Source organism: Dendropsophus ebraccatus, chromosome 2 (genome assembly GCF_027789765.1).
Source record: "Dendropsophus ebraccatus isolate aDenEbr1 chromosome 2, aDenEbr1.pat, whole genome shotgun sequence".
Lineage (NCBI taxonomy): Eukaryota > Metazoa > Chordata > Amphibia > Anura > Hylidae > Dendropsophus > Dendropsophus ebraccatus.
Genome location: NC_091455.1, coordinates 174,094,664 through 174,166,752, shown reverse-complemented (window position 1 = coordinate 174,166,752; position 72,089 = coordinate 174,094,664). Strand labels below are relative to the sequence as shown.

The window sequence follows — 72,089 nt, the reverse complement described above, 5'->3', positions numbered from 1 at the left end:
AGATCGCCGATCGGACCGCACGGAGGCAGGTGAGAGACCTCCGGCGGCCCGTTTTACCGATCGGGACCCCCGCAGTCACACTGCGGGGGTCCCGATCGGTAAGTGACAGGGGACTCCCCCTGTCACTTACACGCCGCGGTCGCGCCGCGATCGCGGCGTTTAAGGAGTTAATGACACGCGGCAGCGCGATCGCTGCAGCGTGTCATTACCGGTTGGGTCCCGGCTGCTGATTGCAGCCGGCCCCCACCTGCTATGAAGCGCGCTCCGCTCCGGAGCACGCTTCATAGCGGGAGAAACACCCAGGGCGTACAGTTACGCCCTAGGTCGTCTGGGGACAGACTTCCATGGCGTAACTATACGCCCTGGGTCGTCTAGGGGTAAAAGTAGGAGCCTTGAAAAAAGGAGCTAGTTAGTAAATTCTCCCCATGGTCTGCCTGGACATGTCTGTACCAGAGGAGATGGTACTGCTTAAGGTTTTTGTATGCATTTGCCACAGTATGGTCTTCATATATGTTTAGTGATATAGCGTATTCTAATTCTATGTTCTGACTTTAATTTCCCTTTTTGTAGATTATGGGGGGCTGCCATATTGCCTGGGCTTCTGTTAACGGCGCTTAGTGACATGCTTTACAGCAAGACCCATGAGTATGAAACCATTAAAAAGGTCATTCCATGTGGAGCCGCTATTGTCTTGTATTGATGCTGTCACATATTGCTGTAATGCTGTACAGATCACTTTACAGCAGCCTCCTCTTATCACAACAGGACAGGAAGTCTATTTAGTTTTAGCCCCAGTGGTGAGAACAAAAACTGCAAGATCTCAGGAATATTTTATAACAGCGGTTCTCAAACTTTTTTTTATGGAAGCCTCACCCAACAGAGCAAAGTGATGCTTGAGCATCACCAGACTGACCAAGAAGAAACTGAGGCCTCACCATCTGCGGTGGAAGTCTATGTAAAGATAAAAACTTTTGCTCAGTCTACCCTTAGTTTGTGCCCTTAAAGGGTTACTCCAGTGTGGGGGGACTTTTTTGCTGGGACCTGGGAGGAGGTGGCCGAGGGAAAAGACGTCCACTCACCTCCCTGGTTCCAGCGGCGGGTCCCACATTGCGGCGCTCCGGTGCCCAGCCGCTTCCGGGTGTCTGACGCGGGCCTGAGACGTGACGTCTCAGGTCCGCTCAGCCACTCAGTGAAGGAGGCGGGATCCGTTTCAAGTCCGCTCAGATCCCGCCTCCTTCACTGAGTGGCTGAGCGGATCTGAGACGTCACGGGCCCGCGTCAGACACCCGGAAGTGGCTGGGAACTGGGCACCGGAGCGCCGCGATGTGGGACCCGTTCCAGCAAAAAAGTGCCCCCACGCTGGAGTACCCCTGTATAACATTAATGTAGGAACAAAACATGTCAATAATGTTCCTTATCCTGAGTGTTGCATCCAGGGAAAGGACTGTGTAGCTTATAGTGACTTAAGTGAGTGCTGCCTCACTAGCAACTAGGGGGCGCTTCAGTTTGAGAAGCACTGTTTTATAATATAGATTTGAAAATTAGGGAAAAAAAGCCATCAAAAATTCTTTAAAAATATATTTAACAAACATTTTTTAAACAAGTCACTTTCTGATGACATTCCCTTTATAGGGGTTTTGTGTTATCAGATATTGTATTTAATTGAAAATCCCGCAAAGAAATCAAATATATTTTACTAATACAGTGTTAGCAATAACCGTACTGGCTTCAGCGTGGTTTTGCATGATTCACCCCTGACAGGAAATGAAAAACAGAAGAACTACAAAGTATACCTGGCCTACATCAGGGCGTCTCAAACTATGAGGCGCCCCCTAGTTTTTGAGGCACAGCTGCTATATGCTGCACAGTCCTTTCCCTGGCTGCAACAATCTCTGGTTTAGGAACATTGACTCATTTTGTACGTAAAGAGTAGACTGAGCAGTAGTTTTTATTTTTTCATGGACAGATGGTGAGGCTCCAGCATCTGTCTGGTAAGACCCAGGCATCACTTTGGTCTGTCGGGAGGCTCCAGTACAGAAAGTTTGAGAAGGGCTGCTCTAAGCTCCCAGGCTTCTCTTTTCTGATGTCACAGGAGGCTTGGCTGAATCTTGTGTCTGAGCTCTAGCCCAACCCCCTGAGGTGATGTCCCCATCCCTGACCAGCCGCTACAGCCCACGTTGCCTTCACCCTGTCATATACACATACGTATATATCTTCATTACATCATGTAAGCTGGCTTTTTTGGGGGGGGTTTCTAATGTTTTTATGTAGTTTTTTTCCTGCAATTTTGCCATAAATAGTGCCAAAATGGGCACTATTTTGCTGAAAATGCACAACCTGCAGAAAAATACAACATAAATGTCATGTGTAAACACAACTGTGATGATCAGAGCGGGACAGGTAAGTATACAGCTCTGTTATGCCTACCACAGCCTCGGCAGCATCATACAGACAACCCCTTTAAGTTGAATCTGTCAGCTCCTGTACCAGGTATAAAGCTGCACATCTAAGCAGATAGGTGCTAGGGGGATAAAATAAAACATACCTGTTGCCAATTGTATTGTTATAAAGGGGCCTTTTTTGTTTCTTAAAGGGAAACTCCACATAAGGAAATTTTTTTTCAATTAAAAGTACCTTAAAAGTTAAATAGATGTGTCTATATAATGTATTACTGTATCTGTACGCTTCTGCCCCACTGGTGGCTTATTGACATCCAGGAAGTGAAGAAAAATGGCCTCTCACATTGTCTCCTGCTCCTTCTGCTATCCCCTGTTAGGAGACAAATATTCCATGCCTCTGTCTCACATTGTGTGTGTTTGCTGAGCACAGGCTGATGATGCAGACAGGGGGCGTGATATCACAGGAGGCTTGGCTGGATCATTAGTTATGGTCCTTTACATGATTGTTTGGGTCCTAGATTTATAGGTGTTTTTCATTTTTTGAAGTTGGATAAAGCCCTAAGGCTATGTGGAAAACATGGATATGGTTATTGGCTGTATCCATGTTTTCCAGACAACCTTAGAGCTGTATCCAAGTTCAGCAGCTGCCACTAATCAAATACTGAACGTTCAAATTCGGATGGACTCAAACCCGAACCCGGTTCGGTCATCTCTATTGATAACCCATTTAAACACCCTTATCTTTACTATTACTGTCAGCTGCAATTCCTGTTCCAAACTGCTGACAATGTTAGGCTGCAAACACACACAGCTTATTCTGGAAAAACTGCCACTACAGTTTTTGTGCCAAAACCAGAGGAGGATCCAACATAAAAAACAAGTACAAGTTCTTCCTATGTATTGTCCATCCCATTTGGACCCACTTCTGGTTATGGCACAAAAACTGCACTGGCTGTTTTCCCAAACTGTGTGTGTTTGCAGCCTCAGGCAGAAAACATACATGGCGTTTTTGTTTGTTTTTAAATCGGCCACTGCGTTTTTTTATGCCAAAACAAGAATTTGATGGGAGTACTTCTCTTTCCTGTTGGACCCTTTTCTGGTTTTGGCACAAAAACTGCAGTGGAAGTTTTCCAAAAAACCTGCTGACTGTGTTTCCAGCCTTAGATTGCTGTAAGATCAGAGACAGACATGATACCTTTTAAATAGCTGTCTGTGATTCCAGAACATAAAAAATGCTTTTATTATATAGTAAGAAGAGTCAAAGAGGCTTTCCCAAGCTCCTGAAGTGCAGCAAGCTATAAGACCTCCTTCCCTTACGTCCCTCAGCGGCACAATAATGGGGTATTATTGCCCCTGTGAGTTTAGGCAGGACAAAAAAGGAATTTTAATAGTAAACTTAAAACTTTAATGAAATCATCATTAGGCCCCTCCTCCCTCAGTATAAGAGGAGGCCGGCCCCCATACACCATGAGTTTATTTTTTGTCCTGAGAGTAAAAGGCAGGACTCCCTCCTCCCTCCCATGTGTTTGTCTCTTTCTCAGTATATTACCTCTAGGGTTCCCCCCCTGCCCTGTTTCGGGGGGTCTCTGTTATGTCTCTTTCTTTCTTTTCCAGCTCCTATTTCCACAGGATCCTGCTTCCCGGCGTGTGGAGCGCAGTTTGCGTTCCACGGGCCGGACCGGAAATGACGTATCGGCATTTGGAGCGCATCTGCGTTCCACTGCGGCCGATTACCGGAAGTGACGTTTTTTCCATAATTTCCGGCTTCTACGGCGTCCGAAGCTCCGGAAAAATGAAGTACATTACTCAGGTATGCTATACAGGAGGAGGGGCCCTGTAGGTTCCTCCTTCTGGGTGTAACAGGATTCAGGTTTGGCGCCAAAACAGGTTTAAAACCTGCACTGAACTGGGTAGTCTTGCTGTCTTTCTTGGAAGCCAGCTGCTGATACACTGTGCTGTGATCAGAACTTGTGTATTGCATATTGAAGATGTCTAGAGAATCCTCTGTTCGGAAATCTACTGCACCACCTAACTTGCAGAGAGTGTGGTGGGTACAGCTTAAGGTAATCAGAAGGATTCTGTTTCTTTTTAAGGTACTATGTACTTAGTCTGACAATCTTTTCAGATGTCCCTTTACCGGATGACAGCGAATTTACTACCTGTCTGGCATGCCGTCCCCGGATTCAGGTGAGATCTAATCCTGTAGGATTTAAAGGGATATTGCATCTGCGTGTATTCTATGATCATGTTTCTATAGGATAAAGAGGAACCTACCATCCAGGATGTGGTCATATGGGTTAGTGACCTTGTAAAGTCCTCTGTGGAGGGCCTTAAGGAGTCCCTCACTACTTCAAGGTAGGATACTCCATCTTTTGTCATCCATTTCCGGCCGAAGGGTTCCTTACACTCCCCTTCCCTTTTAGGAAAAGACCTAGAAGAGATCACGATGACTCCCCTTTAATCTCTGAAGGATTTACTGTCCTGGATGAAGTGTGTTCCTCTGACTCCGACAGGGATATAAAAAAGAAAGAAAAGTTTTTGTTTAACCCTGACAGAATTTCTAAATTAATAAAATATGTAGAAGTAGCTACTGAGCTACCCTCTGAGGAGTCCTCCTCTGCTCCTCGAGCATTCAGGATGGATGATTTCATTTCAGAGCTAGTTAAAGAGGAATGAAAGAGACCCGATAAGGCCCCTGCCGTAGGTAAAAGATTTTGGGCCTTGTTCCTGCTGAACGAGGAGCATTCCAGTTCTTGGGTGGAACCCCCTAAAGTGGATGTAGCGATCTCTAAATTATCCAAAAATATCTTAGTTCCCGGAGACGATGGGTCTAGCCTCAGAGATCCTATGGATCGCCGTATTGAGGCATCTTTAAAAAGGGCCTATACTACGGCTGCGGGACAGGGTGCCATTGCCATCGCCAATCACGAAGTTTCCAAGGCACTGAGGAAGTGGCTCAAGAAAATGAAGGAGGATATTGACTCCGGGGTAAATAGAGATGACATATTAGAATCATTCAAGGAAATTAACCTAGCCATGGATTACATCTCAGATGCGGCCACTCATCAGGCTAGATTGGCTTCAAGATCCTTAGCCCTGTCCACAGCAGCCAGGAGAGCACTGTGGCTCCGCCCATGGGCTGGAGACAATCCATCAAAATTTAACCTATGCAATATCCCTTACACTCCTGGGAAATTGTTCGGTAAGGAACTAGATTCCCTTATGGAGGAACTCTCCGACCGCAAGGGTAAATCCTTGCCGGCAGCGAAGAAGTCCTTTCGTAGATATCGGGACAGGTCTCCTCAAAGAGAGAGACAATACCGATATAGAGGTAGAGGAAGAGGATCTGGAAATTCCAGGAGAGGGGGTGCTTCCAGAAGGAAGTCCCCCCCTAGGAAGAAGGAATTCTGACGCCGGGCTCCCTGTGGGAGGACGTCTGTCCCACTTTCTGCCAGCCTGGGAGAAGTGGGTCAAGGACTCGTGGGTCCTAAATATCGTCAGGAGGGGTTATGCGCTATCCTTAGAACAACTGCCACCAGAAAAGTTCAGAATTTCATCGCGTCTATCACCCGAAAAGCAAGCGGTTCTAGAAAGTTCAATTTTGGATCTAATCAAAATCTCCGCCCTGGAACCAGTACCTACGGAGGAAATAGGTCAGGGTGTTTACTCACCCGCATTTCTGGTTCCAAAACCTTCAGGGAAAGACAGACTCATCATAGACCTACGCTTCCTAAATCGTTTTATGGTGAAAAACAAATTCCGAATGGAGACTATAAAGTCAGTGAAGACGGTACTAAACAAAGGAGACCTTTTAGCATCAATGGACCTAAAGGATGCATATTTCCACATCCCAATATTCCAGGGTCACAGGAGGTTTCTGCGGATAGCTGTCTATGTGAGGGGACGAGTACGTCATCTTCAATTCAAAGTCCTTCCGTTCGGGATTACCTCGGCTCCATTTATCTTCACCAAGGTGATAGCTTCGGTGGTGGCAGTTCTGAGGTTAAAAGGCATAACTATTATTCCCTACCTGGACGATTGGCTATTTATAGCCAGATCCCAGAACCTCCTCAACCAGAATGTCTCGACAACTCTGGATCTGCTATCCGAACTCGGATGGTTAGTCAATTGGGAGAAATCAGACCTAACTCCCTCTACAAGAAAGATCTACCTTGGGTTTATCATAGACTCCCAGGAAATGAGATTATTCCTCACTCCAGAGAGTAAGAAAAGAATTCTGGATGGGTACCGCTTTCTGAGAGTTCCTCGCCTGGTCTCTCTAAGGACCCTGATGAAGTATCTGGGACTCTTAACTTCAGCTAAGGAGGCCGTTCCATGGGCCTTGTTCCGTATGAGACCTCTTCAGTCGGAGGTTCTCCAACATTGGAACCGGAAAACCTCTGGCCTGGACAAAAGGATCAGACTTTCGCTATCCGTAAGACAAACTCTTCGGTGGTGGTCAAGTATAAAAGACGGAGCAGCAATAGAAGAGCCGAATTGGATCACCCTCACTACAGACGCATCAGGCAAAGGATGGGGAGCTCATCTAGCTCAGAGGACTATAAAGGGAGTTTGGACCTCGTCAGAAGTAAGCCTCTCGTCAAACGAGCTAGAGTTAAGAGCCATCTTCAATGCCCTAGTCCACTTCTCGGATCTTCTTCAGGGTCAAGCGGTAAAGGTAAGAACAGACAACATTGCTTCTGTATATTACCTAAGGAAACAAGGTGGCACCAGATCCAAACCCCTCCTCAAAGAGGTGGGAAAGATCTTGAAGTGAGCAGAATCAAATCTTGCCAGCCTTACAGCAGTCCATATCAAGGGGACTCTGAATATTCTAGCAGACAGTCTGAGTCGGAACCGGGCAATTCCAGGGGAATGGTCTCTGAACCCTGTGATTTTCAATCAGATAACCGCCAGATGGGGTCACCCGGAGATAGATCTGATGGCGACTCGTCGGAATACCAAACTTCCGAGATTCTGCTCACTGTACCCGGAAGACTATCCGGAGGTGGTGGATGCGATGACCATAGAATGGAGATTCAATCTGGCCTACATATTCCCACCAACGGTCATGATTCCCAGGATCCTGGTGAAAATCAGACAAGACAAGGCCTCAGTGATCGCAATAATTCCATTTTGGCCAAAGAGGTCCTGGTTCTCCCTGCTCATGTCCATGAGTCGGAAGAGATATTGGAAGCTCCCACCTTGGCCGGACCTGATTTCTCAGGGCACTCAGCTCTGTCACAATCTAGGGTCCCTGCACCTAACGGCCTGGCTTCTAACTTACCCCTATTTGAGGCCAAAGGCTTTTCTTCTAGGGTTAGGGAGACTCTCTCCCATTCAAGAAGTGACGCCACTAATAAATCCTACGCAAGAATCCTGAGGATCTTCAGTTCCTGGTGTTCTCAACGTCACTTAGACTCCAGCTCTCCTTCCGTACCTCAAATATTGGAGTTTCTGCAGGATGGATACGATAAGGGGTTATCCTCTAGTACATTGAAGGTCCAACTGGCCGCGTTGTCAGCATCACTTCATGTGAAATTTCTGCAGGTTCCGGAAGTAAAGGAATTCATCAGAGCAGTCTCCAGACTCCGACCCAGAATTTGTAGACCAGTCAGTCCCTGGGATCTTTCCTTAGTCTTGAGGACATTAAGTGGGGACCCTTTCGAACCTCTCCCTCAGATTCCTATAAAGAATTTAACCTTAAAGATGATCTTCCTAATGGCCATAACCTCTGCCAAACGCATAGGAGAACTTCAGGCTTTCTCCTCGGTAGAGCCATACACCACCTTTCTGGAAGATAAGGTTTTGCTCAAATTTCTCCCCACCTTTACACCTAAATGTCCCTCATTTTCTAACTTAAACCAGCTTGTAACAATTCCGAGGCTCCCAGTAGACTTGACATCCAAAGATACTGAACTAGCCAGTTTGGACGTGGTAAGGTGTTTAAAAATTTACTTACAGAGGATTTAGGAATTCAGGCGGTCTGAGAATCTCTTCATATCCTTCTCGGGGAAAAACAAAGGATTGAAAGCATCCAAACCATCAATATCAAGATGGATCTCGATATAAATCGAATGTATAAATCTTTCATATCATATTAATGAGAAGGATCCGCCAGAGTTCACTAGGGCTCACTCGACCAGATCAGTCGCCTCCTCTTGGGCCTGAGAGGGCTCTTATCCCTCTAGAACAAATTTGCCAATCAGCCTCTTGGTCCACTCCGAGGACCTTCTTCAAGCACTATCGGATTGCGGCGTCCGAACCTTCAGGGTTTGCAGCTTTGGTGGTTTGCCAGGCTCTGCTTGGTTCCCATCCTAGGGATTCATTGTCGTGCTAAATCCCCATTATTGTGCCGCTGAGGGACGTAAGGGAAGAGTACATTTGATGGATAATGTGTTTTCCCTTAGTCCATCAGCGGCACAACTTTCCCTCCCTATTTTGGGACAAGGTGATGTTTTCTTTATAATTAACTCATGGTGTATGGGGGCCGGCCTCCTCTTATACTGAGGGAGGAGGGGCCTAATGATGATTTCATTAAAGTTTTAAGTTTACTATTAAAATTCCTTTTTTGTCCCGCCTAAGCTCACAGGGGCAATAATACCCCATTATTGTGCCGCTGATGGACTAAGGGAAAACACATTATCCATCAAATGTACTCTTACCCCCCCCCCCCCCCACAACCGACCCTGCTTGCAACTCAGCTTTTTAGAGAGGGGGAGAGAGGAGACATTCCAGCTTGCAGCAGATCAGGAGCTTGGAAAAGCATCTTACTCCTTGAGTACCAATTTCTCTACATTCTGGGAGCACAGCTGGATATATGAATAGTACTGTGTGTGTCTCATTGTCCTAACAGCTATCTAACAGTGTCAGCTGTTTGAAACATGATTTACAGCTGACAGATTGCCTTTGAAAAAAAATTTTAAACCATGAAAAAAAGTATGTATCCGACAGTCATGAAAATTGCTTACACTGTAATTTATATTGTTACAGTTGCTAAAACTAGAATAGCCTCCGACTGGAAGAGCACAAAAATACCATTGATCATGGAGATAATGGCGGGGATCTCCTCCAATTGTATCATGGAACGCTGTGTGGTTAGCAAACTTCATAAATTACTCTGTATTTTTGTGCTCTTCCAGTTGGAGGCTATTCTAGTTTTAGCAACTGTAAGAATATGAATTACAACGTGTGCAATTTTCATGACTGTCGGATACATACTTTTTTCATGGTTTAAAATTTTTTGAACGAGGATCTCCTCCAATTGTATCATGGAACGCTGGAACGTGTGATTAGCAAACTTCATAAATTACCGCAGTTCCAAACTAACTGGGCAAAATGGCTAGATTCAGATACTCACCCTCCCCTGACTCTAGCATTTGCTATTGCAATATGTAATAATTTATCACTTTCCTAAGTGATAGATTGTGTTTTAAGTGTCATGCTAAAATACTCTCTTTAGTGTTGTTTTATTAACAGACTGTTACTCAAATACCGTTTCTTTTCCTGTTATACATGGCCCTCTCCTTGTTGAATCCCCAGTTTTGTAGAACGGAGACTGATTCTATGTCTTGACGGATATCGAGAAGACTGCATGGATGTACAAATATTGTGATTAATGTATATCTTGTAGAACTGTATGCAAGCCGATTCCAGACAATGTTATTTACTGTATTGGAAATTTTTGAAAAACTTGAATTTAAAAATTTGTTAAAAAAAAAGAAAATTTAAATTGCACACACATGGATGGGTCAGCAGCCCAGACAGCAACATTTATCTACATTTATTGCATACTAAGAGGGACACTATTCAGGGAGTTGGTATTTAGTAGTGATGTATTTGGTCCTTCATTAAAGTGTACCTGTTACGATGCAGACAAAAAGACAAATATGGTCAGCTCTCCTACAACACCATTCACACTAGGCAGGAGCACATTACTGTGGCTGAGATTGCAAATGCACAAAAACACAGCAGAATGCAACAGCTCACTGCTATGTCAAGACAAAGGGCCCTATTCCACCGGACGATTATGGTTCAGATTATCGTTAAATCGTTCGAATCTAAACGATAATCGTTCAGTTGAAATGCAGTTAATGATTAACGACCGAACGAGAAATCGTTGATCGCTTTATAAGACCTGGACCTATTTTTATCGTTGCTCGTTCGCAAAACGTTCGCAAATCGTTCGCATTGAATAAGACATCGTTCGGTCATTCGCAATAGATACGAACGCAATAGCGAATAAATAACGATCGCAATTACGATCATAAGTAACGATTATCGTTCCATGGAAATAAATGAGTGAACGTTTTCAGGTCTTTCGCAATAGCGGTCGTTTGAGATCGTTAATCATTAACGATTATGCAAACGATAATTGTCCGGTGGAATAGCGCCCAAAGACCCACTACAGACATGAAAATAACTAAAAGCAGCCTCCCAACTGCTAAAGAAATCTCCCTAAAAATAATGAGTCTATTGGTTACCATTTGTAAATAGTGAGAACCATCCCACTGCGATAAGGTGGCCTCATGCCAGGATGGGCCTACACTGTACTATGGCCTCTCCTATGCTCAGTCATGCAGGATCCATCTAATACTGGCAAAAATAATAATACCCACCTGGGTGGGATAGGTGTACGACCAAGTAGAGGCAGCCACTACCCCATCTGGAGTATAGGCAAAAAGACAAATTTGATCAGCTCTCCTAGAACACCATTCACACAAATCTGCAGCGTATCTGCCTTTTTCAGTTGCAACTTATGGTGCGTTTACACGGAGAGATTTATGTTACAGCTTTTTGAAGCCAAAGGCAGGAATGGATTGGAAAAAAAGATAAATCTCAGTCTTTCCTTTATGGCCTGTTCTCTGTTTATAGTCCATTCCTGGCTTTGGCTTCAATAATCTGTCAGATAAATCTCACACCATTAGGGTTTTATTCCCGTGTCCTGTATTTAACAGGTCCTATGGACGGGGAAGCCCTGTACTGGAATGTTTCCCCGCCCAGCATAATGTATCAATATGATGTCGGGAAAACTCTTTGAATCTCCATGGCACTGTAATGACACAGCCATGTAGCTCTGTTATTACAGTGCCACGTAGATTTAGGGTAAATTCACAGGGGTGGATCCGCCGGAAGACTCACGCACGAAATCCGCAGCTAATCTGCGTACTAATACACGTATTCTTCTTCTTATTATTCTTCTTCTTATTAATACGTGTATTGCGGATTAGCTGCGGATTTCGTGCGTGAGACTCCCGGCGGATCCGCCCGCGTGAATTTACCCTAAAGGGTTTCCCTGCTGTTGGCATGATACTGATACATCATGCCGGGCGGGAAACATTCCAGTACAGGGCTTCCCTGTCTGTAGGGCCTGTTAAATACAGGACATGGGAATAATCTCTTAGGCTATGCTTCTACAGGGATTACACACCGCAGAATTCGCAGCTCGCACCCGCTTACGGCTGCGCATCTTTTATTTTTTGGACGGACGGTGGAATCGGCCCATGCATTAAATGGAGTCTATGGCACAGGTGGATACGCGCGCAGCCATGAGCGGTGGCGAGCTGTGGAATCCGTGGGGGGTGATCGGGGTGATTTAATTGTTAGTCGTTAATCGTTAAAAATCACTCAGTGTAATGCTGCGTTTACACAGAGCGATAATTCGCCCGATCATACGATTAACGATTTCGAAGTAACAATTTTTTTTTTAAATAACGATCAGCGTTTAGACGGAACGATATATCATACGGAAAATGGTTTTGCGATCGCTTAAGCCTATCTCGCACATAGGTTAAATCGGTGAACGACTGTTTACACGGAACGATCTGTGAATTTTTTGCGAACAACCAACGACGATTTGAGAACATGTTCAAAGATCATAATGAACGATTTGTCGCTGGTCGCTTGATCGTTCACTGCGTTTACACGTACACGTACGGCGCTGGAACTGGGGAGGTAAGTGGATGGCGGCGTCTATATCCACCCCCTTCCCGGCCATACACAAAAAATACCCCTAAGACTGAAGCCCTTCCCCTTCATCTCCCACATACCCTGGTGTCACAGCTGTAGGCCAGTTTCAAATACAAATGGTCCACTTCGTCCCTCAAATACCTGGGCATCAAGCTGACTCCTACCTATTCCACTTTATATACTGTAAATTTCCCTCCGCTGTTCCGAGACCTTAGGGCCCTCCTCAGGAAATGGGTTTCTCAGCATATTTCTCTCCTGGGTCGGATAGCATCTGTGAAAATGACCATCTTGCCGAAGCTCCTCTACCACTTTGAGACCCTTCCGGTCCGGGTGCCCCTGAGTGAATTGAAGGCCCTGCAAGGGGTGATTTTTAGATTTATTTGGGCACATAAGCGTCATAGGATCCCCAAGTCTGTAATGATGTCAGGCAAGTCCCAAGGGGGTCTTGCTACCTCTAATATTCTTCACTATTACTGGGCCACACATCTGCGTCAGGTCATGGGATGGGCCTCTCTCTCTACATATAAAGTATGGGCAGTGATAGAGAAATTGTGGTTAGCCCCTATCCACCCGAACTCCTTCCTGTGGTCTCCCTCCTACCCTGCCTCGCCTATGCTGGGCCCGATCCTCTTCACTAGACATGTATGGTCTACTTGTTCAGCTAGATTTCGCTTATTTAGCCAACACTCTCCTCTCATTTCTTTTCTACTCACACCTTCCCTACAGATTGGCATGTCTCCTCCGATGGTGAGGCATTGGCTCAGTAAAAAACTTCCAGTTCGCAGATCTGGTTGACCCGCTTACACGAACTCTCTTACCCTTTGAGAAACTTAGGGATAAGCATGACTTGCCTGGGTCAGGGTATTTTTCCTACCTTGGCGTTAGACACTTTATGCAGTCGGTCTTTGGGTCCCTTACAGTCTCGAAGCCTACATTGTTTGAACAGCTGATTAGACTAGGGGTCTAATCTCGGCTATTTATCAGATTCTAAACTCGCCTGTGGGGGGACTCCTTGAACCGCCATAAATACATGGATAGATGGGAGACTTCACTTGCTAGGACAATTGCCCCAGAGCTGTGGCAGGTGATATGGAGCAGAGCCGCCTCCTCCTCGATTTGCACCAATTACAAAGAATGTCACTATAAATTCATGATGGGATGGTATCATACTCCTGAATTGCTTCATAAGCTGAATCCTAGCATCCCCTCAGTGTGCTGGAGATGCAATGGCTCGGTGGGCTCTCTGCTCCATCTCTTCTGGGAATGCTCTCTCATTAACGGGTATTGGACGCAGGTTGCAACATTGCTCTCTTCGGTCCTGGATACTCAACTAAGGGCCCTTTTACACGGAAAGATTATCTGACAGATTATCTGCCAAAGATTTGAAGCCAAAGCCAGGAATGGACTATAAACAGAGATCAGGTAATAAAGGAAAGCCTGAGATTTCTCCTCTTTTCAAATCCAGGTTCCTGGTTTTGGCTTCAAATCTTTGGCAGATAATATGTCAGATAATCTTTCCGTGTAAAAGGGCCCTAAGAAGTCCACCAAACTAATGCTACACTTGTTGACAGCCGCTAATGGTGCGTTTACACAGGCAGATTTATCTGACAGATTTTTAAAGCCAAAGCCAGGAACAGACCATTAACAGGGAACGGGTCATAAAGGAAAGACAGAGATTTATTCATTCCTGGTTTTGGCTTCCAAAATCTGTCAGATAAATCTGCCTGTGTAAACGCACCATAAGTCGCTTATACCCCGCAAATGGAAGCAGACTCCCCCCCCCCCCCCATCCGTAGATGATTTATTTGCAAGAATCAGAGATATTAGGGGCCTAGAGCGACTGATGGCGTCTCTGAATAATCAGATGTCGATCTTTGACTCCGTTTGGGCTCCCTGGGAGGCTTATTGTGCTCGCACTGGTTTACCTAACTGATTAGGAGTGTTCCCCCCCTGGCTCGCAGATCTGTTCCTTTATGTTACCAGTTTTTTTTTTTCTTTTTCCCCTCCATCTTACCTTCTTGTTCTTCCCTTTTGTGTGTCTCGTCATTATTCCTGAGTAAGGGCGTCTTGCCTTATTGCATCACCAGCCTTTACTGGTGAACTAAGTTGGCGGTTTCCTACGGTTCTTTTTTCTTAATTTGGAATATTCTGCATTTCTATTGGGAAAGTGCACCATGTGTGGGCTGGTGTAGTTTGCCTTAATGTGATGCCATTCTCTGGAACTACTGTTTGTATTGTTCATTATAAAAAAATGTTAATAAAGATTACATTTAAATAAAAAAAAATACCCCTACCCTGGAGTACCCCTTTAATGTATCCCTTTTTATTTTCAGGCATGAACAGTAAGAGGAAAACCAACTTTACAAAAAACGTATCAAAACACACAAATATAAAGCCATATGTTTAAGGGCCCTATTCCACCGGATGATTATCGTTTGCATAATCGTTAACGATTATAACGATCTCAAACGACCGCTATTGCGAAAGACCTGAAAACGTTCTCTCATTTCCATGGAACGATAATCGTTACTTATGATCATAATTGTGATAGTTTTTTCTTCGCTATTTATTCGCTATTGCGTTCGTATCTATTGCGAACGACCGAACGATGTCTTATTCAATGCGAACGTTTTGCGAACGTTTTGCGAACGAGCAACCATAAAAATAGGTCCAGGTCTTATAAAGCGATCTCTCGTTCGGTCGTTAATCGTTAACTGCATTTCAACCGAACGATTATCGTTTAGATTCGAACGATTTAACGATAATCTGAACGATAATCGTCTGGTGGAATAGGGCCCTAACGATCATAGTAACGATCATAACTAAACATTATCGTTCTGTGGAATATGGTGAACGATTTCAGGTGAACAATAAACAATCTCGTTTGCGTTAATCGTTAGTCGTTAATTGTTAAAAACACTCAGTGTAATGCTGCGTTTACACGGATCGATAATTCGCCCGATCATTAACGATTAACGATTTCGAAAGTAACGATTTTTTTGCGAACAACCAACAACAATTTGAGAACATGTTTAAAGATCATAATGAACGATTTGTCGCTCGTCGCTTGATCGTTTGCTGCGTTTACACGTACGATTATCGATAGAATTCGATCGGTATCGTGCAAATTCGAACGATAAATGGTTCCGTGTAAACACAGCATTATAGGACCCTAAAATTGTGATGTGATTAAGTCCTTCCTCTGAAGATTATATAGTAATAGAAAGCTAAATAGTAAAAAAAACAAACAATGAAGTAATAATCTCTATATATACAGCATGTATTCTTGTGTAATCTGGTTAAAACATCCCATATAGGGTTAAATAGGGATACAAATGAAAAAACTGCAGGAAAAAAAAAACCTAAAAATATTATACGGTGACAAAGGTTACTGTCTCATCTATGAGTCATCAGGAATAATGCAACTACACATTCCTTCGTCTCTCCACCCCCACATTCTGTTGTTAGTGGTTTCACCCAAAGAGCTGGAATTCTGTCCCGGAAGTGTGTAGATACCGGTAGGTGGGCGTGGCCGTGCGTGTGGGTGCTGAGTGTCATCACGTGTCAGTGTCAGTGGCCGGCTCCAGCTGTCCGGAGAGCAGAGGGGTGCACGGGATCACTGTGAGTAGATGAATGGGAATACTGTGTGTATAGACTGTTGTACAGAGTGCAGCGTCCTGTGCGGTCAGTGGTGACTGAGCTCCTCACACACACACACAGCTCAGGAGATCGGGTTACTGCAGGGACATAGCAACGACTATTACAATGTGGCTGCTTGTGTTAGTGCTGCAAAACTACAACTCCCACCATGCACTGACAGCTGTCCACATTGTCTGCAGGAGTGCTTTCCAACTCTTGCAAAACTACAACCCCCAGCATACAGCTGCCATGGCTAGCTTGGGGGTAGCTGTGGTGGCTTGGGGAGGGTAGCTGTGGTGGCTAGCTTGGGGGTAGCTGTGGTGGCTAGCTTGGGGGTAGCTGTCATGGCTTGATGAAGGTAGCTGCGGTGGCTAGCTTGGGGGTAGCTGAGGTGGCTAGCTTGGGGGTAGCTGCGGTGGCTAGCTTGGGGGTAGCTGCGGTGGCTAGCTTGGGGGTAGCTGCGGTGGCTAGCTTGGGGGTAGCTGCGGTGGCTAGCTTGGGGGTAGCTGCGGTGGCTAGCTTGGGGGTAGCTGCGGTGGCTAGCTTGGGGGTAGCTGCGGTGGCTAGCTTGGGGGTAGCTGCGGTGGCTAGCTTGGGGGTAGCTGCGGTGGCTAGCTTGGGGGTAGCTGCGGTGGCTAGCTTGGGGGTAGCTGCGGTGGCTAGCTTGGGGGTAGCTGCGGTGGCTAGCTTGGGGGTAGCTGCGGTGGCTAGCTTGGGGGTAGCTGCGGTGGCTAGCTTGGGGGTAGCTGCGGTGGCTAGCTTGGGGGTAGCTGCGGTGGCTAGCTTGGGGGTAGCTGCGGTGGCTAGCTTGGGGGTGGCTGCGGTGGCTAGCTTGGGGGTGGCTAGCTTGGGGGTAGCTGCGGTGGCTAGCTTGGGGGTAGCTGCGGTGGCTAGCTTGGGGGTAGCTGCGGTGGCTAGCTTGGGGGTAGCTGCGGTGGCTAGCTTGGGGGTGGCTAGCTTGGGGGTAACTGCGGTGGCTAGCTTGGGGGTAGCTGCGGTGGCTAGCTTGGGGGTAGCTGCGGTGGCTAGCTTGGGGGTAGCTGTCGCCACTAGTCTACAGGCAGCACAGATACATTACACAGCAATTGCACAGGAAATGTTTTTACAGCTATTTCACAGGAAACCTCTTCTTGTTTCTATCTAGTTACTACTATAGGAAACTGTTCGTACTACATTGGAGAGAGGAGCCCCAGGTGAGTGCTGCACATACAAAGTAACTGGCCAAAAAGAGTGCGATTTAAAGGGTTAAAGGGCTGCATGAAAATCGTTCTGCTCCAGGCTCTGTGCTTTTGGGCAGGATGAATGCCGGCTATCACACAGACAGCTGTGAGGGGCCACATAGCTTTGGGCTGCAGATTCCTATGATATTAGGCAATAGGTATAGTATTGTAAGTGCTATTCAACGTCTTGTCAAAATAGCCCATACCACAGTGGAGCATCGTGGTAGGCATCATACCAGAGATCTGGCAGAATGTGTTGTCTGCCTCGATTCACATCTGAAGCCACTAGTGTGAACAGAGCTTTAAAGGTGTTAGGAACACACATGGCTATTTTCTTCCAGAAACAGCACCACTCATGTCCTCAGTTTGGATGGGGTTTTGCAGCTCTGTTTTATTGAAGTGAATGGAGCTGAGCTGAAATACCACACACAACCTGAGGACGGGGGTGGTGCTGTTTTTGCAAAAAAGGATCTGTGTTTTTTTTCTAATCCTAGATAACCCTTTAAAGGCTTAATCTGAAGGATAGTAAGTAACATGCTGACTATGAAGGTCTGACCACTGTGACCCCTACTGATCTGCAGAACAGAGGAGAAGAAGCATATATAAGAATGACTAGCACTCCATCCATTGTGTGGAGTATAGTGCTGGCCATACGCTGCTTTCTGTTCATTCTAGGGAGACTTTTCACCTCTGTTCTACAGATCAGTAGGGGTCCCAGTGGTCAGACCCCCACACATTGGGGGTCTGCAGATAGGAGATAACATGCTGAGATGGGAATACTATACCTTTAATAGACTTTAGGGCACCACACTCAAAAGAAATATAAAATTGGATCTATCCTTATGTTAAAGGGGTTGTCCCACCATCAACTTTTATCCCTTTTGACACCAGTATATAGATAAGACAATGGCAGCTCAGCCTCCCCCTCCTCCCTGCAGAATGACCATTGGACAGGTCACAGAGGTCAATGGGTATGCATACAAACCTCCCCCATTACAAAGAATAGGGTCTAGAGATGGTCCTTGTGTCCATGGGGGTTGTAAATGAAAAACATCTCAAGTAGGATGGCAGCCTCTATAATCATGTACTAAAATGGAATAAAAAAATGACAATCACTAAATAGATACAGATTAGAAAAAATTATGTTTCATTATCTGTTTCTATTTGGTGGAGAAACCAAGGGGATACATTTGCTTCAAAAAAATGTGGTAGGACTCAAAAAGTAATTGACAGATGTCCCCAGTGATCTGTGTGATGACATCAGTGACTTGTGTGTGTTATATATAGTCTCTATTATAATCTGTGTGATGTCATCAGATATATATATATGTGTGTATATATATATATATATATATATATATATCAGGGCTGTGGAGTCGGAGTAGGAACTAGTGTTGGCTGGAGTTGGAAAAAATTTACCGACTCCAGCTTTAAAAAGAAAATCTTAGAACAATTAAGAATTTAGTTTTGATGTTTTTGAAGTTTTGCTCATCAATACATATTATGAGAGACATTCTAATAGGACACTGGCCCTATTACATAAGGGTGGTTGAGGAAAAGTTGTCGGTCACTATTTGGCAGCTTGTTTCTGAGCTGGAAGAGTCCATTGTGTGGGGGGAGATCTGTGCTGTTCTCTTCCTGGATGCTGGATGATTGTATGAGCAGCAGTGTAATATGAAGATATCCTGTGTAATATAGAGGAGGAGGAAAAGACATAAGTAGTGCAGCTGTAACCTCTGTCCTCAATGTGGTGTTTTTCTTCAGTGTTCTATGGCTGCAGCAGACTGTGTGTCTGTGTGTGCTATGGCTGCAGCAGGCTGTGTGTGTGTGTGTGCGCGCGCTATGGCTGCAGCAGGCTGTGTGTGTGTGCGCGCGCTATGGCTGCAGCAGGCTGTGTGTGTGTGCGCGCGCGCTATGGCTGCAGCAGGCTGTGTGTGTGTGCTATGGCTGCAGCAGGCTGTGTGTGTGTGTGTGTGCGCGCGCGCTATGGCTGCAGCAGGCTGTGTGTGTGTGCGCTATGGCTGCAGCAGGCTGTGTGTGTGTGCGCTATGGCTGCAGAAGGCTGTATGTGTGTGTGCTATGGCTGCAGAAGGCTGTATGTGTGTGTGTGCTATTGCTGCAGAAGGCTGTATGTGTGTGTGTGCTATGGCTGCAGCACGCTGTATGTGTGTGTGCTATGGCTGCAGCAGGCTGTGTTTGTGTGTGCGCTATGGCTGCAGCAGGCTGTGTGTGTGTGCGCTATGGCTGCAGCAGGCTGTGTGTGTGTGTGTGCGCTATGGCTGCAGCAGGCTGTGTGTGCGCGCTATGGCTGCAGCAGGCTGTGTGTGTGTGTGTGTGCGCTATGGCTGCAGCAAGCTGTGTGTGTGCACTATGGCTGCAGCAGGCTGTGTGTGTGTGTGTGTGTGTGTGTGCGCGCGCGCTATGGCTGCAACAGGCTGTGTGTGTGTGTGCTATGGCGTGCACCCACAGTGACCTCTCTATATTACAGGTATCAGGTTTCTGTGTGTATGGTGAATATTTTAGTTAGAAAAATAGAAGATTGTCAGCAGGAAAAGACCACCTGCTCCATCTAGTCTAGTTGTGAGTAGTTCAGGACATGGAGGCTGGAGACTGGCTGCATCCACTGCACACACACAGGAGAATCTGCTTCATATCTTTCCTCATTCACTCAGGAGTCGCCCCAGGATCATGTAGGACATTAGGGAGAAGCTGCTGAACCAGTGTGATAAGTAACTCCCCTGGTATCTGACCGGCCATTTATGAAGGAGCAAGAGTCAGAGTCGGTCCTCATAAAATTCAGGAGTCTGAGTCGGAGCTGCGGATTACCGACTCCACAGCCCTGATATATATGTGTGTGTGTGTACAATGATAGACGTGACCTCAGTACATATCTCCCTATTCATTTGTGATATATGCAAATACCAATCCATTTAGGGGACATGATCTGTGCCGCAAAAAAACAAATATTGAGCCATTGTGCGTCTGTCAACTATTTGAATCAGTGGGTACCTGCAAATGTGGACAGTTACTGAAACACATTGGTAATCCTGTCCGCAGCTGCAGGTCCGCAATTACAGACTGGGGTTACTGATGTGTGAATGAGACCTAAGGATAAAGAATCAGCTGCAGATTTGCAGATATCAATGTAACTAAATACATCCTTCTGCAGCAGATCCTGTATGTGTGACTGCATCAATCTGCAGCAGATCCTGTATGTGAGGATGCATCCTAGAATTAAAAGTTATAGAAATGTCTGTTCCTCTTTGGCTGCCCAAAAAATTGTAAGGTATAATCTTGAAAATAAACATGTAAATTAAATATTTATATTAAAAAAAATATATATATAATAAACAATGACATCAATGAGATGTCCCTGTTGATCTGTGATGTCATCTGTATATAGTATTTATGTAATGCCCCTATTACACAGGGCGACTTTGAGGAGCAAACGAGCGCTCGTTCCCCGCCCACTGCCTGCACTGCGAGCGAGAGAGTCGGGGGGGGGGGGGCTGCCCAGTCTGCTGCTGCTCCTGTTCAATGCGACGGCAGCAGATCGCTGCTATCCTGGTCTTTTGTCTTTCAACATGTTGAAAGACAAATGATAGCAAAGAACAGCCGACATTGTTTATCAGGCTGATCGTTGTCTTCTATTACAGCAGACGATTATTGTCCATAACGGCCGATAATCGTTTAGTGTAATAGGGCCTTTAGTTACACCAGCGCAGATGTCCTTAGCAATCTGTGTGATGTCATCCTTTGTTGTATCATCACTAGCGTTATGTAATGACTTTCCTCAGGTACAGCAAACATTTATTAGGAATGAATCCTCATCTGCGTTGAGTCATCAAATACATAATGTCCCTTTGGCAGCCATTACCTGCCGCTTAGCTGTAGCAACCAATCACATTAAATGAAAGCTGATTGGTTTCTGGGGGTGACAGGGCCTGCATTTCTTTTAGATGTTTTGGTGAGTCCTTGGTTCACCTCTAGGTTTTAGTGCAGATAATATTTCTGGACTATGTATTTTTATGTTGTGTGTTTTTTTTTTTTGTTTTTTTTTTTGTCTTTCGCTGTAACTTGACATCATAAAACTTCCACTCCTGACTGTCATAAAACAAAAAATAGCCCACAGGGCTCATTCACAAGACTGTATGGCTATTGTAAGCCAATGTTTCCAGCTGAGCGTACACAATAGGGCTGCTGTACAAGTTCTGTAACTTTGTATTCTTTGGGTTTCATAAGACAGAACACAAAGTATTTTCCTTATATTCTTAAAGGGATATTTTGGGACTGTAATACAGATATTAATTGGCTGGTGTCCACATTCTAGCCTCCCAATTGATCATCTATATGCATCACTTTAACTCCTTAGTGATATCCGCCCTACATGTTTGGTGGGAAGATTTGTCATGTGCTTGTGCTGTGTATTTCCGCTGCAAGGATTAGAGATAACGCTAATACAGCAATTACATACTAAGGTTATGTTCATATTACGTATAAATAACGGTCGTTATGAAACAAAGGCTGTTGTGTTACATGAAAAATTGCATTGAGGCATGCATACCCTTAAATAATATAAATAAAACACAGCATGCCTTACAAAAAAAAAGCCTTTGCGTTGTCCTATACAGTACAATGAGTCCTATACTGTCTACAGACAAAAATTTTGGCTACGGTAGTTGCCTAAGGAATGAAAACTATAAATTGGTGTCCCTTCGGACACCGTATGTACGGTGATTCACATGACTTCGTACAGCACCGGATGGTTCCCATATGACACGCCGTGCACCATTGAGCTGTGGAGCCGTACAGTCTCTGTGCAGCGCTGTGCAGGCTGCATCACCCGGCTTTGGCATGTGCATAGCGCCTAAAGCTTTCCTGGCACCATCTGACTCACATTTACGATCTCTGCTCACCTCATCATTTCACTCCACATGGCTACAGGCGGCCAGGTATGAGAAACGTGTAATTTTACAAATTATTAGACATATTACTTAGTATAACAAGGTCTAGGTATTACATGGCACACAGATACAGTATGTTCTGTGTGTGTGCGTCTATAGTATGACACCTCCGTGAATCTCTATGTGATGGCGCATGCCAAGATATTTTATTTTATATAACCTGTATAAAATTTGAGACAACTAAAAGTACAGTTTGGCGCTGTATTACAGCTGTTCATCACCATAGTTTAACCTCAGCATGAGGCTCCGACCACACTTCACATTGTCTCCTATGGTTAGCTAAAACACGGGCACACCCTAATGTGCCCATGTTTTTAATTCCAAAGAAGTTATGTTCATCCGGCCGGTACTGCAGTATCAGCCAGGGTGAACTACAGACAGCAGCCGTTCTACACAGACAGAACGCCCGCTGTCTTACATAGTGTGAACGTGGCCTTAAATTGTACAGTTGTCCCCAATAAACATATTCTTTCACTTGTAATATGTAATACCTTACATATATTATTACATTCACATATATAAAGTTATAACATACTTTATATATATATAACAACTCCTTGGCACGTTATTGGTTTTTGTCAGTGAGTTTAATATAAATGTATTTAGTGGGGAAAACCCATCAAAGACAATAACATAACGCACCTGTTTTTGCTTTGTTAATCTGATCACTTAGTGTTGTGTACTCACTTAAAGCCAACGTGAGCAAACAGATGACATAAGGTGAGGGTCATAAAAGTGCTTGCCTAGAGGACGTGTACACAATAAATCTGCAGATCGGCACTTCTGCTTCCTCTTAGAATTAGAGTTCTCAGAAGTATAAGGACATTTTATGATCGACAATCCCAGATTATGTTATCAGTGTCGCTCTCTGGTGATAAGCCTGGGGATTCCGTCCTTCCTCCTCTGTCAGCAGAATACAGGTTTAGCACATTAGTTAAGGTAGGTTGTCGCTGAAGGTGATGGGTTTTGTTCTATACTTATAAACTATTATGGTATTTGAATACACTTTAGTTAGACCTATTCTCCCCTGTCGTACATATCACAGGTTCTTGTCAGACGGACAGGAGCAATATTTTTGGACCCAAGTTATGAGCTCATGTGTTGTGGTGTTTGTAGTTCACTTGGGCAATGTGTAATGTTTGAGGTTGTGAAATAATTTGAGTTGCGTCCCGTTTCACTTTGTTTTGCACAATTGATGGAATTTCACATTGGCTCATAGGACATGGCCTGGCCTTACGCAACACGTTGGGATGGGTTCCCCCGGTTAGAGAACTGCAATAGACCGCTGCTACCAGAGGCACTGGTAGTTATACTTATCAGGTATAGTAACAGGGCATTTGTTTGATATGGCTCTTTACAGTTTGTTGGTTATAGGTAACTATCAGCAGCGTGAAGTAGACATGGTATTCTTTATAACACACTATGATTTACAGAAAAAAAAATTAGCTGGGAAGTTAGTATAAATTCAAGGCGGTGGTCTTCTGCATGCTCCAACCCACACTGCTGGGTTTTAATAACAGGTCTCCTGGAGGGGTGTATAGAGACCTGTCAATCAAACCTTGACGGTAAAGGCCTTTTTTAGATGATCTGTAAATAGCAAGCGCTGATCTTGGTGATCGGCACGTTTGCTGAGCCTTCACATGGCATGATCAGTAATGGGGCCAGACCGCACAAATATTCCAGGGGTCCTTACCGCTCCTCAGTTCATCATTGTGAGTTGCATGTCCCCTTTTAACCCCTTAAGGTCAAAGCCTATTTTCGTTTTTGCGCTTTTGCTTATTCCATTTTAAGTTTAAAAGTCCATAGCGCTTGCATTTTTTCACCTAGAGACGTATATGAGCGCTTATTTTTTGCGAAACCAATTGTACTTTGCAATGACAGGCATTATTTTTCCATAACATATGCTGCGAAACCGGAAAAAAATCATTTGCGCTGTCAAATTGAAAAAAAAACAAATTTGTTTTGATTTCGGGGAGTTTTGCATTTACGCCGTCCGTCCTATGGTAAAACTGACTTGTTATGCATGTTTCTCAAGTCGTTACGATTAAAACGATATATAACATGTATAACTTATATTGTATCGGATGACCTGTAAAAAATTCAAACCATTGTTAACAAATATACGTTCCTTAAAATCGCTCCATTCCCAGGCTTATAGCGCTTTTATCCTTTGGTCTATGGGGCTGTGTGAGGTGTCAGTTTTTGCGCCATGATGTGTTCTTTCTATCGGTACCTTGATTGCGCATATACGACTTTTTCATCGTTTTTTATTACATTTTTTCTGGATTTGATGCGACCAAAAATGCGCAATTTTGCACTTTGGAATTTTTTGGCGCTGACGCCGTTTACCGTGCGAGATCAGGAATGTGATTAATTAATAGTTCGGGCGATTACGCGCGCGGCGATACTAAATATGTTTATTTATTTATTAATTTATATTTATAAAATGGGAAAAGGGGGGTGATTTGGACTTTTATTAAGGGAGGGGATTTTTTATTAATAAAAACACTTTTTTACTTTTTTTTTTTTTTTTTACTGTAACTAGAAGCCCCCCTGGGGGACTTGTATATAGACAGCACTGATCTCTCATAGAGATCAATGCTGTGTATATACACAGCAAAGATCGATTAGATCGGTCATAGATTACTATGGCCTGCTGCAGGCCATAGCAATCTATTGCCGAGCCGGGATCAGCGTCATTCCGACGCTGAGGCCCGGCACGGGCAGAAGAACGGATCTCCTCCCCGCGATTGCATCGCGGGGGGGGGAGATCCGTCCCACTAGACACCAGGGACGTGAGGTCTGAAGCCTCTAAGTGCAGCTGTCAGGTTTGACAGCTGCACTTAGAGGCTTAATTAGCCGGCGCGGCAACGGGACCCGCGCCGGCTAATAGAGGCACTGCCCGGCTGCACGTGTGAGCCGGGATCAGCGCCGTTCAGAGCGTGGTCCCGGCGGGACCCCGTTTTGAACACCCCGAGCGGCACCATGACGTATCAGATACGTCATGGGTCGCTAAGGGGTTAAACAAGTCTTAAAGGGGTAGTTCACCCCAAAATTTTTTCTTTCAAATCAACTGCTGCCATGAAGTGCCAGAGATTTGTAATTTACTTCTATTAAAAAATCTCAAGCCTTCCAGTACTTATCAGCTGCTGTATGCCCAACAGGAAGTTGTATTATTTCGAGTCTGGACAGCAGGAGAGGTTTTCTATGAGGATTTGCTCCTGTTTTGGACAGTTCCTGACATGGTCGAAGGAGGCAACAGAGAGCACTGTGTAAGACAGGAAAGAAAACACCACTTCCTGCTGGACACACAGCAGCTAAGTACTGGAAAACTTTTTTAATAGAAGTGAATTACAAATCTCTGGCACTTTATGGTACCAGTTGATTTGAAAGAAAATTTTTTTTGGTGGACTACCCCTTTAACTAACAAATATCAATTGTTTTATTGGCTCCACAAAAGACCTGATTTTTTTGAACACTCATTTACCCAATAATTGGCTTTGGTAAAAAGAATATGTAAAATTAACTTTTTATCTGTCATCAGACATGTCAAAAGTTATTGATCCCAATGGGTTTTGCTGCTGAGAAGGAGATAAAGCCGTTGCGACTGACTTGCGGCTACAGCATCCATAGTATGTTCAGAAATTCAAGCTTTATTTACATTGTCTGTAAAGAGAGAATGTAAAAAAAATTTGAATTTCTGAACATACTAGCAGTTCATGTCAAAAGTAATCTTTTTGATACAGTTACTCCTTAAAGTGATTGTCCAAGTCTAGAAAGACATGGCCACTTTCTTCCAGAAATAGCACCTCTCCTGTCCTCAGTTTGGGTTTGGTTTTGCAGCTGTTTCACTGGAGTGAATGGAGTTGAATAATACCACATACAAATTAGAGATCGGTGGAGTACTGTTTTTGTAAAAAGGTAGTTGTGGTTTCCTAAATTTGGATAACCCCTTTAAAGGAAGGGGGCATTCATGCGGTCAGTGCACGGTCCATATACATACGAATGATGTGCTGCCGAACAGAATGCGGAGTTCCTGGCATCATCATTTATGATGCTTGGAGTTCTGAATCAGTTTAAATTTTCCCACGACTGTAGTGCCTCCCTGCTGTGTCAGTATTGTAGTGTGAAAATTTAAAGGGGTTATCCAGCACTATAAAAACATGGCAGCTCTTTTCAGAGACAACAGCACTCTTGTCTCCAGTTTGGGTGGGGTTCTGTAACCTAGGGTGCCTATACACATGAGTATGTAACACCGGCCCCTTCAACTCCCCACCGCCCGCAGCATACAGACCCTGCTCTGCGTCGCGGTTGCATCTGAGGCTCCCGGCGGTCTTGCTCAGCCAATCAGTGACTGCCGTGGGGTGGTGCACTGATTGGCTGAGCGGGACTGACAGAAGCCTCAGATGCAGCCGCGGCACCGAGATGGTAACGTATGCTGCGGGCGGTGGGGAGTTAAAGGGGCCAGTGCTACATACTCGGGTATGTAACCCCATTGAAGGTCACAGTACCAGGATTCGCAGCGGATTTCGCTGCGAATCCGGTACGTGACTCAGAGCTCTTGTCAGGAGTCCTGTGATTCTGGTCCGTAGCACATATTCTATGCACAGATCGTGTAAACAGAACGTGTGAAAGCTCCCTAAATCTAGTAGATGGCTGTGCAGTGGTGTACTTGGTGGCTGAGGGAACCCACTACTTGTCAAATCCCTAAGGCTTATTTCAACATCCCGTATTGCACACGCTGCTCCCAGCATGATATTGATACATGATGCCAGATGGGGAAAGATTTCACTACAAGACTTCTCTTCAGTTTCTTCCTTGGAATACGGGATGTGGGAATAAGCCCTAAAGCTGTGTTTTCATATAGTATTGATTAGTATTTTGTTCATATTTTAGCCAAAACCAGGATATGAAGTGTTTCCTATATGCCTGCTTCAGAGTTTTTTTTTTTTTTTTAAATGCCAAGAAAAGACCCCCCCCCCCTTTTTTTTCTCCACAATAGTGCAGTTTTTGTGGCATTTTTCCCAACATAGTGTATATCAGCTCCATGGATATGGACAATCAATGAGACCATAATGCGTGCGATCCCTATTGGATCTAATTGGAGTTGCGTGCACCTACTTCAACTTTAAATGGGAAGTAAACAAATGTGTAGAATTTCAGTTCAGTTCTGAATTAAAGATACTGGCCCAGATTCACCAAAGGGTGTAAAATATACACTGGTGTAAACTGCCCATAGCAGCCAATCTCAGCTCAGCTTTCATTTTACCAGAGCTGAGAGTTAGCTGAGCTGTGATATATAATATGTATATCCATATATAATATGTATATCCATGTCAGAAAATCTACAGAGGCTGAAACTGAGACAGTCACCCCCCGGCCCCCCAGGAGCTCAGGCTACCGGGGCCGAAACGGGCTTGTTATAATCCGCTACTGTTTAGTTACCAACAACTCTTATAAATTATACAAATAATAGCTGTTGATTGTCACATGGGAACATACATAGCCTTATGCTGTATTTTGATGCGATTTTGTGCTTTTTGGGGTATCTAGAGGGTTGGGTGAGGACTTCCAACATTGATGAACTGTGTAATTCAGAAATGGGCGAATAGCATGCACCACACAAGAGAACATTAGAAGTGCCATAAGAGAATCATTGATGGGGTATGACCAATGGGATATCCACAAAGAGACAATAGGCCTCACTCATTGAAATGAATAAACAGTATAGACACAGCTGAGTAAGGGATGTTACTGAATAATATGGATAGCTGCATAAGTGGCTGCGTATGAGGGGTATGATGATGGCGGTCCCCTTATAAAAGGGCGTCTAGAAGATAAAAATTTATGGGATCAAATGTACTAATTTCCTTGCGTGGGATTAGTTTGTTAGTACTTGGTTCTCGCGTCACATTTTAATCCTGTTTTCTCATGCTTACAAACTTTATTAAATAAAGTGTCTTCTGTCATTAAGGATCACTTATCCACTTTATATTATCTGATAGATTTACGTAAGTGTCACACATGATCATGGGAACTACTGAAATTACTAAAGGTCCTATTACACAAAACGTTTACTCAACCAATGATTGTTTCTCGTAATAGGGCATGTTAAAAGGCCACGCTCAACTGACGTGCATGATATGTACACATATTGAAGAATCACGATCATGCCAGTCAATGACTTCATTGGGTAGCCTGAACAATCTAAGGATCGTTTGGGCAGCCGCTCCTGCTGCTGTCCATGTAATAGCATAGGCAGCGAGCTGAGAATGAGGCGGAAGCGAGCACTGAAGTGACAGGTTGCCACTCGCTTCCCTTTATTATCGTGCCAGATATAGATTAAAGAAATAATCTATAAAATGGCGAGACCGTGTGTTTACAGTCAGGATACATGTATGAGGCCTTATTCACATCTGCAGTAAAGGCCCTGTTCAGGTCTGAGTCAGTTCATTGCAGAGAAACGTAGCTGGATGGTCGCCTCAGCTCTGGATGTGAGGAGATTTCTGATCAACTGCCCTGGGTTATTTCTGATCAACTGGGTTCAGAGCAATGTGACTACCTATGGGACTGCTGGGCCTTGTAGTACACTGCAGCCTTTTCTCTCACAAACTTGTCAAGGTCACTTGGGGTCCCGAGGGCTTTTGCAGGGGCAATCTGTTCTCTGGGACCTCCCTTAAATCTGTCTATCTTGGGGGGTGAGCTGTAGAGGTTTTAGAGGGGCTGCACCTGATGTTGTTTAATGGTGGTCAGTGGAATGGATGTTCCCCAGGGCCAACCCTGGATACTGCTGCCTGTGATGATGACAAGATGGCGGAGACGTCCTTGTTGTTGGTGTGGTGCAGGTGTAGAACCAGACAGCATAGAGATGGGAAAGGTGGTGCAACAGTAACTTCTTCACTGCTTGCTTTACATGGGCACATTCATATTCGAGCCCATTATCAGTTCTGGTGGCCTAAGATGGGTTACTGTTTTTGCGTGGAGAGGTGTTTGTTGGGGTGGGCAGGGCTACTGTCCCCGGCCAGGTGATGGATGTCACAACTAACAACATGGGAACAACATAGAGGATGAAGGTAAGAGACATACCTTCATCTTCAGCACCAGTGCCCACTAGGGAGCTATCAGCAGGTTATATTTGTCTAACCTGCTGATAGTTCCCCTTTAAAGCAGTTATTCGGCCTTTAAAAACTGATATGATAGACTCTCAACATTAATCATAACCTTAGGATCCCCGTAGATCAGCAATTTGAAGGTGCATCATACAAGCAAAGCAGCTTCTGTGATGCTTCCTTCATAGTGGCAGTGTGAGGTACTGCAGCATTGTCCCATTTACACAATTCTTAGAATGAGCAGAGGCGAAACAATTGCAAGTGTAGTATCTGTTCTCATCAGTTTAATATCTGATACATCCTCTATCTGGGGACCATATATTAAATTGACTTGTGGACCAGGGAGATGGAAAAAGAGCTTGCTCAGTCCTCTCCCGGCATTGACCTGGTATTGCAGTGCTTCCAGGTTCAGTGCAAAAAAAAAAACCCACTTACACAAAAAAAAAAAATGGCAAGCCCCTACCATTCACACAATATTAGGGAAAACCCACTCGGTGAAGGAGGCGGGATCCGAGCGGACTTCAAACGGATCCCGCCTCCTTCACTGAGTGGCTAAGCGGCCCTGAGACGTAGCGTCTTGGACGGCGTCAGACAACAGGAAGCGGCGGGAACCGGGGAGGTGAGTGGACGTCTTTTATTTCAGCCACCTCTTCCCTGGTCCCCCCCCCAAAAAAAAGTGCCCCCACACTGGATAACCCCTTTATTCCTATTCTCTGAAATAAAACACAGGTTTTGCCAGTGGTGACGAATTTACACACCAAGGTTTGCAATATTCAGCAATTGTGCTTTACTATATAATCCAGAAAGATGGTTCAATTTGAAATCTTGGATGGTCAAGGAGAAGCTTGCCCCCCCCCAAACAGCAGGGGGGTGCATAATAAACAGTCAGAACTCTCCTCTCCAGCGCTGGATTGCCACTTCAGAACCCTCGCTGGGCTCTGGGATCTCCTTCAGCTGGAACATCATTACTCCGTTTATGCACTGCCTGCTCAGCCAGTCAGTGACTGGGGCGGTACACAGCTGCAGTCACTGATTAGCTGATGGGGCATCTATCAGCCATGTAAGTTGTGACATCATTGGAACTCAGGGGAAAATGCCTTCTGGTGGTTGTCCTGGAGCTGGTCATGTGATGTATCGCTTGCAAGGGGAGAGGTAAGTAATGATTTGTTTATTATGTTCCCTCTGCCCCTGCCAGCTGAAAACTTTTTATAATCGCCAGACTTCTGATTCATCACAGGCAAAAAATGTGATCTCCATGGGTCTTTATATGTTAATGTTTCTGAAGGTATAGATCACGAGATCCTGGTTGTTCTCTTGTAGGCTACTGTAATGGATGGCATTTGATCATGTCTGTCCTGTGTGCCCAGTAATTCTCTGTTGGATATGTGGATCTATTACCTTAGTGGGTGCCCAGTTCTCAGATACCTGTAGGTTAGATCACAGGTGACAAACCTGTGGACATCCAGCTGTTGCAAAACTACAATTCCCATCATGCCAAAGTTTTAGTTGTTCAGGTATTATAGGATATGTAGATTTGCAACAGGGCTGCAGGTCTGACACCATTGGGTTAGATGTTCCAGAAACATTTGGTCATCATGGCAGCGATTTCCACAGTGGAAAACTCCTGATTTAGAAACTACTGATAATGTATAACTGGAAAATAACGTGACTATACCAGAACAAAATCATACTTATAATGTATGGAAATGGTTATAAGTATGGAAATGGTTATCCACAATGTCTTAGAGGAGCCGACATTTAAAGAGTCCTTCCTTCCAAATCTATGGATGTGATGTGTGTGCATTTTTCGGACTGCGGCCCGGTTCCCGTGCACAGCACCGTTCTATGCACCGGAGCCTGACTGTGCTCAAGCACTGGAGGTAGGCCGGCCCGCCCCCAGTGGGAGGGAATTCCTTAGAATGAATGGAGCCGCATCATAAAGGGTAGGGAATTCCCTCCCACTGGAGGCGGGCTGGCCTACCTCCAGTGCTTGAGCACCCCCCGAGCTTCCCCGTGACGGCGCCGTTCGATCCTGGTGGTACATCCTCTTTAACACTGTTTAGGGATCCAGTCCATTAAAGAGGGTTATCCAGGCTTAGAAAAACATGACTGCTTTCTTCCAGAAATGTCTACCGTAGCATCCCTCTTATCCTCCGTTTCAGTGTGGTGTTGCAACTTAGTTCTATTGCAGTAAATGGAGCTGAATTGTAATACCATACACAACCGTTCTATTAGCCGTTCTGTTACCTTAACTCAAGCTCTATTACTTTCTATATTGTATACTTTCTATTAGTACATTCAAGCACTATCCTGGAAAATCATCAGTACAGTAGTGATTTGTGTTTTAGGATGAAATAAAATTTAAAGGGGTGTTCCATGTAAATTAAAAAAAACAAACAAACAGGGAGGGCAGGGGGTAGCGGAAGCATAACAATCAAGTGATGCTTACCTATCCCAGGTCTGCCACAACGCTAACAGTCACTGTCATTCACTGGTCTCCTGTATCTCTAGGTTCCTGTGTCCTTATACTCTCAAAGGAACTACCCAACTAGCCAGACAGTGACTGCAGAGGTGTCCTGCCTCAGTCACTGATAGGCTGATTGGGGCCTTCATGTCTCTGGACCGATATCTACAGGTAACCGAAAGTGGGGGCACCGGGATAGGTAAGTATCAATTGATTGTTAGGTTCCCACCACCCTTTGCCCTACCTGGTTTTAAAGTTGCCTGAAGTAACCCTTTTAACTAGATTTTTTAAAAATTAGTATTGTTATATTGAAAGGACAAAAATAAATTCATCATTTTTATAGTTCTAACAACTGAAAGTTTGCAACAATAAGATAATACTCTGTGAGCCAAACCGCTCAGTCTTCGTGTTACACATTCTACCTGTACTGATACATAATAGCCAGTCCTCATTTGTGTTACTGGTATACAGCACCTATAGTATTTCTTAGGCCTGTGGTCTCCAGCATGTGGCTTTTTAGTTGTTTCCACCTCGTAGTTTTTCAACAATTAGAGATCCACAGGTTATAAACCACTGTCCTAGACTGGAATGTATCAACCCCCATCCATACAATATAAGCTCAATGCTTGTTTCTCTATTCTGACTATAAGCTAAGCAATCAGAGGTCTTGAAATGTGGATGCATTAAAACTAGAACCCCCCCCTTTGATATAATTTGATCCAACTATTGACTAGTCCTACTACACCATCATATTCTTACATGGAAGAAAATACAACTTACAAAGTAATCGTGTTATCGGATGTACTGGCTTAGGGCTGGGCGATATAAACGATATGCCAAAATATCGTCATCAATTCGGTTGACGATATAGATTTTTGGCATATCGTTATATCGCGATATACCACGGAGCGGTAGTGAATTAGCTTCTCACTTACCGCTCCATGGTACCGCGCTGCAGGGCCTTCCGTTCACGCATCGTCAGCGCGCTAGTGCGCTGATGCGTGTGACGTCAGGTCTCCCAGTGCATGCTGGGAAGAAGACGCGGCCCGTCTCGCCTCCCGGACTCCCATCAGCCAGCCCTGCAGGAAAGGTAAGTAGCAGAGGGGTAGGGGGCGGCAGATGGCTTGGCATGGGGCTGATGATGGCCCTGGCTGGGGGGACATGATGGCTGGCACATGAAATGGCTGGAAAACTGAGAGGGGAGATGACTGGCACTGGGGGCGGGGCTGATGACTGGCAACGGGGGGCTGATGACTGGCAAGGCGTGTGATAACTGGCACAAGGGAAGGCTGATGACTGCCAAGGGGGGCCTGATGGCACAGGGGAGGGCTGATGACTGGCAAGGGGGGGTGATAACTGGCACAAAGGGGGCTGAAGGCATCGGGGAGGGCTGATGACTGGCAAAAAAAAAAATATATATCGTGTTATATCGTGCATGCATCAATTTATATCGTGATATAAATTTTAGGCCATATCGCCCAGCCCTATACTGGCTATCTGTGCCAGGGATCTGTGCCGTCACCCAGCACTTCCTAAATGGACGTATTGTGTGTGTGTTGTGGTCTAGTTACATGGGAGTTAGTTCGGCTGTTTGATCTTTGTAGGTCACGTATTTATGTGGTAATGTACCATGATATTGAAAGTGAATTTCTATTTCTGAACATAAAAGTTTACAAATTCCTACTAAACACGCGATTCCACCACCGCAGAGAAGTGACCTGGGCCGCTCATGCAGGAAAATGCTCCACGGTTTAGTCATGTGCATTGTCCATGGTCCATGTAGCTGAATTGAGGGGCCAATGTAGTCATTGATCTTCATGGTATGGGGGGTTGGAAAGAGTGAGTGTTTATATAGTATTCTGATCTCCTTTTTATAGACCTTGTTGTCCATGTTATCTTATACATTTTGGAGAGTGCATATTCAGATTCCTAAGGGGCACTGGGAGATCTCATTGCAGCACTTCTTGTGTATTGGGGTATTGGTGCAGGAAGGACTGTGAGATCAAGCATTAGTACACCCCCCCCCCCCCCCTTCAATTTTTCTTGTGAAAAACACCTTTGTAGGTTGCCTCATGTTCATATAGAGCATTATTCTGGGTTTACATCTATGTTAGAGGCTCCTCTGGCTTCTTCCATTGTAGGTTCTGTCACAAAAGCTGGACTATATAGTGCAGCACTATTTACACCATGCGGAAAACTTGGCAGATCCCAGTGAAGTCATTGGCGTCCGTAAGGTGCCGTGTGTGTCTGGCAAGAAACAGATCTGCTGGTGACTATTTTTTCCCCATTGTTGAGCAGAACAATAGAAAATACAGGGCAGGTGTGAACCAAGTCTTATGTTCATATACTTGTCTGCAAACTTCCAGACCCACTTTTGGTCCTTGAACACATTCGCTTCTTATATATTGCAGACCATTTTGGGTTTTCCCTTCACCTGAATTTCTTCTTTTACTGTGTGTTTGAGTTACACCCCTGGGGAATTTCAGCATCTGAAGCAATATTGTTCTCTTATTTCCTTGTGCAAAAGGAAGTGAAACTTTGTAATAGTTTAATATTCACCAAGTGAAGTTCTGCCTGTCCTGCTGAATTATTACATACACGGTATGTATCCGTTACATGTTTTAATCTAATCTTCTTGGTACTTGCAGCTCTTTTATGCAAGAATTGACCTAAATCTGCACATTTATCTAGTAATTCTTTAGTTTCTTTCTGAATTGAGATCCTCATGAGCCTTTGGTCTCGCGGTATGTTAAGAACTATGTGGAATGACCAGTTTTGCTCTATAGTTAGTTTTATTTATATATATATATAATATTATGTTTCAAACAAATAAGGGTCTTTTTAATTGAATGTGTTTGTTTATACTTTGCTTTTATATGGAGTTTCTCCCAAACCTAACCCCTGACCCCTCTGCAGGATGGTGGGGGTCCCAGCAGTCGTAAGACTGTAGGTCCCATGTCTCCCCTGGCAGTCAGTCATGTATACTGCTGCTTCATTCAGCTCTGTGGGCCAGACAGATACAACACTTGGTTATCTTAGTAAGACCCATAAATGAGTTAAATGAAGTGGTAGTGTGTATATCTGGCCACTGCTTTATTCATCTAGTGTTGTCATGATCAGTGAAGACCCATTGATCAGACCCTCCCTGATCTGACTGACTTCATCTATCCCGAGGAGAGGTCATGAGAGGTGTTTGTGGGGCAAACACCTTTTAAAAACTATGAATACAATGTTACAAGGAAAAAATCTTTATTCTGTCTTTTATAGACCTGTCAAAATGCAGTTTACAACCTGCTCCTAGTTTTAGATTTTATTTTTTTGTTTGTAGACCTATCCATCCCAATTGTACATATTTGATGTGAGTTCTGTGACTCCAGTATGGTACTGCCTCCTTAGCTGTCAAGTCTGTAAGTGCAGCCTTAGGGCGAATCGTCCGAATCGGGCAACAAGACAACATTCATCGGCTGATTGTTGGTTTAGGTTTGGACTGAAAATCGTCTGCCACTGATAGCACATCGCTACATGTAATATTGAATTGCAGCAGATGGCTAATGATTGCCCAAACACCTGTTACCTTACCTTTCCCAGACCCCGGGTTTTTTCTCCTGTGCTCCGCAGCGTCCACGGCAGTCCCGTCCTCAGCTGACAGGGCGCTCAGACACTGCTGCCTCTGGGATCGGGAAGCTGCAGAGCAGGAGCAGGGAGAGGTAAGGTATGGCTAACAATGCCCATGAAACCCTTACTGCCCGATTATCAAGCGATCGTTTACTGAAATGACCGGGCCGTAGTGGGACTGTGTAAAAGGCCCATAGTCCTAGGCTGATTTCTTCTTGTACGGCCACCGAGGGATCTCCTCTCCCTTGTACAGGTATGCTGACATAAGGATATTGTACTGCAGGTTATTGTGAAGACATTTATCCTTTCCCCTATTTAGTGAAGTGCAGGGATTGGACATATTGGGTTTTCCCACCAAAGGTTATGAAGTAACAGTGGCTGACATGTTTTGCTGCTTTGTTGTGTAAGGTTAGGTGCACACAATCTTTGGTTTACATTAGGTGTACGCATTATTATAGTGTCAAAAAGATACACGTAAACTTAAGTTTCTATGGTGCAACAAACAGAATTTTTCATATTTGTCCACAATTCACAGGTTGCAGTCTTCTCCATTTAGTTATTTTTATGGCTGTATAATATAACTTAGTAGTTTGCACTATTGTGTTTAGCAAAAAAACAAAAATAGATAAGCCCGCCCGTCCCCCTGGTGGAGCCCCTTTATACTAATCCCCATGTCAAAGAGTCGGTCCCCGCTGGCGAGATATCCCGTCGGAAGCCATGCACTCGCTCACCAGAGGTGAGTCCGACGCCCATAGAGAATGACTGCTCCAGCAGGGGGGGGGGGGGGGGAGGGTTGCGCAGCTTAACCCGGGCAGCTGGGGTGACAGGTCACTTATAGGGGCAAATTTATCAAACTGGTAGAATTGTCTTAGCTGTCCCTAGCAACGAATCAGATTCATCCTTTCATTCCTCACAAATTCTTTGAAAAATGAAAGGTGGAATCTGGTTGCTAGGGGCAACTAAGACAATTCTACTTTACATCAGTTTGATAAATCTCCCCCTCATAGGCTGCATTCACACGTTCCGGGAAGTTGTCCGTGCTCTTTGGGCTATTCAGATGTTCCGTGATTTCACGGATCCGTGATCCGTTCCGTTAAAAAATAGGACATGTCATTACTCGGAACGGATGCACTGAAAGTATTCCCCTTAGAAATCAATGAGATCCGTGTTTTTCACGGATGTCCACGGATGTGACATCCGTGTTCATCCGTGAAAAACACGGATGTGATGTAATCAATGTTATTTAAAATGCTTTAACACAGATCCATGAAAAAAACGGACACTGATACAAAACGGATGGAAAAACGGACTGTTTTGCACTGATCATGGAGGTTGCTGCCGGACCACAATCACAGACCGGGAAAAACACTGAACGTGTGAATGCAGCCTTAGTGTCTAAATTTATGGCTCAGCGGTTCCTGATGCAGATCAGTTGCAGTACTTTTTTCTCAGTAAAATGACAGATGCCCCAACACAGATCAGCCCCAACACAGAATAGCAAATCGGCCTTAAAGGCAAAGTCCCATAAAATAAAAAAGCAGGGTGTGTGTGGGGACATAATAAAGTATACTTGCCTATCCTCGTGCCCAGTATCGCCGCTCCCGGGTCCAGCTTATAGCGGCTGGCCTCCTGCAGCTCTTCCAGCTGCAACATCCCATATCCCGCTGATTGATCACCCGCTCAACTGATCAGTGACTGGGGTAAGACATAGATAAATACATAAAAATACACGTGGATGTGTGCATGGGCATATAGATGTCAACATACCCGTAATCCTGCAGGATTCCATATCATATATCTGTAATTTTACGGATCCGTGATCTGTGGTGCTTGAGAATGCTGACATTCCCTAGTGCAGACTATAATTGCAGCTCAGACACACCAATTGAAGTCTTCAGCATTGGCCGTGATTTGTGGACGTTACAGCTGTCATGATGTTGAAAGGCCACAAGATTGATTTGAGCCTTGTAAAGTGTCTGTGCCATTTGTGCTCATTGGAACTCACTTGTGGTGCTGCGTTGGTTCAGGTACAAGGGCCATTACTTGTTAGGCCATGTTAATAAGGGTTATAGCCTACAGTGTATAGGGCACTAATACTAGTTATGCAGTAGTTTGTGCTATTTTGGTGGTAGAGTATAATTGGCTAAAAATATGTAAGTCCCAAAGATGACATTTAGGGCTATAAAATGTGATATGAATACTGTTCTTCAAACATTGAAAAGGGGAACATTGAATGGTTCTTAGAAACTTGTTTCATGACCATCCTGTGCCGTTCTTAGAAGTGACTGGGAACTTTCCGCATTAAACTTTGCAATAAATCAGAGTTGGGGAATCTTCGGCCCTCCAGCTGTTGCAAAACTACAATTTCCATCATGCTGGACAGCCAAAGTTTATGATGGGAATTGTAGTTTTCCAACAGCTGGAAGGCCTAAGGTTTCCAATCCCTGCAGTAAATGAATGCGATCCATTACCCATCCTGTTAAGAACAAGGATTTTCTCAATTGAAGACAGTATCTTTTGGTGAAAACCTACCTAAAACTGAAGGGCATGTATCTCATGAGCTCAAATCGTTGTGTTCATCTTCTCTATCCTATGAGATGGCTGTAAACAATATTCGGCGATGTTCACACTACGTATATTTTCGTAAAACAACATCCGACTGCAACATCGGCCTTGATTAATACGAAAATATACGCTGCCTTGCCGTCTATGAAATCCCAGCCGAAGCGTATACACATAGTATACGCTCCGGCCGTGATTTCTAGCGGCGACGCAAACAACTGACATGTCCGTTTTCTGCGGCTGCTATTCATTGAATATCGGCCGCAGAAAACCCTTTCAGTGCACACTATGCATTGTGTGCAGTGGGGAGTTCTGATGATCCTCCCGCATCAGAACTAAACGGCGCTAAAGATTCTCTGGTCGGTACTGCAGTACAGGCCAGGATGATCTTTAAAGATAATGGTGGTCAGCTCAACTCTAAGCTGGGTCAATTCGGATCCTCGTATGTTGAAAGAGGGTGCACGGGTCCGGCTTCGGCCAACTGCCAAGTAACATATGTTAAAAGCAAAAGTTAACCAATCATGAGTGTGGGTGTGCATGCGTCACGAATGACGCATGGTGAATGTCACAGGTGACGTGCAGCGAACACCTGTCAGGTGAGTGGTCTGGGCGTTACTAGGACCGTATGCCAAATGGAATTCAGTATGCACAAATAGCAGTGCTAAACATTATTATGGGCATGTCGTGACTATCTGTAAAAGCCGGACCCTTAAAATGAATGTGTAAATGAATTATGTATATTGTAATCAATAAAGATAATAATACTCTGTTATATGTCTAATAGTGCACTTATAATATGGACAGACAAGCATGTTATTATGAGTCATACGTGTGAACAGGAGCTAAACAGAAAACTGATAGAAGGAAATGCTCTAATGTTATACGACAAAAAAGTGGGGCAATGCCTGAAAAAGAATAACTTAAAAATGATATACAACATAAGCCAGGCTGAGCCAGGATGATAAATCTTGTGAAAGAACAGAAACCGCAATGCATACTGGCTAAACGCAAAAAGTGAACTGTGAATAAATGATAACAATATCAACAATGAAATGCAAACTAAACAGATATATGATCAACAAATACCTAATATGTATAATGGTAAAGTAAATCGTTTTTGAGGTTGAGACCATGGGGGAATCTTGTGTCTATTTTAAAGATATACTCCGCCTCCATATTCAGCAGTATTCTATGTTTGTCACCACCCCTCAGGGGTTTGTGTGCCCTTTTTATGCCATAAAATTGAAAGGGTGCAGTGTCCCCTTGGTGCTTCTCAATAAAATGTTTAGATGCTCCCGAGGAGCTGGTGTTATTTCCCTTTCTTATATCTGTTAGATGTTTACTGATGCGTTTTTTGAGTTTACGAGTCGTGCAGCCAATATATTTAAGATTACATGTTTGGCACATGATGATATAGACAACAAAGTCACTTTCACAGTTAATGAATTCCTCTATTTTAAATGTTTTGGTGTCACTGGAATTACTGTATTCCTTAACCGTAGATGTGTACTTGCACATATTACATCTGGGTAATCCGCATCTGTGGTTACCCACTAAATTTCTGGCTGTACTCGGCTGTAGTGGTTTAAGCATGCTGGGCGATAATAGATCGCCAAGTGACTGTCCTTTCCGTGCCACGCATCTTATCCCTTGGTCAATAATATTTTTAAGGATAGTATCCTGTCTCAGGATTTGTAAGTTATTATGTAGTATACGTGTTATTTGCGAGTATTCCGGAGAAAATTTAGTAGAAAAGGTTACTGTGGGATCATGAGTTTTATTGTGAGGATCAAACTGTTTTGTTTTGATTTTTGCTTTAAGTAAGTTCTCTCTTGTTTTTTTAGCTACCATGTCTCGGGCCCTGTTTAAATGAGAGGGCTTGTAGCCTCTCGCTTTCATACGAGTACAAGCCTGTTCACTTTGGACATGATACTTGTCATTCGATGAACAGGATCTTTTGACTCGTGTGAGCTCTCCCACAGGGACAGAACGTACAGTGTGGGCTGGATGACTACTGCTCGCATGTAAAATTGTATTGCCCGAAGTGGGCTTCTGATATAAGGAAGTGTGTACCTTATGGGTCTTAGTCAGATGTGAGCAATATGTCCAAAAAGGCTATTTCATGTGTGTGTACACAATGGGTAAAATACAGATTATTCTCGTTCTGATTAATGTATGTGAGAAATGCCTCAACATCGCCCTCTCTGCCCGACCACACGATCAGCATGTCGTCAATATAACGACCGTACCATCGTATGGCCGGGGCGAAAGGGTTAGTGCGGGAGAAGATATACATCTCCTCCCACCATGCCATGTACAGTCCAGCTAGAGTAGGGGAGAACTTGGCTCCCATTGGGGCTCCCCTAATCTGAAGAAAAAGAAAAAGAAAAGACAAAAAGAAAAAACTAAAGAAAAATAATTATGTTTGAGGAGAAAAGCTGTAACCTCTAGGATGTACTCCCTTAACTCTAAGCTGTAGTTACTGTATCTGTACAGATGGTGGGCTAGAGCCACCAGGGCCTGTTCGTGAGGTATAGAGGAATAGAGAGCCGTGACGTCACAGCTGAGCCACATATCGCCATCTTCCCAATGAAAATTCTGGAAGGTGCGTAAAACAGACCCGCTGTCTTTCAAATAGCCAGGAACACGTATGACTAGTGGCTGGAGTAATTTGTCGAGCCATTCACACAACTTTTCATTGAGGGAGCCCACGCCCGATATAATGGGTCTAAGAGGAGGGGGGGAAACCCCCTTGTGCACCTTTGGTAATCCATAGAACACTGCTGTCATAGGGTTTGCGGGATAAGATTTTTACTATCCCTGTCATCTAATATACCCAAAGCAACACCCTCTTCAACAATAGCACACAATTCTACCTTAAATTCAGGCGTGGGGTCCCTCAACAATTTTCTATAGGTGTTTGTGTCCTCCAGAATGTCTTGTGCCAAATGTGTATACATGTCCCTATCCAACAGCACTATTTTACCGCCTTTGTCAGCCATTTTTATTACGAGATTGGCATTATCTCTCAATTGTTGTATGGCCAGGCGTTCCCTATGTGTAATGTTGGAAGGGGACATGATGGCATGTGTTGTGTCATACAGATGGCGAAGATCTCTCTCCATTGCAAACTGGAAATTATCCAGTGCTTCAACCCTAGATTTATATGGGTAATACGCTGGATTGGAATGGAAAGCTTTAACACTATGCACATCCTCCCTCATGTTATTGCCACTCTCCTATTCCAAATCCAACAGTTCCACAAGTTTAGTTTGATCATCAAATAATAAAATACTAAATTCATTAATTATGGTGCTGTCATCACAAAGAACGTGGGTGTGCACTGATGTATTTTTAGTGTCCTGTAAAGAAAAATGGCGCTTGATGGTTAATAATCTAGCCAGACGATTCACATCCATAAGGGTGTTAAATAAATCAAAATGATGGGTTGGAACAAAAGTAAGTCCCTTGGATAATACAGTACAGTGATCCTTTGTGAGAGAAAACGATGATAGATTAATGATATTGTCCATGGAAGGATTTGAGCTTCCTTCTTCTATGGGTAAATCATTTAGCGTTTTTTCTTCAGTTGCGGTTTCTTGAGAGCATTTTTTCCGGTGTTTTCTGCCACCTCTCCTAATCCGTTTTTTGACTTTTGTTCTTGTTGTAGTGTGTTGGTTTTTCCTTGTCTGGTTCTTGATGTAGTGGGATATAAGTTACTTGGACCCTCTTGTGCACCCTCTTGGTTGTTTTTGTTTTTTCTATGTGTGTAGTTTTTTCCTTTTGTTTTGGGTGCCTGTGCAACTGTCTCCGTGCTGGTGTCGGATGTTTCATAATCGGAGGCCTCTGATCTCTCTGAGTCCACTGATGAGAAACTCACATGTGTGGAATCACGTCTGGAATTAATGTTTTTCTTGAGGATAGAGCGCGGTCTGAATGGTCGATATTGTTTCCAAGTGTAAACTTGGTTATTAGTATAATCCTCATTATCCCTCCTGAATTAGCTTTTTTTTGATGTTGACAATATAGTTTTCCATATCTTGTATTTTTTGTTTCATTTTTTTGTTCAAATCATCATATTCAGCCGTATCAGAAAAGGATATTAGAGATTGTCTGGTCTCCTCAAGTTGTGGTTTCAAGTCATTTAGTTTCATTTGTTCATATTTTGTTATTGTTCTTATTAGACGTAGGGAACAATCAGTTAAGGCCTCTTCCCACTCAGCTTGAAACTCATCACAAAATATTGTGGTTGAGTTTTTGTATATACGTAAGCCGCGTGGGATCATGTTTTTTTCCAAGTAAGTTTTTAGAGTGCTGCAGTCCCACCACAATTTTAGCTCTTGGATGCATAATTTCTCAAGCTAAGTGAACAGTGTCTTGCACTCAGGACTATCATTGTTCAAAACATCAAAAACCATAGTTAGCTTGCGTTCACGTTCTTCTACGGAATTACATGCATCCAAGTTGTTTAGAGCATCCAAAACCTGTGTATCAGGTGAATCATCAGTGTCAGAGGTGTTTGTCGACATGGTGTGTACGTATAGACAAAGTTCTTTAACAGAGTGCTTAAACCTCTTAGACCCATTATATCGGGCGTGGGTTCCCTCAATGAAAAGTTGTGTGAATGGCTCGACAAATTACTCCAGCCACTAGTCATACGTGTTCCTGGCTATTTGAAAGACAGCGGGTCTGTTTTACGCACCTTCCAGAATTTTCATTGGGAAGATGGCGATATGTGGCTCAGCTGTGACGTCACGGCTCTCTATTCCTCTATACCTCACGAACAGGCCCTGGTGGCTCTAGCCCACCATCTGTACAGATACAGTAACTACAGCTTAGAGTTAAGGGAGTACATCCTAGATGTTAGAGCTTTTCTCCTCAAACATAATTATTTTTCTTTTGATAACTCTTTTTTTCTTCAGATTAGGGGAGCCCCAATGGGAGCCAAGTTCTCCCCTACTCTAGCTGGACTGTACATGGCATGGTGGGAGGAGATGTATATCTTCTCCCGCACTAACCCTTTCGCCCCGGCCATACGATGGTACGGTCGTTATATTGACGACGTGCTGATCGTGTGGTCGGGCAGAGAGGGCGATGTTGAGGCATTTCTCACATACATTAATCAGAACGAGAATAATCTGTATTTTACCCATTGTGTACACACACATGAAATAGCCTTTTTGGACATATTGCTCACATCTGACTGTAAGACCCATAAGGTACACACTTCCTTATATCGGAAGCCCACTTCGGGCAATACAATTTTACATGCGAGCAGTAGTCATCCAGCCCACACTGTACGTTCTGTCCCTGTGGGAGAGCTCACACGAGTCAAAAGATCCTGTTCATCGAATGACATGTATCATGTCCAAAGTGAACAGGCTTGTACTCGTATGAAAGCGAGAGGCTACAAGCCCTCTCATTTAAACAGGGCCCGAGACATGGTAGCTAAAAAAACAAGAGAGAACTTACTTAAAGCAAAAATCAAAACAAAACAGTTTGATCCTCACAATAAAACTCATGATCCCACAGTAACCTTTTCTACTGAATTTTCTCCGGAATACTCGCAAATAACACGTATACTACATAATAACTTACAAATCCTGAGACAGGATACTATCCTTAAAAATATTATTGACCAAGGGATAAGATGCGTGGCACGGAAAGGACAGTCACTTGGCGATCTATTATCGCCCAGCATGCTTAAACCACTACAGCCGAGTACAGCCAGAAATTTAGTGGGTAACCACAGATGCGGATTACCCAGATGTAATATGTGCAAGTACACATCTACGGTTAAGGAATACAGTAATTCCAGTGACACCAAAACATTTAAAATAGAGGAATTCATTAACTGTGAAAGTGACTTTGTTGTCTATATCATCATGTGCCAAACATGTAATCTTAAATATATTGGCTGCACGACTCGTAAACTCAAAAAACGCATCAGTGAACATCTAACAGATATAAGAAAGGGAAATAACACCAGCTCCTCGGGAGCATCTAAACATTTTATTGAGAAGCACCAAGGGGACACTGCACCCTTTCAATTTTATGGCATAAAAAGGGCACACAAACCCCTGAGGGGTGGTGACAAACATAGAATACTGCTGAATATGGAGGCGGAGTATAACTTTAAAATAGACACAAGATTCCCCCATGGTCTCAACCTCAAAAACGATTTACTTTACCATTATACATATTAGGTATTTGTTGATCATATATCTGTTTAGTTTGCATTTCATTGTTGATATTGTTATCATTTATTCACAGTTCACTTTTTGCGTTTAGCCAGTATGCGTTGCGGTTTCTGTTATTTCACAAGATTTATCATCCTGGCTCATCCTGGCTTATGTTGTATATCATTTTTAAGTTATTCTTTTTCAGGCATTGCCCCACTTTTTTGTCGTATAACATTAGAGCATTTCCTTCTATCAGTTTTCTGTTTAGCTCCTGTTACACGTATGACTCATAATAACATGCTTGTCTGTCCATATTATAAGTGCACTATTAGACATATAACAGAGTATTATTATCTTTATTGATTACAATATACATAATTCATTTACACATTCATTTTAAGGGTCCGGCTTTTACAGATAGTCACGACATGCCCATAATAATAGAAACATAGAAACATAGAAGATTGTCGGCAGAAAAAGACCACTGGGTCCATCTAGTCCGCCCTTTTAGTATTTTCTTCCTTATTATCTTAGGATAGATATATGTCTATCCCAGGCCTGTTTAAATTCTGTTATTGTAGATTTACCAACCACCTCTGCTGGAAGTTTGTTCCAGGTATCTACTACTCTTTCAGTAAAATAATATTTTCTTACATTGCTTCTGATCTTTCCCCCAACTAACCTCTCACTGTGTCCTCTTGTTCTTGAGCTCAGTTTTTTACTAAAAACACTCCCCTCTTGAACCTTATTTAGTCCCTTAACATACTTAAAGGTTTCAATCATGTCCCCCCTTTCCCGTCTTTCCTCCAGACTATACAGATTCAAATCCTTAAGTCTTTCCTGATATGGTTTATGCCTCACACCCTCCACCATTTTTGTAGCTCGTCTTTGGACCCGTTCTATTTTATCAATGTCCTTTTTTAGGTGAGGTCTCCAGAACTGGACACAGTATTCCAGATGTGGCCTCACCAGAGCTCTATACAGCGGGATCACAATCTCCCTCTTCCTACTGGTTATACCTCTAGCTATACACCCCAGCATACGATTTGCTTTCCCCACCGCCTGGTTGCACTGGTGACTCATTTTAAGGCTTTCAGAAATCATTACCCCTAAATCCTTCTCTTCTGAAGTCTTTTCCAGCACAGTACTGCCGATGTGATACTCGGATAGAGGATTCCTCCTCCCCAAGTGCATTATTTTACATTTGGAAACGTTGAACTTCAATTTCCACTGTTTGGACCACGTATCTAGCAAAGCTAAATCATTTTCCATATTACTGACACCTCCAGGAATATCCACCCTATTGCACACTTTTGTGTCGTCAGCAAACAGACAAACTTTACCTATCAACCCTTCTCCTATGTCACTTACAAACATATTAAAAAGAATAGGACCCAGAACAGACCCTTGTGGCACACCACTTGTAACCAGTCTCTGCTCGGAATATACACCATTAACAACAACCCTCTGATATCTCTCCTTCAGCCAACCACAAATCCACTGAACTATCCAGGGATTTAGTCCAATTTTCTCCAACTTCTCTATCAGCTCTTTATGGGGAACTGTATCAAAAGCTTTGCTGAAGTCCAGATAGGCAATATCTGTTTAGCACTGCTATTTGTGCATACTGAATTCCATTTGGCATACGGTCCTAGTAACGCCCAGACCACTCACCTGACAGGTGTTCGCTGCACGTCACCTGTGACGTTCACCATGCGTCATTCGTGACACATGCACACCCACACTCATGATTGGTTAACTTTTGCTTTTAACATATGTTACTTGCTATGCTCATTAGACCATGATTAAGCGCGCGAAACGCGTAGGTTCTTCCTGTATACCGCACATGAGCTGTTTTTACTTTTTGGTATGAAATAAAGATTTTGCATATTTTTAACTCGGAGTGCTGGGACCATCACCTTTTCTTATTTCCCCAGGATGATCTTTAATGAGACCGGTCGTTCTGTGACCCGCCCGTTCCAAGGAATGGCCGGTCTCTTACAGCGTGTGAACATATTCTTCCTGTGCATTTACTGCACTAGACAATGTGATGTGGCAAAATTATCCCTATGCCAAGATATTACATCTGTATTGTGGCCTTACTGTACTATTATCCCTGTATGTTGCTGTAGTGCTTTTAAACGGGTAGTTAAAATCAACTGATGCAAGAAAGTGGCAGAGATTTGTAATTTACTTCTATTAAAAAAATCTCAAGTCTTCCAGTATTTATCAGCTGCTGTATGTCCTGCAGGAAGTGGTGTATTCTCTCCAGTTTGATATACTGCTCTCTGATGCCATCTCTGTCCTGTTTCAGGAACTCTCCAGAGCAGTAGTAAACCATAGATAAAACATCTACTGCTCTCCAGACTGGAAAAAATACACCACTTACAGCAGCAGATAAGTTCTGGAAGACTGGACATTTTTTTTTTTTTTTTTGTAATAGAAGTAAATTTGAAAAAAAATATTTTATGCTAAACTACCCCTTTAATATACCTGTTTTATGATGATATTGTGTGTATTATCCAGATTGTGTGACCTAAGATTTATTCTAATCCTTTGACATGACTATGTGCATGATGGGGCTTTAAATAGGTGGGGTGGAAAGGCCTCAGTTGCACCTAGGGATTTTTGCATTAGAGGGCCCATTTGAGGATCCAGTACTATGAATTCTGTGCAATTTGGGTCCCATAATAAAGATTGTGCTCAGGACCTGGGGAATTCAACTTGAGCCAAGTCAACTTTTCCAAACAAAGTTTGACTAAAGCTGTATACAGTAAGGAGCTCCTCATGTTCCTTAAAACGTCTCTTGTATTCTAGCTGGGAACTCTGTGAACCGCATGCGCTGACTGTACTGAACAGGGCTGATGTTCACTGCCTGTCATTTCTATTTTTGGAGTGGTTTGGTTCTTTCTAGTATGTTCTTACCCGTGTTAGCTACATTTTCATGCATTAAATCTATGAGTAATGTAAACATTGGGAACAAGAATTTCTTCTTTGTGTGTTTGTAATTTGTCATTTGTTATAGTAAGTGACTCTATACAATGCTTTCTTGTCCTCTAGGTTATTCTTTCCTCTTGCACTTGGCTTCCTTCAAGTATGCTGCCCAAGGACCGGAAAGGGGTAAGTGTCCATTCAAGAGAAGTGGTTTCCAGTAAAGATAAGGCACTTGTGTAGTGGGCATAGTGTCCGTAGACGTAATAAAGGTTTATATATAAATCCTATCAGATGTTTACAAATAAATTTGCATATACTTTTGTATCTGGCAGCCAGCCTGTCATTTGTGGCGATTTAAACAGGCCGCACAATCGTTTGTGTGACCTGGCCATAAGAATGATTGGGCCTTGTTAAAGGTTCTACAAGTGAGCACTGATCTTACTGATCGGTTCTCATTTGCTGCCACTCATCGAGCAGTTTAAGAGGACATATAGCTGCCCCCTGACTCCTCTGGCTACAGTTATAGGTCCTTCTACACTGCCTGACAGGAGGTAATAAGTGAGAACCGATCAGAGAGGTCGGCACGCACTTGCAGAGCCTTTGCACCCTTGACAAATGATATTGGGAGAGGAAAGGGCTGGATGGGTTATAATCCAACCAATCGTTTTCTCCCCAAATATCATCTGTCAGGGTTAAAGGACAAGTGCCATGAAAAACTTTTTCCCAGTAATTGAAGCACATTACAAAGTTATATAACTGTGTAATATGCTTCAATCACCTATCTGCCTCCCTTCCGTGTCTTTTCCCCCCTCCACCCCCCACCAGGAAGTGTCCTGACTCACACAGACCTGATTACTGTCGTCACCGTCACCAAGCTCTTCTCTCAGCTCCTTCTCCTGTTACACTAGCCTCCCCCCTCCCCTGCCTTGTCAGGTGACAGGCTTGCTCACCTCCGATTGGCTGAACAACTGCAAGCCATCACTTGTCACATCTCGCTTGCTTATCTTCCCTCAGACTGACTCCGGTACATAGGCAGCTCCCCCCTCCCCTCATACCCTCTCTCCCCCTCCCCTCATACCCTCTCTCCCCCTCCCCTCATACCCTCTCTCCTGCTGCTGTGGACTCAGTGAAGGAGTCATGTCACTAGAGAAGATAAGCTGAGCAAGCAGAGTCACCTGACAAGGAGGGGAGGGGGAGGCTGCTGTAACAGGACCTAGAGCAGCCCTCCTGCTGATGACTCATCCTCACAAGAAGGAGCTGCCTGGTGACGGTGACGACAGTAATCAGGTCTGTGTGAGTCAGGACACTTCCTGGTGGGGGGTGGAGGGGGGAAAAGACAGGGAAGGGAGGCAGATAGGTGATTGAAGCATATTACAGAGTTATATAACTTGTAATGTGCTTCAATTACTGGGAAAAAGTTTTTCATGGCACTTGTCCTTTAAGCTCGGAGGCCGACATACACGTTAGTCAGTTAGCCATTTCTGATTAATTCAGCAGGTTAAGCTAAGATTTCTCTAATGTGTATGCACCATACATCACATGTGTTCTTGAGTAGCAGCCATAGATGTCCAGTCCCTATGGACAAAAACATCACTATGGCTTACGGCTATTGGGCATTGGAAGTTTTGCCCCCCCTAATTTTTGTAAGTTGGAAAGCACCTTTACATTTTTCAGAACATGAATGTTGAACTATACTCGTGCCGATGGCAGCAGGTGCCAGCTGTCGCTGGTGATCACAGCATTTGTGGTTAAAACAATTACAGATAACAATAATTTAAATTTTTTTTTCTTTTTTGTCATGGTGAATTTTATAAATATACACTTTTGCTTTGCTTGAGCCTCCAAAGCAAACAACTTAAAGAGGTATTCTGACTTTAATTAAAATATACATCTAGGGTTCTGACCTCTGGCCAGAGTGCTGATCTCCAGAACAGAGACCCGACTTGTTTCTGGGCTTTCTTTGGCATCTGTGCATAGCTATCTTTATCAGGACCACAGATTTAAATGGAATAGCAGGTCTGACCAACGCTCTATTCCATCAGAAGGGCACAGCCCAAGTCCAGTTTTTATGATTGTTGTTCCCAGGTTGGGTTATGAGTTTACACAACGGTAGGAAGACTTTTGGAGATGAAGATCTTCTGGGAAAATCCCATTGACATGAATTTTGATTCTGCACGTGACTCCTAGGTCAGGAATTTAGCTTTATAGTCTCTTCTCTGAATCATCACAAATTTACTTTTCCAAGAAGTTGAAGGAAAAATTAATGATTTACCTTCCGACTTAAATAAAGACTTAACTAGGGAGATATGGCTCTTACAGGAGCTGTATATCAGTAATAACCAATGACACAGTCACCTTAGGAAGCAGTGTAGTAAAGAAATGGAAACATTCCCATTACATAATATATGCCGGGCTCTGTTCATTCTGACATTGTGGTTTCTGTTATCATGGCAATTATGAAAGCAGTACCAGATTCATAAAGTAGTGGACACTGACTGCATCTGACCGACCCTGTTGACTTACACAGGGCGATTATCTGCCCAGTCAGGCAGAATCAGGCAGATATTGCCCCGTGTGATACAAACAGTGATCAACCAAGGAGCGGATCATCTACTGATTGTTGTCTTTCAGCAGATTTAGTGATAATCGCCTGCTGACTGCACATTGCTCTGTGTAATAGGAGGTGCGCTCTCAGCAGCTGATAAAACAGTACATAGAAAATAATAAAGTAATACTTACTTGTCCATGCTTCCTTGTGTCCTCCTGGCTTTACACTGCTCGGCGCAGCTGGCGCTAAAGTTTCTGAGGCCGTCTCTGAAGTGACAGGCTGCTCAGCAAATTACTGGCTGTCCCATCTTGGTCAGTGATTTGCTGAGCAGCCTGTCATTTCATAGACTTGTCAGTGGCAGCTGTGGGAAGAAGCCAGAGACACCAGGGAGTGTAGACATGTAAGTATTACTTTATTATTTTCTATACATGCAGAAAGGGCTGCATGGACATCATAGCCTATTCCTAATGTCATTGGATAACCAGCAGTACTTTTTTTTTTTTTTGTTAACCATGAAATTCTCTTGTACACAACTGCCTCATTCCTCCAGAGTAATAAAACTCTGTTTTTCTCTACTACTGTAACTTTTTTCTTTTCAAAGAAGTTTTTACTTCAAATCCAAGTTCCTGTAGTGTTGCAGATTATTACACTACAAGATCACTCCTGGTTGTAACAGTAAGAGGTTATGTCATACCTTATTGCATACATTCTGAAAAGGCAATTCACTACTATTTAGAGTTAGAACCTTAGAGTAGGCAGGAAACAACATAGTATTGCATGTGGTTAAAGGGGTTTTCTGGGACTTTTTTTTTTACAAATTTAAGGCCTGATTGGCGGTCCAGCGGTTGTCTGTTTGCCATTGCCTCGGTGGCTACAGTATGCAGTCAAAGGAGCCAGAAGCAGACGGCGCCATATATTGTGAAGTGGCTGCTAAGGGTCATTGCAGCTCCACCACCCATTCACTTCATTGCCTTATGTTGGATTCCCACTGATCAGCTATGGATGGTTACCAGATATCGGACCCCCACCAATCAGATGTTAATGGCCCACCTGTAATATAGGCCTTCGTTATCTCATCGTTGGGGATTTGACACCTGACATTAAAGTGAATGAGTGCGGAACTTTATAGGAAAAAAATCCACAGGCTTAGGCTGGGTTCACACTATGAATATTTCAGTCAGTATTGTGGTCCTCATATTGCAACCAAAACCAGGAGTGGATTAAAAACACAGAAAGGATCTGTTCATACAATGTTGAAATTGAGTGGATGGCCGCCATATATCAGTAAATAACTGCCATTATTTCAATATAACAGCCGTTGTTTAAAATAACAGCAAATATTTGCCATTATATGGCGGCCATCCACTCAATTTCAACATTGTGTGGACAGAGCCTTTCTGTGTCTTCAATCCACTCCTGGTTTTGGTTGCAATATGAGGACCACAATACTGACTGAAATATATGTACTGTGAACCCAGCCTTACTGTGTATTAAAGCTCTCAAAAAAAATAATAATAGTCTGGGTTCACACCACGTTTTATGCCACACAAAACACATTACCTGACTGAAATGGGCAGAGCATAGCTGTTTTGTGACTACGTTCTGTCCATTGAATATGCAAAAAAGAGCCAGTGGAGCCTCATTTAAGAGTCTCAAAACTCAGGACTAGCCAGATATCCCTCAGGAAAGGGTCCAGCCAAGTCAAAAGTCCTATCAACATTACGTTTTATAGGAGGATCAAGACCCCATCCAAAATAGTAAGTCTAAGCTTGTCCATGCATCGGCCATAATGGCAGGACATCCTCCTGCTGGATGAGGGTCACTGGTGACTGAATCTTTTTCTGTCCCTTGAGAATATCTATCAGGCTGGTTTTACACTGGCTAAAATATTAGCAAAAATAGCTAAAATGAAAAAGTGCTGCAGCATTTCATAAAATTTAATAGAATTTTATGAAATGCCATACTTGGCGTTTTTCTCTCCTCTCTGGTGTTTTTCTGGCTCTGTGGCAGTTTTTCCAAAGCTCAGTATGGTGAGGGTATGTGGTTGTTTTCTGCAGACTGTGCCGTTACTCTCCCGTAGAATTCAATGGAATTTCTTTCATTCGTCTCAAAAACGCCGAAGTAAAAAAATAAATAAATAAAGGCATTCACACCTAAAGTAGTCAAAAATGACAAGATTTTTTTTTTCTGATGTTTTTGGGAGGCCACAAAAATGCTACCAAAAATCTGTGTCTGGGGGGGCACGGCCAGGACATCATATTAGTGATTAGGTAGGTAATTGTTTATTGTGGAAAAATCCTAGATACAGTACACTGTATGTATTTTCAAAGGGTTAATCCTAATGCAATCTTGGAAATGCTCTTGTGTCCTCTTTTGAAGACTTTGCTAGTTTAAGGCAGAATTTCCAAAAGCAATTTGGTCTGGTGATTTCAGCACTGAGGCTTTTTTTTTTTCTCTCTTCTGCTTTGTAATGTTATAAGTTTACTTCCTCCTGTTACTTGGCATTTTGGAGCTGCTCCTCGTGAAGCTTACTTCGTCGTGCAGTGCTGTGACCTTACATTATGCTGTTACAGGAGACCATCAGCGTGTGGGTGCGAGATCCTAAAATACAGAAAGTTGACTGGCATCCCTACCTGGATTATGAAATCTGTATCCATGTAAGTTTTAGTAATTTTTTTTTTTACTTTTTTTGCTTTTTTTTTTTTTTTTTTTATCTTTGATGGTTTTATGTATTGTGTATGGAAGTGCTGGGATGACATTAACACTGTTTTAAAGCTCAAGTTACTATTATAGTCTGCTTGCGTCACATTACATTTCTTCTGTTTTTTTTTGTTTTTTTTCCCCATTTTACTATGAAGAGTGAGAACCATGTTATGAAGTGTTTCTCTATAATTTGTATACGTATGCAGGGTAAACTAAAACGCACATGTCAGTTCTGTCATTCAATGTAACTACTGAAATATTTTCTGCAGACGAACAGTATGTGCTTTACGGTGAAGACTTCTCGCGTCCGAAGAAGGTTTAGAGAATTTGTGTGGCTGCGGCAAAAACTTCAGAGTAATGCTGTGCTAATGTAAGTAATTGTGTGTACTGTGCGCACTTTGAGCATAATTTAGATGGTGTATATGGTGTATTTTAGCAAACTTTAGCAATAGTAATTATTATTATTCTAAATATAGGTAAGTATTTCCTTTCAAAGAGCAAATTCAGTTATTGATCATTGAAATGTTTTATTAACTCTTGGTAAATTTTTGTTTATGCGCATCAGATAAAATAGGTTAAACTAGCACTACTATGTATTGTTGAAGTTCTTTTTTGTTTTTTTTATATATTTTTAACTTTTTTCAATTTTTTTCTTTTAATTTTATATCTATTTAAATGAGAAAAACAACCTACATATATAATTATAATACTATTAATTTCGTTCTAAGAGGCATAGTCCCTACAGTCCTCAGCACCCTGAAAAGGGACACTATTCTAATACTATTATAGCATAGGTCTGCACCATTGTCTGTCTAGATAATTACGGTATATTCTAAGTTTTAATAATAACTTACATATTGCCTTTGTACATACAGCTAAAAAATAACCTGCTTCCCTTCTTTCCCCCCCTCCTCTTTCCTTAAGTGACCTACCGGAACTGCCACCCAAGATCCCATTCTTTAATATTAACAACACACACAATGTGGAGCAGCGCATTCGCGGCTTACAACAGTTTCTGAATAAGTGAGTACAGTTTTTACTCCTACGGAAGTGCCCGCCAGAAAATCCTTGTCCTATGTAACAGAGCCATCTAGTGGCCGCCGTCATGGCTTGTGGGATTTTCTAGTCTCTATTCTTTCACCTCCCTTCCCCCTCGAGGGGACGATTGTTCAGCCTTGATTGTCTGTATAGTAGGTGGAGCTGCAGGAAACAAAACGTCATGCCTTGTGCTGTCTGTCCTTTATATAACCCTATGCCCTTGTTTCATGCCACATAAAAGAAAGATGTGCACATCCCGAATACCTCTTATGGAATCTGACTCTTTATGGAAGCCGCTTCCTTCGGGTTGTATAGTATAAGAATAACAAATGACGTATTGAAGGCTCAAAGCTACACACGCTAGATGTTTTATTTCTTAAGCTCAAAAAATCTATTTAAAGCAACCGTGTATAGAAATATATGAAGCCTTCCTGACAATGCTGCCCAAGCACGCATGTGTAGAGGGAGGCTGGAAGACATGGCTGCTGTGTATTGTCTGTGTGCTCTTCCAGCCTACAGGTGCACACCCAGTGATTGATGAGGCTAATGCTGCGTTTACACAGAATGATTATCACTCGAATTTTCACAAGATCGCATTTGAGTGATAATCGTTCCGTGTAAACACAGCAAATGATTAAGCGACGACATGTTCTCAAATCGTCGTTCGCTGAAAATTCGCAGATAGCGTCATGTAAACAGTCTTTCAAAGATTCACCCTATGAAAAAGATGGGCTTAAGCAATCTGAAAAACGATTGCAATAACGATTTTCTTTTATGAATTTTGTAACTATTTTTTTAACTATTGATTCGTCTAAACGCTGATCGTTCTAAAAACCAAATTGTTGCTTCAAAATCGTTAAATGATCGATTGGGCGAATTATCACTTCGTGTAAACGCAGCATAATGTTCAGTTATAGATGTTAAGTGGTATTCTCAGAGGCTGATAAATATTAGGTCAGACTAAAAGATCTATTTATTTTTTCATAATCCATAGTTTGTCAATACATAAATTTCCTAAACATTTTCACAGCTATCACTGCATCACACTTGTGCAGAGACAGCAGCAGGCATTCTTCACCATCACCGCATTATTGTCATGGGGGAAGGATCCTTTTACACATACAGATAAATCACTTAATCGATCGTTTAGCTAACGACAAGTTTTTTGTAAAGGATAGGTGTTTGGATGAAAAGATAAATCTTGACGAAAAATTGTTAATACAGTCGTAACTATGATCGTAATTGCGATCATAATAAATACTTGAAACGACTGAAGTATTTACACTGAAAGACTCGCGAGCGATTAACAATGATTTTGAAGTCAGCACAAAAGATGCGATCAAAAGCATAGGAACAAATTTTCGTTCAGGTCCAATCAGAACACAGGAAGTGCTGTGTTTTCCATGATGACAAAAAAAGATAATGAATGTATGTTGCAAACTTGCTTTATATCACATCTGCTGTTGATTTAGATTTTGAAAGTTATAATGACAGGTACACTTTAAGGGCTAGGGTCCCCTGTTCAAGTTATAGGTTTGAGTTCCAACGGCCAGAGCCCCACCAGTGTGATATTTGTTCAGTGAATAGGGATACATGTTTTAGGTTAGAATTAGAGATGAGCGAACCGGGTTCGGGTTCGAGTCGATCTAAATCTGAACGTTCGGCATTTGATTAGCTGGGGCTGCTGAAGTTGGATAAAGCTCTAAGGTTGTCTGGAAAACATGGATACAGCCAATGACTATATCCATGTTTTCCACATAGCCTTAGGGCTTTATCCAACTTCAGCAGCCACCGCTAATCAAATGCTGAATGTTCGGGTTCGGATCGACTCGAGCATGCTCGAGGTTCGCTCATCTCTAGTTAGAATACCTCTTTAAAGGGGTTATCCGGCCCTTTTACCTTTTTTTTATATATTGTTGCCCCTATATATAATATAATAAAGATCCTATTCTTGCCTCACAACTCTCCCTTGGGTCCTCCTGCAATGTCTTTGGATCCCCACTGAACGATCTTGCAGCCACTTTCAAGATGAACTTGTCTCTACAGTGACAGCCGGCTCAGCCAATCACTGACAATATAATACAAGTTTTGGAGTATGTACTGCCCCTTTAAGAAGAGAAGTCCACATCTGAAAATATCCACACTCATTGTTTTGTATACACAGATTTTGCCGCCTACAAAACTTATTGCTGGCTGATGTAGGTCTACTAAGTGCCCTCTTACACAGCCCGATGTGTGGCGGCAAACACACCTTTACACAGCGCGATAATTTGAGCACCCATATAAATGCACTGTTATGGGCCGTGTATGTCTCTGGCTAATAACTATGATTTCACAGTCCACACAAAAGAGCAAATCGGCTAATTTGCTGGCCCCTTTACAGGGCCTGATATATCTAGTGAATGAGTGTTCTTTGGAATGCTTAGTACCGATAGTCGGTGGGTGTAAAAGGGCCTTTAAGGCAGCGAAAATAAGATTATAAAAAAGGATATTCTCCTTGCCATTTCTGAGTCATTGTAAGAAATGTGATGCTCTGAAGCCTAACACACTGTAGATACACTGCAGTAACCTCATATAGAAAAGTACGTGTAAACATGGTACATAGCATGTAGCAGCCGATGCATTTGAGATGGTGATCCTTACTCATATCATACTATCCAAAATTACAGTGAATCGGTGTAAGATAAGTATTGCAGAGCTAACTATATAATAGTAAGCAGCCCTCACAACAGCTAGGTACTTCTTGCACTTGCTCCACCACTCTGTCCTCTACTCTCTGCCCTGCTGGGTACCATGTTGGCTGCTAAACAGTGTTTGAGCCATTGGCTAGAAAAGCAGGTGAGATCTAAACCTATAAGGAGGTAGTTTTGCCCAACATGAAGCTACCTGATGTGCTACTGTCTGCTCTAGTCTAGAGGATACCTACAGTATAAGCCATAAGGGTATTGGGGCAAAGCATTTAGGGATGATGTTAGCTGTGTACATAGTTCCTATGGTCACTGACTACCCTCTAGCCACATGTGCAAAGCATTCTAGTGACTTTTTACAGGGACTGTGGAAGTCACTGTAATAGCTCCTGCAGCCGTTAATCGGCCTATGTAAAAGTGATACTGATCAGCTGAGGACGGGGAAAACTCAGGATCTTTGGCTTATCGTGTCTTTAGAGCAGGCTTCAAAATTTGTTGTTGGCCATACAGTTTCCTGTGTAAACAGGCCGAGAAGGATAAAAGAAAACTGATAGGAAAGATATGTATATACAGTGGTACCTCGGTGCTCAAACTGCTTGGAACTCTGTATTTTCAAAGAAAGTTTGCTTTGGTTCTCAAACTCTTGCTCGGTTGTCAAACACTTTTCGGGCCCCCAGTCTTGAAGGACTCGGTATCTGAACGTTTTTGTGAGCGTGGATGGTGGGTTGTACCTGGTAAGTTAAGCTCTGGTGAGGCTTCACATACAGTACAGTATAAGACGACTGGAGTGCGTATACAGCACAGTAGTAGTAGTACAGTCACTGCACTACCATCTCCTATCTGTTACAGTGGGGTGAGGGGTACTCTAGTGACTACTGTACTATAATAGTTGGTTTTGTTGAATGTTTCTTGTTTAAAATGTCCTGTACAGTATAATACTGCTCTGTAATGTATTGTACAGTATATAGTGCTGCTCTGTAATTTATTGTACAGTATATAGTGCTGCTCTGTAATGTACTGTACAGTATATAGTGCTGCTCTGTAATTTATTGTACAGTATATAGTGCTGCTCCGTAATGTCCTGTACAGTATATAGTGCTGTTCTGTAATGCCCTGTACAGTATATAGTGCTGCTCTGTAATGTCCTGTACAGTATATAGTGCTGTTCTGTAATGTACTGTACAGTATATAGTGCTGCTCTGTAATGCCCTGTACAGTATATAGTGCTGTTCTGTAATGTACTGTACAGTATATAGTGCTGCTCTGTAATGTCCTGTACAGTATATAGTGCTGCTCTGTAATGTCCTGTACAGTATATAGTGCTGCTCTGTAATGTCCTGTACAGTATATAGTGCTGCTCTGTAATGTACTGTACAGTATATAGTGCTGCTCTGTAATGTCCTGTACAGTATATAGTGCTGCTCTGTAATGTACTGTACAGTATATAGTGCTGCTCTGTAATGTACTGTAAAGTATATAGTGCTGCTCTGTAATGTCCTGTACAGTATATAGTGCTGTTCTGTAATGCCCTGTACAGTATATAGTGCTGCTCTGTAATGTCCTGTACAGTATATAGTGCTGTTCTGTACTGTAGTGATTATACTGGGCACTTTTCAATGTACTAAATAAGTGTTGTAGGTAAGTATTGGTGGGTGCTGGAACAATTAAACAGATTTTACATTATTTCCTATGGGAAGACACTGCTCGGTTCTCAAACTGCGTTCCGGAACCAATTAAGTTTGAGAACCGAGGTACCACTGTATGATGTATCGTACATATATGATATGTATATATCTGTGCTTTCAGTTTCCAGATCCCAAGCAGCCTTGTATATTTACCAGCCAGGTTGCTTGTGATCTCCCATCCTCTGGCTGCCAATTATACCTTCAGGACCCGTCTCCTCCAGAATGATTGACAGCTAGAGGAGGGTCAACCATGTTTTTGCGTACGCTAAAAAAACTGATGTGCTTTGAACTTTTCTAATAGCTGTATCTCAAGTTTAAGGCCCCCCCAGCCCCCTCTAGCTTAGTAGTGGCCATTTGAGGTGCTCAGAAAGCCAAAAACATCCCTGCTGATTTCGTTTGTGTGGTTGCGTATACTACATAGCACTGCAAACGATGCCATTTCCATAACGCAGGAGATTTTTGGCTTACCAACCACCTTCAGTGTCCACAACAACGCTAAAGAGGTCTGAAGGGCCCTCGACTGTGAGATAGGTGCAGGTCCCAGAGATGGCACCTGCAGCTGGCATATCAATGGCATATATCCTATGGATTTGCCATGAATGATCCAGATGGGAATATCCCTTTAAGGGTGTTGTCCAACACCATAAGATATTTTACTAACAGTTGATAATCATGTTATGTAACAAATGTAGTAATACACCTCTCATACTAATCCTATGGAAATATAGAAGATTGTCTGCAGAAAAACACCACATGGTCCTTCTATTACCCCACTTATTGTTTTCTTTCTTACTGTCTTAGGATAGATATATGTTTATCCCAGGCACACTTATATTCATTTACTGTAGATTTACAAACCGCACACGCTGGAAGTTTGTTCCAAGCATCTACTACTCTTTCCAGTCTTTCCTCCAGACTACATAGACTAAGGGTCCTATTCCACGGGCCGAGGAGGGCCCGATCAACGATGTAAACGAGCGTCGATCTGCTAGATCGCTGCTCGTTTACTGGGCCTATTCCACGGCCCGATGATCGTTGAGCGATGTCCTTGCAGCCCTTGCAGCAATACATTACCTGGCTGCAGGGCTTGTCCTCCGCTCCGTCTCCTCCCCGGGTCCCCCGCGCTCTATCTTCTGAATGGCCGGTCAGCTGACAGGCGACACTCAGCCAATCACAGACCGCGGCGGTCCCGGCCTGTGATTGGCTGAGCGCTCCGTCAGCTGACCGGCCATTCAGAAGATAGAGCGCGCGGGACCCGGGGATGAAGACAGCGCGGAGAAGAAGCCCTGCAGCCAGGTAATGGATGATGATGATGCTGCTGTTTCTCAAATCGTCGGTCGCCCGCCGCGCACCCCTATTCAACCATAGCGATGCGCGGTGGGGGAACGATGATTTAAGGTCTGGCCCTAAATGAACGATCAGCCGATGACACGATCATCGGCTGATCGTTCTCTCTATTTCACCGAGCGATAATGAGCCGAATCGGGCCAAATGGGGCCGATCCGGCCGATTATCGTTACTGTGGAATAGGGCCCTTAGTTCCTGCTCTGATGTTTTCCTGGTCGCCTGTCAGTCTGTCTTCCCAGTGACTGGCATAGATTCTTTATGTCCCCTCCCTTCCACTGGCCCAGGATTTATAGATTTGACCAGAGTTCCCCTTTTACCTGGATTTAATAGTAAGCACTGTGTTGCATAATGGAAATTGTCTATATATTTAATTAGATATAGCTATATGAAGAACACAAATATATAGATTTATTTTCTCTAGGTTGCTTATCTGTATCTGTCTTTGGTTATAAACCATATGGGCGTCACTACAGCACCCTCGTACGTGGCAGACAATGACTGCATGTGACCCTATTTTTATCCCTTTAAAACGGACACTTTGATGGAACCTGATGGACTTCACCACGACATGAGATGTGAACAGAGCCTTATTAATGATCTATACAGGCCAGACAGGCTCTACATGTATAATTAAACCATATACCTATTAGCTAAAGAATGCATGCTGGTGATATAGATTACTCTAAGGCTGGGTTTACATACATTTTTCCACTACTTTTTGCGTGTACATGGTGGGGGGGAAAGCTCCAGATGTACATGCTAAATGTCTCTGAAGGGTTCTATTAGTCAGACTCTGTTCATGTAGAAGTATGGAATAATATAGGGACTGTACAGTTTCCATATCCTGTAAAAGAAATGTATCACTGTACATCATGGCATATCTATTAGATGCATTCCCTTATAGCCTATGGGTGACTGATCTATTAAATAAATGACTATAATAGCTTCCATTTAATATCCACATGATGATAAAGCTCACCAATTCCATTTTAGTCTATGGGTTATGGATGTGATACATTCTCCTCAGTTTAATGTTTAGGACAGGAACTTTTTTCACAATGTATACATTAAGCTGAGGCCAAAACCCTCAGTGTGAACCCAGCCTTATCTGGGTGTGTTCTGAGAACAGGTCAGTACTCCTTCTGCTCAGTAGAGGGCAGCAGACACTGTCTGTTCACTCTCAGTGCTATTTAGAGACTGTCTGTCTGGCTTTTCGCTCACATTTAGTCTCTTTTCAGAGATGACATCATGTAAGATAGGTGAACAATGTACTTCATAAGATACGGGAACAATCTACTTTATACAAGTCAGCAGAATGTTGAATGCATTTCTGTCCTGATAGGAAAGAAAGCACATATAGGTTGTATCCCCCACAGATCACTGATCTCACCACAGACACCTTTGTCTCCATTGTATGACTTGCTGTGAAAGCCATGGACTGGCATGGACATAAGGCAGACAGCAAATTCACAGAGGCTCTTATAAGGCAATGTGTATTTTTATTTCTTCAGGCAGCTTGATCGGCTTTCTATCTGCTGATACTTTAACCCCATAATGGTCGGACTGTGATTTGCATATAGTTACGTCAACTTCATGATGTATTCTCTATTATATAGATTTTTTTCCCCCTTTGCTTTAGATTGCATTTTGCTGCTATTACTGCTCCATTAATGTTTTTACACAGCTTTTCCAGAGTTCCTGAATGGCAGATGAAAATACACAGCACAGAGGTTTTAGTTGTGTGTGTGTGTGTGTGTGTGTGTGTGTGTATATATATATATATATATATATATATATATATATATATATATATATATATATATATATATATATCCGGGAGCCTGTAAAAGCTTGATGATCTGTAAGACCGTGTTTGTCAGGTCAGAGATTCCTAGAAGACAACAGCATGAAGTGCTATCAGGCTATGGTGTTTTTGGGCTAAACAAAAAGTTGCCACTGGTTTGTTAATTGTACATTCAGCCCGTAAAACAGCTAAAAGAACATGTGAAAAAGTGGCTCTAAAAAACAAAAAAAAAATTTTGATGCTCAAAATGAGTGTCCGAATGACTCTCCTCAAAAACAAGGGAAGAAAACTCTAATAGCTAAATCAGAATTAAAAAAAAAGTCACACGTCTGATTTGCAGTTCTTTGCCCCAGGGCAGAGCAGGGTACTGGTGACTATTCACATGTTTCGAAAAATACTATCCACGCACTGACCGTGTTCTGGCACTGGACCTCGGACTGGCTCCTGGCATCAGCATGCTGATGTCGGGAGCTTTGAAACTGTTTAAATCTTGGCGCTACTGTACTGACGCACCGTTTCGGAACTCCCAGAATTATAATGAATAATGATGCCAGGAGCCTGCACGGACATTATTTTGCGGACATGTGAACGGCCCCTAACTCTTGAGGAAGACTTCTGGATTCGTCCTTCTGCAGGAAATCTAATTTACATATTTTCAGGTAATGCTCCATGCTCAATAAGTCTCCAGCACTTGTGACACTTCTTTGTGAGAATTAGAACCCCTAGTATAGGGGTAGGGAACCTTGACCCTCCAGCTGTTGCAAAACTACAACTCCCATCATGCCTGGAAAGCCAAAGCTTTGGCTGTCCAGGCAAGATGGGAGTTGTAGTTTTGCAACAGCTGGAGAGCCATGGTTCCCTACCCTTGCCCTAATATTACCATGTACAGAGATGTTTAATGTAGCCAGAATGTTTAACCCATGATAGTGGAAGTAGAGGATGTCTGGGCTGGGATTTATAGGCCATAGGTGTGGTATAATGTTTTGGACTTTATTTATATTACACACAGCATAATAATAATAATAATAATAATAATAATAACTTTTATTTATTTAGCCATATGTCACTTTCTCCCTGCAGCAGTGCAGTCACTGCTCCTTAGTGGTCCCTTTAATATTGGGGTCTTATGCCTGCCAGCCCCTATCCATGAAGCTTTGTTGTCACTCTTAGCACTGCATCCTCTATATATATATACTCCACTTATATATACCTCTCATTGTACTTCCCTGTCATCCTCTTCTCTGTCGTCCTGCTGCTTCCTCTGCTTATAAATTAAACCCAAGCCTCCCAGGCCCAGCACATGACAGGTTAACCAAGAAGCATTTATATTTCATGGGCTTGAGGCCTTTCTGATGATCACGAGATCGGCTCACAGGCGGGTTACCTTCTCCGTCACAGGTGACCGGACCGTTGCATCGAAAAGTTTCCTGCCACAAAGGTATAACAAGAATCTAGACTCCTCCCATATTGTATATTCTCTCTGGAACTGATGGCGTCTAAACTCAAAGGTCTTGTTTAAATGTAAAGTAGCCAGCATTTGCCAGACGAGGAGTGAATATATCTTCCTGGCAATTGTCAGTGGCCTCCTCTCTGGAAGGAGCCATAATTCCTCCTCCGGTGCCGTCTGGAAGGATCATTACTCTAATATTTAAATGCCTTGGACCATACTGGAGCTCGTCCGGATGGTTTATTGCCATTGTGCATAGTACAGGTTCACTCCTGTAGCCACAGTTTTCCTTACATCAGTCAATACTTGATTTTAACAGTTCAGCCTGGCTCCTGTTGTATTTAGCTGCAATGATAGTTCCCTTTAAGAGGAACCTGTCACATTGAACATGCAGTCAGTCTGCCAGGAGGAGGTGAGCAGATATGTAGTTGGTTGGAAAAGATTTAGTGTACTTGTATCTCTCTTATTGAAATATTTGCTCATGTTTGACTTGGGGAGTCCAGTGGGCAGTCCTCAGTGATTGGCAGTTATCAATAAATAGAGGGCACTCAGGTCAGAGGTCAGCCACGGAGGAGTAGAATTACCCACTGGACTCCTAGGCTCAAAATGAGTAGGGGTTTCAGTGAAGTAATACTTTTTAAAGGGGTTATCCAGCGCAACAAAAACATGGCCACTTTTCCCCCTACTGTTGTCTCCAGTTCAGGTGCGGTTTGCAATTAAGCTCCATTTACTTCAATGGAACTGAGTTTTAAAACCCCACCCAAACTGGAGACCACAGTAGGGGGAAAGTGGCCATGTTTTTGTAGCGCTGGATAACCCCTGCGCATTATATGGGTAGTTCCTATTGCAGTACTGGAGTATGGGTTCATTGGGGTATTACTCTAGTTATACTGACAGATTTATTCTATGTATACCCTACTGTCTCCCCATTGTATTTATGCCAGCTCTACTTAAAGGGGTACTACCTCTAATTTTAAGTATAAGGTATCTTCATTCCTGCACACAATAATGTTATGTATGTAATTGTCACAGATGTAACAATGGGTGCTACGTGACCTTTGTTTTGGCAATTTATAAAAAAAAATGTCCCCAAAAATGTCTTAATACGTGTGTTATAAGCTAGCTCAAAAAAAGTTAAAAAAAACAAACAAAAAAAAAAACAAAACTCAAACTATGGCAGGAAATAACCTCTGAAGGTTTAAAACTTTTCTTGTTCTTGATGTATTTTTGCAGCCATAAGACTCTACTGTCAGGTATTAGAACCTCTTTCACTACACCAGCCACCTCAGAACAGAATTTCTATTGGGGTCATTTGGGTGGCAACCAATATGACCTCCTTTGCATCTTCCGCAGGGTTTATAGGTCTGCTTTCCTGGTCCCTGAATGGTTACTGTGTGATAGCACTGGGGAAAGTGTCAATATACCATTGGGGAGTCTAGGAAAGCTGGATAACAACCCTATTAAAGAGGTTATCTAGGATTGGAGACTGCACAGATACCATCTTGCTAAAACAGCACCACCCCTTTCCTCAGGTTGTGTGTGGTATTACAATTCAGCTCTGTTCACTTTAATGGAACTAAACCAAACTGAGCACAAGAGTGGTGCTGTTTCTGGAAGAAAGCAACCATGTTTTTCTAATCCTAGAGAGCTCCCTTTACAGCTTTGACAATGGCTATATTGGTCACCCCTTTAACTTCACTGAAGTTGAATAGACTTAGAGGACAACTCAAGGGCTTGGATTTCCACGTAATATTTCAGCATTTACATTACCTGTCTTTTAATGACATGTTCGTATCCTATTTATTTGACTCTTAATATGGTTTGCATCCATCATGAATTGCGTTACCTCTCTCCAGCCGCCACATGCAGTTGTCACTGTATATCAGACTTTCCTATGTGCATCTAGGGTATTGCAGTATGAATTCTTTGGTGGCTGGTAAATGATCTCCCCCTCATTCTTCTTTTGCCTTCGTGCAGCCGACTCTCCAGGCTCCAAATTCTTGCTGTCCTGCCTCTGATTCATTGGTGCAGGCGGCTGTTAGAATGATTTAGACCAGGCTTTGCCCATACTTGTTTTTAAAGAGACTGTTTGTTATTATGTGGCACACTATTTATATGGAGTAGATATATAGATTACAGTGTAGTTAAGATGACAGAAGTATTATTCACCAGAAACCACTACAGCTCCGATAATTTGCTCCTGTATAAATTTACATGATAAATACCACCCTTGATTTCTTAAGAGAACCATTACACTACAAGAATCATTTATAGTCATTTGTACATGTAGTGTATTGACCGGCTGTGCGGTGACACCATGTAGCGGCAGGTAAGGCAGAAGAATGAAATCCAAGATGCATGAAACTTATTAACCAGGTCAAGTTCTTCACATATTTTTTACTTCGGCATGTGGGAGAACATTCTCTCTTCTCCCGATTCCAAATATGTTAAGAATAGAATTATCTTCCCAAAAAGGCTTTGGTTAAACCCCCATGGAATAAACTATGATGGCTTCATTTTGAGTCTGATACCTTACTTTGTGTAGTCTGTTAGGCCTGGTTCACATCACGACTTTGCTGTCCGTTTAATGTATCTGTTCTATGAAAAAAACTGTTGCTGTTGTATGCCATCTGTTTTGATCCGTTTTCCATTGTCTTACATTATTAAAAAAAAAACATCAAAACTTCTCAGATTTGTTTGTAGCGTAGTTGACCAAGTTTTTCTGTACGTTTTGCAAAACAGATACAGTGAGATGGATTGCAAAATCGAGATGTGAAACTAGCCTAAGACTGGGTTCACGACGTATTTTTGCAATGCGTTTTTTTTTTTTTTTCATCTGTTTTATGCAGAAGAACAGGGAAAAAAAAAACTGATGCATTTGTGTGCATCCATTTTAAACCATTTTTCCATTGACTACTATTATTAAAAAAAAAAAAAGGATCAAAACATATCCATTTTTCTTTAAGCGTACACAAAAGTGTGGCGCACCATGTTTTTGTGTACTCAAAAAAGTTTTAAAAAATGCATTTTTATGGGGTATTTTTATCCCTTTTTTATAATTGAGGTCAATGGAGACAGATCACACAAATGCATATCAGGGTTTTTTGCTGTTTTGAAGGGAAACTGTCATCACTTTCATGCTGCCCGAACCATAAGTGGCTCTTTGACCCACCAGCCTTTACTGATAGATCTCTCTCTCTCTCTTTGATTGATCTATCCATATACCCAAACAATCAATCAAGACTTATGATTCGGGCAGCATGAAAGGGATGACATAATTCCTACGTATATCTTTTGCACAGTAGCAGGCAATGACCGTTTCTGCTGTATACACCTAATGTAAAAAAGGTCTGTAATACACTGCAGGATGTTCTCTCTCCATATGACGTCTTATTACTGTATTATACACTATATATAGCATCTTGCGTGGCCAGACACTCTATTAGGTAATACCAGGCTTTATATTATGTCATTCATTAAATAATGGATCCAGAGGTTAGCGTCGCTTACAAGTACACGTTGAAACGTTAGCATAGCTATAATTTCTGTATTGGTAATAACACTTATGACCATGTTAGTAATGTATTCACAGAATGTCGTTTTTGTGTTCCTGGATAGTTAGGTCCTTAGAAATGTTGGGGACTACTCCTAGTGCCTGCTTTGATCTGTATACATCAATCCATGTTCATGTAGAAACCACATACAATATGGTACAAAAACTTGTGATCATCTGTTCCTCCACAAATGTGACAAGCAAACTCCAATAATAAAAGACAGGCCAAAGCCCCGCAATCTCCAGGTCTGATCGTCTATGAGATCCTGTTATTGACCTGTTGTGGTGGATTGATCTGTATCTGCTGGACACTGTACCATTAAACTTAGACCCCTGAATTCTTTCTATTCACCAGGCTATTACTTTGTGACAGCTGGGGGGGGGGGGGCATTATCATTCAGTATTTTAAGAAGCTTGAAGGCTCTTGAACAGTGTTCCCCAACCAATGGTTCTTCAGACGTAACCCATAGAGCTGCAGGTTTGGGAACGTTGTTTTAGAAAGTGGAAAATGATGTAAAATGTGTGTATGAAGTATCACATTAAAACCCGCATTTGAGCAGCACCTTTGGCTCACTGTTAGTTAGTTTAGTTGCAGCGTCAGGGTCCTTAGTTCTAATCTGACTGTGGCTGGGTTTTGCAATGATTTTTGCAGGGATAGTATTTTATTATCACCAGTCCCATCATACAGATAATTTTTAAGGAGGGTATCCATGAATTACCTACCTTGTAGACCCCTGTTGTAAAGCGGCATTGTTGAAATAATCTTTCTTAACATTTATGTACAAAAAATGTAAAAAAAAAGTCAAATTTGACCTATAAAGTATTTTATTTTCATGACCAATAAGCCCTAGGATTGGATATATAATATCTACCTTAGTCCTGCTTACAGTGGTGTGTGACACTAGAAATTAACATTACAGTATAAACGCGCTGTCAAATTTCTTACTGATACATTGCTATTGTCCATGTGTAGGTCTGAACCACCCTGGTCATGTGACCTTTGTTCATATTTATGCTCTACTTAATGGTCATCTAAGGGTTAACAAATGAACCAGTAAATTTGCTGAACAAGAGTGTAATATATGGGGAAACCATAACCAGATTGAAACCTAAATTGGGCTGAAACATTTTATTGTGATTTGTCCATATCGGTCAATCAACCGTACTGATGCCCGATCCTGCACCAATTACGTGTAATACAGATTGGATTTACTTACCCTTCAGTATCAGACTCAATACTTGAGATCTAACTCCTGTCCTACTACAAAGTGTATGTTGTATCCCAGTTGTATATAATAGGCAGCGTACCTGTCCCCGGTTTCCTGCAATGCTTTGTGTATGTGTGACTATTATACCACCCTGTAGAACGTGACCTTTACAAGTAATGACTTCCGCTCTCTGTTTTTCAGGGTGGTGCAGTGCCCGGTGTTGCTCTCAGACAGCCGCCTTCACCTTTTCTTACAAACTCAACTTCCCCTGGAAGAGATTGAAGCCTGCGCCTCAGGACAGACCAAATACTCCGTCTGCGAAGCCATTCATAAGTTTGCCACCTCCAACCGGCGGTTTCCTGCGGAGAAGGAGGAAGAACAAACAAGTTGTCACTTACTTCCTGAGAGGTACTTTCATGTGTGGTAGACCCACTTATTCTGTTGTTGGTGTTCTACTCAGATAATGAAAAAATTAATTGACTGAGATTTTATTGAGCTGTGACAGCTTCTCATAAGAGTCCTCACACACCTCCACACTGAATTAATGGATGCAGTAGAAATTCAATTATCTGCATTCTGATTATGTGAATTTCATTTAGTCAGACTTGAATTATTCGCGTTTAAATTATCTGGTTAAAAAAAAAAAAAATTCCAGCCACATCCAAATGGCTAATTAAAAGTCCAAATTTCCTGTCTCCTTCTGAAGGGAGATAATTAAAGTTCTCCTCCGCTACTCAGCCTTTGAGTGTGTTGTGAAAACCAATTTCCTTCCCCCATCCCCCCTCTGTCGCCCCCTTTTCTAGCACCGCTACCTCAGACCTCTGTATTTTTTATTTTATTTTTTTATATTTGTTTTTTTTTTTCTAATTTTTCCTATTTTCCCTCCAACAGTTCAGTCCCAACATTAGGGGCCAAACACGATAGCTGTTTTCTACATGGTTGCAAACCTGCGAAAGAAGATGGAGATACATGGAAGACTATTTTGGCCCCATCACCCCCACAATGAGACTATTGCCCCTGTGCTGCATGGACACCCAAGTGCAATTCTAAATCTGAATATGAATCTTATAATAAGAATAGTATTGGGGAGATGGTGTTACCCAAAAGCTCATCCAAACTGAGGTGTAATACAATGCTCATCCTCTGGTAGGCTGGCATACTTCAGTTATGTGAGAATCTAAGTGTATGTTACTGGTGCCAAAGATGGAGCTGGAAAATAACGTCACGAATGAAACATTTTATGTTATTTTTTGTGTTTATTTTTTAGTAACATAGTAATAGTTGGTGGAAATGAATTCTAAAAAGTTTTCCATTTTCACTCTTAGAACAATACAAAGACTATACATATCTATTGTTATCTTAGTTTTCTGCATGTTTTGTTATGTATTTATAAACCATTTTTGCTATAGTATATGTATTTGGCTTCTGTTATGTTTATTGTACTTCCTATACTCCATTTTTAATAGAAACTGCTGTCTGTCCTGTAACGTTAGCTGGCGTTTGTCTGGGTGTTCACAGAAGTTTTGTGTTTTACAGATATGTGTTTCAGATTTTTAGTGCAAACACTGAAGTATAAAGACTTTATAACCATGATCACGACTATTTCAAGAAGATTGTATGTATGCACTTTATCTATTGTCAAGTAACTGACTAGAATGTGAAAACCAAAATACAATCTTGCATTCTGTGGATTAAATGTCTGTCATCAGGTGGCTTTCATTTTATTATACCCCCCACCCAGGAATAACAATTAAAATATTTGTATCCTGACAATTCTGTTTATTTTTACTTTATTGTGTTTTGTCAATAAAGTTATTTGTGCAAATAAACAAGGGTGTTAATGATTGATGATTAAAAACCGTGGAAACACTAACAATAGTTTTTTTAATGTATTTTGTGTTTTTGGTTTTTGTTGTTTTTGTTCATTCATTGTATGTTAGAGACAAGTGTTTGCGGTCCTCAAAACTTTTCCTTTATACTAAACTTCTAAATGAAGTATCTATTTCTATGCTTAATTTGATTTATAATCTAAACTTTCTCTATTACCTATAATAATGGTCTCCAACCTGTGGCTTTCCAGATGTTGGAAGACTACAACTCCCAGCATTCCTGCACTGGCAATGACTGTTGGGGTATGATGAGAGTTGTCGTTTTGCAACAACTGGAGAGCGACAGTTTGGAGACCAGTGACATGGCACTACTCGTAACAAGGTAATCGATCTAAAAAAGCCAAAATAGATGTATATTATATATATATATATATATATATATATATATATATATATATATATATATATATCTTATTGTGTGTGTGTGTATGTAAATATAATGTAACGTGTGTGTGTGTGTATATATATTATAGATTTGTAACAGTTTTCAGTTTCACTAGACTCCTACTTTATTCTCCAAAATTATGCATTTTGACTATATATAGTCTATATCTTGCAAAAAATGTGTAATGAACCTTATTCCCTCTATTCCATTATGCGCCAGATAGATGGAATAAAGTTTGCTTTGTGTGAAAATACATAATTTTGGTCTATAATATGGTCCTTACATTTGCATATAGTAGACATATATAGATATGTGCATAAAGTATAACTCCATGTGAGTTTTAATTTTGGTCCACATCTATCTATCTATCTATCTATCTATCTATCTATCTATCTATCTATCTATACAGGCAGACTATTAATGAAAATGACAAATCGCCCTGGAAGAACAGTACCAATGTAATAAACTGATAAGACAAACACACCTCTGAGCTCACCTTATCCAGGGCTGGAACACTTCCTATATAATCAGCATTTCTTGTTTTATTTACCTTTTTGTATATAACCACATTTTACTCTAAATAATAACATGGTAACTATCTGTAAATAACACATTGTTCTCTATATTAATTTCTAATTGACAACTTCCCAGTTATTATTATAGTAACAATACTTTAAAAAGAAAACTCCAGCAGAATTCAGGGAGAGATGGAGGATGAATGTGACTGGGGATTAAAGTGATCAGCATGGTTGTAGAGCAGGGGAATTAATGGGTATGCTACATAGTTAGTGTAGTTCTGGAAGGTATCACTCACCTGTGCTCAGGCAGTAGCTGGAGTAGTCTGGGCTGTGTCCCGCACCGTCCCGCGCCGTCCTCCCGTCCTCAGTGCGCAGGTCCGCTCCGGGCAGCGACGCTTCTCTCTCTCTTCGCTCCAGTAACCTGAGCCGCCTGTGACACTGGGAGGAATGAGCTGCAGCAGAGGGAGTCCCCATTGTCTTCCTGAGAATAAGATGTCCATGATCAGCTGGAGCCTATGAGCAGATCACTATAAATGCAAATCACAGCATTGTGAGGAATGGGCCCCGGGTGATTAGCATAAAACGCTGCAGTGTGTTCTGTGCCCTGCAGCCACTGGCTGGCCCGCCCCAGGGCATGGCTGACTTATGGCTGCGTGCAAGTCATTGCGTCTTGTCGCTAAATTGCATGATGTATCCAACATATACAGCCCATGGGAGGATGACAGAGGCTGGGGGCTGCTGATAGCTGGCTAGGAGAACTCTTCTTAAAGGGAATGATCACATTATGTATATATATATATATATATATATATATATATATATATATAATGTGTGTGTGTATATATATATATATATATATATATATATATATATATATATATACACACACACACACACACACCCACACACGTAGATGATGACAGCCCCATAGATCGATCTATCTATCTATCTATCTATCTATCTATCTATCTATCTATGGGGCTGTCATCAGCTACATCATCCACTAATGCAATTTTAACTCTAGAAGGAATCCACCCTATGATGTCTGATGATGGTAAAAATGCCATTTTTTATACTGACCCTTGGTCAGCCTCTGCTGATGCTGCTAACCAGTCACGCTTCTCTAAATCCAGGAGACAGCTGCAGGTATAGGAATGTCTCTATCTATAGCTGTCTGTCACCATAGATGAGCTGATTTATTCTCCTTGGTCTAAGAATAAAAGAAACTCAAATGGAATGAAATTCCTTTAATCCGACATCCAGTAATCTGCACAAAACCGCTATACATTAAAGAGGTTGTCCAGCGAAAATCTTTTTCTTTCAAATCAACTGGTGTCAGAAAGTTATATAGATTTGTAATTTACTGCTATTAAAAAAATCTCAAGTCTTCCCATACTTATTAGCTGCTGTATGTCATGCAGGAAATGTTTTATTTTCAGACTGACACAGTGCTCTCTGCTGACATCTCTGCCCGAGACAGGAACTTTGTCTCGGTTATCTATGAATCCCTATATAAAACCTATCCTGCTCTGGACAGTTCCTGTCTCGGCCAGAGATGTCAGCAGAGAGCACTGTGTCAGTCTGAAAATAACACAATACTTCCTGCAGGACATACAGCAGCTGATACGTATGGGAAGACTTGAGATTTTTAAATAGAAGTAAATGACAAATCTATATAACTTTTTGACACCAGTTTATATGAAAGAAAAAGATTTTCGCTGGACAGCCTCTTTAAAGGGCTAATAGAAGATTTTGTAGGTTCACATTGGATCCGACTCATATTATGTGGTATATGTTGGTAAGCATGCAGAGGTGTAGCACAATGTACCCCTGGGGTCAACCATACCTATGAGTCCTGCAAATAAAAGTAAAAAAAAAATGCTTATAAAGGGACCAAGTGTGATCCTTTTTGACATTGTTCAGTCTATTGAATGTAACAGATCTGACGGATACGCTGTGGTATGTCAGCATGGCAATTTTTTTCGTCTTGCCAATGTATTCCATAAACTATGGATTAGATCTAATGTGACCAAAGTCTTCAAAGAAAACTGCAAGCAAAAGGTATACTCTGTGTTAGGATGCTTTGGACCTGTACACACTGAGCAAAAGTGGCGGAATTTGAAGCGCCATCCATGGTGCAGGCTCCTCTTGAAATTCCGCCACTTTTGCTCAGTCTGAATGGGATTTCTCATGCAACTCTACTCAGGGACATGTCGCGAG

The 72,089-nt window shown here is 42.6% G+C and overlaps 1 protein-coding gene and 1 non-coding gene across 6 annotated transcripts; both read left to right on the top strand.

Annotated features, from left to right (window-relative positions):
• Window positions 1–15,899: 15,899 nt before the first annotated feature.
• On the top strand, window positions 15,900–68,955 carry SNX10 (sorting nexin 10). 5 transcript variants are annotated; one of them, XM_069960447.1, is made up of 8 exons: window positions 15,900–15,989; window positions 17,152–17,200; window positions 47,184–47,243; window positions 52,179–52,262; window positions 52,578–52,678; window positions 53,233–53,331; window positions 67,279–67,485; window positions 67,969–68,955. In XM_069960447.1, exons 3-8 carry the CDS (start codon window positions 47,220–47,222, stop codon window positions 68,081–68,083), a joined length of 630 nt encoding a protein of 209 aa, XP_069816548.1. In that variant the 5' UTR covers window positions 15,900–15,989; window positions 17,152–17,200; window positions 47,184–47,219; the 3' UTR covers window positions 68,084–68,955. The 5 variants fall into 5 exon arrangements, with proteins under 5 accessions (XP_069816548.1, XP_069816551.1, XP_069816550.1 ...); XM_069960450.1 differs by lacking the exon at window positions 17,152–17,200 and having other exon boundaries at window positions 15,956–15,989; XM_069960449.1 differs by lacking the exons at window positions 15,900–15,989; window positions 17,152–17,200 and adding an exon at window positions 23,106–23,130.
• On the top strand, window positions 29,528–29,722 carry LOC138784979 (U2 spliceosomal RNA). Its single transcript, XR_011361998.1, has one exon. It is a non-coding gene; the product is annotated as a U2 spliceosomal RNA (small nuclear RNA).
• Window positions 68,956–72,089: the final 3,134 nt, after the last annotated feature.

What these genes read in the sequence shown, in the direction of transcription:
- SNX10 (XM_069960446.1), top strand. Translation starts at nt 48,291, where the DNA reads ATGACTCATCCTCACAAGAAGGAGCTGCCTGGTGACGGTGACGACAGT. An exon ending in TTACAACAGTTTCTGAATAA is followed by an intron (nt 53,332 to 67,278) that starts GTGAGTACAGTT and finishes TCTGTTTTTCAG; the next exon opens with GGTGGTGCAGTGCCCGGTGT. An exon ending in TGTCACTTACTTCCTGAGAG is followed by an intron (nt 67,486 to 67,968) that starts GTACTTTCATGT and finishes TCCCTCCAACAG; the next exon opens with TTCAGTCCCAACATTAGGGG.